This window comes from Oncorhynchus gorbuscha, linkage group LG15 (assembly GCF_021184085.1).
Source record: "Oncorhynchus gorbuscha isolate QuinsamMale2020 ecotype Even-year linkage group LG15, OgorEven_v1.0, whole genome shotgun sequence".
Lineage (NCBI taxonomy): Eukaryota > Metazoa > Chordata > Actinopteri > Salmoniformes > Salmonidae > Oncorhynchus > Oncorhynchus gorbuscha.
This window is the reverse complement of record NC_060187.1, coordinates 83225016-83295040: the sequence shown is the minus strand read 5'-3', so window position 1 is coordinate 83295040 and position 70025 is coordinate 83225016. Positions and strand designations below refer to the sequence as shown.

The 70025-nt window shown below is 49.0% G+C and overlaps 3 protein-coding genes across 3 annotated transcripts; 1 reads left to right on the top strand and 2 right to left on the bottom strand.

Annotated features, from left to right (window-relative positions):
• Positions 1-26607: 26607 nt before the first annotated feature.
• LOC123996576 (cingulin) lies at positions 26608-45281 on the bottom strand. The gene is made up of 19 exons (XM_046300027.1): positions 44731-45281; positions 44540-44628; positions 44373-44442; positions 39312-39404; positions 38600-38721; positions 38258-38369; positions 37946-38158; positions 35704-35852; positions 34864-34984; positions 34308-34520; positions 33971-34192; positions 33625-33873; positions 33291-33461; positions 31151-31402; positions 30854-30937; positions 30652-30770; positions 30298-30406; positions 30009-30172; positions 26608-26769 (listed from the first exon to the last, which is right to left on the bottom strand). Exons 1-19 carry the CDS (start codon positions 45154-45156, stop codon positions 26631-26633), a joined length of 3117 nt encoding a protein of 1038 aa, XP_046155983.1. The 5' UTR covers positions 45157-45281; the 3' UTR covers positions 26608-26630.
• Positions 45159-54957, bottom strand: LOC123997349 (cingulin-like). The gene is made up of 2 exons (XM_046301485.1): positions 54738-54957; positions 45159-45750 (listed from the first exon to the last, which is right to left on the bottom strand). The coding sequence occupies exon 2, from the start codon at positions 45747-45749 to the stop codon at positions 45159-45161; it is 591 nt and encodes a 196-aa protein (XP_046157441.1). The 5' UTR covers position 45750; positions 54738-54957.
• An 831-nt stretch (positions 54958-55788) lies between these two features.
• On the top strand, positions 55789-67132 carry LOC123998241 (SH2 domain-containing adapter protein E-like). Its single transcript, XM_046303278.1, has 6 exons — positions 55789-56900; positions 59663-59789; positions 60798-61046; positions 63648-63972; positions 65551-65670; positions 66068-67132. The coding sequence occupies exons 1-6, from the start codon at positions 56427-56429 to the stop codon at positions 66258-66260; spliced, it is 1488 nt and encodes a 495-aa protein (XP_046159234.1). The 5' UTR covers positions 55789-56426; the 3' UTR covers positions 66261-67132.
• The last annotated feature ends 2893 nt before the right edge of the window (positions 67133-70025 follow it).

The following is a 70025-nucleotide window of genomic DNA, read 5'->3' as shown; positions in this document are numbered from 1 at the left end:
TTTCCCACAACTCCAATGTAACACTGATCATTAAAACCAACTGCACGGCAGTCTTTCCCACAACTCCAATGTAACACTGATCATTAAAACCAACTGCACGGCAGTCTTTCCCACAACTCCAATGTAACACTGATCATTAAAACCAACTGCACGGCAGTCTTTCCCACAACTCCAATGTAACACTGATCATTAAAACCAACTGCACGGCAGTCTTTCCCACAACTCCAATGTAACACTGATCACTAAAACCAACTGCAAGGCAGTCTTTCCCACAACTCCAATGTAACACTGATCACTAAAACCAACTGCAAGGCAGTCTTTCCCACAACTCCAATGTAACACTGATCATTAAAACCAACTGTACGACAGTCTTTCCCACAACTCCAATGTAACACTGATCATTAAAACCAACTGCACGGCAGTCTTTCCCACATCTCCAATGTAACACTGATCATTAAAACCAACTGCACGGCTGTCTTTCCCAGAACTCCAATGTAACACTGATCACTAAAACCAACTGCAAGGCAGTCTTTCCTACAACTCCAAATGTAACACTGATCATTAAAACCAACTGCACGGCAGTCTTTCCCACAACTCCAATGTAACACTGATCATTAAAACCAACTGCACGGCAGTCTTTCCCACAACTCCAATGTAACACTGATCACTAAAACCAACTGCACGGCAGTCTTTCCCACAACTCCAATGTAACACTGATCATTAAAACTAACTGCACGGCAGACTTTCCCACAACTCCAGTGTAACTGGCTCTTTAAAACAAAGTTCGGCCAGCACACCACAGATCCGTTTGTATCACAGTAGTATCATAGTCCTGATCAGTCCTGATCATTCTCACACAATCCAATCAGTCCTTTCTCAGTAGCTGTTACTTCAGTAGTTGTTGGGAGTGATACACAGAACAGAAGACATCCATCAAAAAGTAAATCCCTGTTTTCATTGCAAAGCTAGCTGAAGAGAAAACAGTGGGAGTCGGGTATCTGCCCAGAAAACCACAAAAACTAAGTGTGGCAAGATTATTACAATACTAATTCCAGCTGAATACTATGAAAGGTAAAGAGAGTTGGGCGTCTGCAGTAATGCTGCCTCTATCTGTGCTCTATTTGCTTTTCACACCTGTTTGGCCTTATCTGCCAATCAGAGAACTGTGATGTTCATGGAGTAAATGGAATGGTATCAAACACATGAAAACCCTGAGTTTTATACCATTCCATGCCGGCCATTATTATGAGTCATCCTCCCCTCAGCAGCCTCCGCTGATGAACATCCTCAGGGTCTATGTATGTAACGTGTGTATGTGTACGGGCCAGTGAGCATCAGTGCTTTAGCAGAGGTGAGTGAGCGGTTCATTGTTAAAGGTCCATTGACCCGTTTCACTTGCCACACACACGCACAAATCTAATTTTATTTGTCATATGCGCCGAATTCAACAGGTGTAGACCTTACCGTGAAATGCTTATTTACAAGCCCTTAACCAACAGTGCAGTTAAGAAAAATAAAGTTTAGAAAATATTGACAAAATAAGCTAAAATAAATAGTCCGGGTGAATCATATGATGAATTGTTCAGCAGGCTTATGTCTTGGGGGTAGAAGTTGTAAAAGAGCCCTTTGGACCACACACCTAAATAACACACAGCTGAGAGTACAGGTTTTAGCGAGACAGACCCACAGTCCCAGTCCCTCCCTCCCCAGACTATCTAACAGGATCAAAGCACCTCTCTGCCACAAGGGATACAAGTTCAGACATTGATAGAGAAACACACAGGACTGTACCGTGGGTTCTATAAATACATCAACAGGACTGGATCTACACGCTCTACTTCCCCACATGAAAGGCTGTTTGTAACACACAACAGTAAGGGTGGGACTGTTTGTAACACACAACAGTAAGGGTGGGACTGTTTGTAACACACAACAGTAAGGGTGGGACTGTTTGTAACACACAACAGTAAGGGTGGGACTGTGTGTAACACACAACAATAAGGGTGGGACTGTTTGTAACACACAACAATAAGGGTGGGACTGTTTGTAACACACAACAATAAGGGTGGGACTGTTTGTAACACACAACAATAAGGGTGGGACTGTTTGTAACACACAACAATAAGGGTGGGACTGTTTGTAACACACAACAGTAAGGGTGGGACTGTTTGTAACATACAACAATAAGGGTGAGACTGTTTGTAACACACAACAATAAGGGTGGGGGCTGTATCAAAATAGAGAGGCAGTGAGGGGGCTTGATATAGGTAGGTGGGGGGTAGAGGTGTCTAAATAGAGAGGCAGTGAGGGGACTAGAGGTAGGTGGGTGGGGGGGGTAGAGGTATCAAAATAGAGAGGCAGTGTGGGGACTAGAGGTAGGTGGGGGGGGGGGTAGAGGTATCAAAATAGAGAGGCAGTGAGGGGACTAGAGGTAGGTGGGGGGTAGAGGTATCTAAATAGAGAGGCAGTGAGGGGACTAGAGGTAGGTGGAGGGGGGGTAGAGGTATCTAAATAGAGAGGCAGTGAGGGGACTAGAGGTAGGTGGAGGGGGGTAGAGGTATCTAAATAGAGAGGCAGTGAGGGGACTGGAGGTAGGTGGGGGTAGAGGTATCTAAATAGAGAGGCAGTGAGGGGACTGGAGGTAGGTGGGGGGTAGAGGTATCTAAATAGAGAGGCAGTGAGGGGACTGGAGGTAGGTGGGGGGTAGAGGTATCTAAATAGAGAGGCAGTGAGGGGACTGGAGGTAGGTGGGGGTAGAGGTATCTAAATAGAGAGGCAGTGAGGGGACTGGAGGTAGGTGGGGGGTAGAGGTATCTAAATAGAGAGGCAGTGAGGGGACTAGAGGTAGGTGGGGGGGTAGAGGTATCAAAATAGAGAGGCAGTGAGGCGGCTTGATATAGGTGGGGGGTAGAGGTATCAAAATAGAGAGGCAGTGAGGGGACTAGAGGTAGGTGGGGGGGGGTAGAGGTATCTAAATAGAGAGGCAGTGAGGCGGCTTGATATAGGTGGGGGGTAGAGTTATCAAAATAGAGAGGCGGCTTGATATAGGTGGGGGGGTGGAGGTATCAAAATAGAGAGGCAGTGAGGGGACTAGAGGTAGGTGGGGGGGGGTAGAGGTATCAAAATAGAGAGGCAGTGAGGTGGCTTGATATAGGTGGGGGGTAGAGGTATCAAAATAGAGAGGCAGTGAGGGGACTAGAGGTAGGTGGGGGGTAGAGGTATCAAAATAGAGAGGCAGTGAGGCGGCTTGATATAGATGGGGGGGTAGAGGTATCAAAATAGAGAGGCAGTGAGGGGACTAGAGGTAGGTGGGGGGTAGAGGTATCAAAATAGAGAGGCAGTGAGGCGGCTTGATATAGGTGGGGGGTAGAGGTATCAAAATAGAGAGGCAGTGAGGGGACTAGAGGTAGGTGGGGGTGTAGAGTTATCAAAATAGAGAGGCAGTGAGGCGGCTTGATATAGGTGGGGGGTAGAGTTATCAAAATAGAGAGGCGGCTTGATATAGGTGGGGGGTGGAGGTATCAAAATAGAGAGGCAGTGAGGCGGCTTGATATAGGTGGGGGGTAGAGTTATCAAAATAGAGAGGCGGCTTGATATAGGTGGGGGGTGGAGGTATCAAAATAGAGAGGCAGTGAGGGGACTAGAGGTAGGTGGGGGGGTAAAGGTATCAAAATAGAGAGGCAGTGAGGTGGCTTGATATAGGTGGGGGTAGAGGTATCAAAATAGAGAGGCAGTGAGGGGACTAGAGGTAGGTGGGGGGGGGGGTAGAGGTATCAAAATAGAGAGGCAGTGAGGCGGCTTGATATAGGTGGGGGGTAGAGGTATCAAAATAGAGAGGCAGTGAGGGGACTAGAGGTAGGTGGGGGGGGTAGAGGTATCAAAATAGAGAGGCAGTGAGGCGGCTTGATATAGGTGGGGGGGTAGAGTTATCAAAATAGAGAGGCGGCTTGATATAGGTGGGGGGTGGAGAGGTATCAAAATAGAGAGGCAGTGAGGGGACTAGAGGTAGGTGGGGGGGTAGAGGTATCAAAATAGAGAGGCAGTGAGGTGGCTTGATATAGGTGGGGGGTAGAGGTATCAAAATAGAGAGGCAGTGAGGGGACTAGAGGTAGGTGGGGGGTAGAGGTATCAAAATAGAGAGGCAGTGAGGCGGCTTGATATAGATGGGGGGGTAGAGGTATCAAAATAGAGAGGCAGTGAGGGGACTAGAGGTAGGTGGGGAGGTAGAGGTATCAAAATAGAGAGGCAGTGAGGCGGCTTGATATAGGTGGGGGGTAGAGGTATCAAAATAGAGAGGCAGTGAGGGGACTAGAGGTAGGTGGGGGGGTAGAGGTATCAAAATAGAGAGGCAGTGAGGGGACTAGAGGTAGGTGGGGGGTAGAGGTATCTAAATAGAGGCAGTGAGGGGACTAGAGGTAGGTGGGGGGGTAGAGGTATCAAAATAGAGAGGCAGTGAGGCGGCTTGATATAGGTGGGGGGTAGAGGTATCAAAATAGAGAGGCAGTGAGGGGACTAGAGGTAGGTGGGGGGTAGAGGTATCTAAATAGAGAGGCAGTGAGGGGACTAGAGGTAGGTGGGGGGGTAGAGGTATCTAAATAGAGAGGCAGTGAGGGGACTAGAGGTAGGTGGGGGGGGGTAGAGGTATCTAAATAGAGAGGCAGTGAGGCGGCTTGATATAGGTGGGGGGTAGAGGTATCAAAATAGAGAGGCAGTGAGGGGACTAGAGGTAGGTGGGGGGGTAGAGGTATCTAAATAGAGAGGCAGTGAGGGGACTAGAGGTAGGTGGGGGGGGGTAGAGGTATCTAAATAGAGAGGCAGTGAGGGGACTAGAGGTAGGTGGGGGGGGTAGAGGTATCTAAATAGAGAGGCAGTGAGGGAACTAGAGGTAGGTGGAGGGGGGGTAGAGGTATCTAAATAGAGAGGCAGTGAGGGGACTAGAGGTAGGTGGGGGGTAGAGGTATCAAAATAGAGAGGCAGTGAGAGGGCTTGATATAGGGGGGGGTAGAGGTATCTAAATAGAGAGGCAGTGAGAGGGCTTGATATAGGTGGGGGGTAGAGGTATCTAAATAGAGAGGCAGTGAGGCGGCTTGATATAGGTGGGGGGTAGAGTTATCAAAATAGAGAGGCGGCTATATAGGTGGGGGGGGGTGGAGGTATAATAAATAGAGAGGCAGTGAGGGGACTAGAGGTAGGTGGGGGGGTAGAGGTATCTAAATAGAGAGGCAGTGAGGCGGCTTGATATAGGTGGGGGGGTAGAGTTATCAAAATAGACAGGCGGCTTGATATAGGTGGGGGGTGGAGGTATCAAAATAGAGAGGCAGTGAGGGGACTAGAGGTAGGTGGGGGGTAGAGGTATCTAAATAGAGAGGCAGTGAGGGGACTAGAGGTAGGTGGGGGGTAGAGGTATCTAAATAGAGAGGCAGTGAGGGGACTAGAGGTAGGTGGGGGGGGGGGTAGAGGTATCAAAATAGAGAGGCAGTGAGGCGGCTTGATATAGGTGGGGGGGTAGAGGTATCAAAATAGAGAGGCAGTGAGGGGGGGACTAGAGGTAGGTGGGGGGGTAGAGGTATCAAAATAGAGAGGCAGTGAGGCGGCTTGATATAGGTGCGGGGTAGAGGTATCAAAATAGAGAGGCAGTGAGGGGCCTAGAGGTAGGTGGGGGGGGGTAGAGGTATCTAAATAGAGAGGCAGTGAGGGGACTAGAGGTAGGTGGGGGGTAGAGGTATCTAAATAGAGAGGCAGTGAGGGGACTAGAGGTAGGTGGGGGGGGGGGTAGAGGTATCTAAATAGAGAGGCAGTGAGGGGACTAGAGGTAGGTGGGGGGTAGAGGTATCTAAATAGAGAGGCAGTGAGGGGACTAGAGGTAGGTGGGGGGTAGAGGTATCTAAATAGAGAGGCAGTGAGGGGACTAGAGGTAGGTGGGGGGGGAGTAGAGGTATCTAAATAGAGAGGCAGTGAGGGAACTAGAGGTAGGTGGAGGGGGGTAGAGGTATCTAAATAGAGAGACAGTGAGGGGACTAGAGGTAGGTGGGGGGTAGAGGTATCAAAATAGAGAGGCAGTGAGGGGACTAGAGGTAGGTGGGGGGGTAGAGGTATCAAAATAGAGAGGCAGTGAGGGGCTTGATATAGGTGGGTGGGGGGTAGAGGTATCAAAATAGAGAGGCAGTGAGAGGGCTTGATATAGGTGGGGGGGGGTAGAGGTATCTAAATAGAGAAGCAGTGAGGGGACTAGAGGTAGGTGGGGGGTAGAGGTATCAAAATAGAGAGGCAGTGAGGGGACTGGAGGTAGGTGGGGGTAGAGGTATCTAAATAGAGAGGCAGTGAGGGGACTGGAGGTAGGTGGGGGTAGAGGTATCTAAATAGAGAGGCAGTGAGGGGACTGGAGGTAGGTGGGGGGGTAGAGGTATCTAAATAGAGAGGCAGTGAGGGGACTGGAGGTAGGTGGGGGGTAGAGGTATCTAAATAGAGAGGCAGTGAGGGGACTGGAGGTAGGTGGGGGGTAGAGGTATCTAAATAGAGAGGCAGTGAGGGGACTAGAGGTAGGTGGGGGGGTAGAGGTATCAAAATAGAGAGGCAGTGAGGCGGCTTGATATAGGTGGGGGTAGAGGTATCAAAATAGAGAGGCAGTGAGGGGACTAGAGGTAGGTGGGGGGTAGAGGTATCTAAATAGAGAGGCAGTGAGGCGGCTTGATATAGGTGGGGGGTAGAGTTATCAAAATAGAGAGGCGGCTTGATATAGGTGGGGGGGGGTGGAGGTATCAAAATAGAGAGGCAGTGAGGGGACTAGAGGTAGGTGGGGGGGGTAGAGGTATCAAAATAGAGAGGCAGTGAGGTGGCTTGATATAGGTGGGGGGGGTAGAGGTATCAAAATAGAGAGGCAGTGAGGGGACTAGAGGTAGGTGGGGGGGTAGAGGTATCAAAATAGAGAGGCAGTGAGGCGGCTTGATATAGATGGGGGGGGGTAGAGGTATCAAAATAGAGAGGCAGTGAGGGGACTAGAGGTAGGTGGGGGGTAGAGGTATCAAAATAGAGAGGCAGTGAGGCGGCTTGATATAGGTGGGGGGTAGAGGTATCAAAATAGAGAGGCAGTGAGGGGACTAGAGGTAGGTGGGGGTGTAGAGTTATCAAAATAGAGAGGCAGTGAGGCGGCTTGATATAGGTGGGGGGTAGAGTTATCAAAATAGAGAGGCAGTGAGGCGGCTTGATATAGGTGGGGGGTAGAGTTATCAAAATAGAGAGGCGGTTGATATAGGTGGGGGGTAGAGGTATCAAAATAGAGAGGCAGTGAGGGGACTAGAGGTAGGTGGGGGGGTAAAGGTATCAAAATAGAGAGGCAGTGAGGTGGCTTGATATAGGTGGGGGTAGAGGTATCAAAATAGAGAGGCAGTGAGGGGACTAGAGGTAGGTGGGGGGGGGGGTAGAGGTATCAAAATAGAGAGGCAGTGAGGCGGCTTGATATAGGTGGGGGGTAGAGGTATCAAAATAGAGAGGCAGTGAGGGGACTAGAGGTAGGTGGGGGGGGGGGTAGAGGTATCAAAATAGAGAGGCAGTGAGGCGGCTTGATATAGGTGGGGGTAGAGTTATCAAAATAGAGAGGCGGCTTGATATAGGTGGGGGGGGGGGGTGGAGGTATCAAAATAGAGAGGCAGTGAGGGGACTAGAGGTAGGTGGGGGGTAGAGGTATCAAAATAGAGAGGCAGTGAGGTGGCTTGATATAGGTGGGGGGGTAGAGGTATCAAAATAGAGAGGCAGTGAGGGGACTAGAGGTAGGTGGGGGGGGTAGAGGTATCAAAATAGAGAGGCAGTGAGGCGGCTTGATATAGGTGGGGGGGTAGAGGTATCAAAATAGAGAGGCAGTGAGGCGGCTTGATATAGATGGGGGGGTAGAGGTATCAAAATAGAGAGGCAGTGAGGGGACTAGAGGTAGGTGGGGGGTAGAGGTATCAAAATAGAGAGGCAGTGAGGCGGCTTGATATAGGTGGGGGGGTAGAGGTATCAAAATAGAGAGGCAGTGAGGGGACTAGAGGTAGGTGGGGGGGTAGAGGTATCAAAATAGAGAGGCAGTGAGGGGACTAGAGGTAGGTGGGGGGGTAGAGGTATCTAAATAGAGGCAGTGAGGGGACTAGAGGTAGGTGGGGGGGTAGAGGTATCAAAATAGAGGGCAGTGAGGTGATATAGGTGGGGGTAGAGGTATCAAAATAGAGAGGCAGTGAGGGGACTAGAGGTAGGTGGGGGGTAGAGGTATCTAAATAGAGAGGCAGTGAGGGGACTAGAGGTAGGTGGGGGGGTAGAGGTATCTAAATAGAGAGGCAGTGAGGGGACTAGAGGTAGGTGGGGGGGTAGAGGTATCTAAATAGAGGTGAGGCGGCTTGATATAGGTGGGGGGTAGAGGTATCAAAATAGAGAGGCAGTGAGGGGACTAGAGGTAGGTGGGGGGGTAGAGGTATCTAAATAGAGAGGCAGTGAGGGGACTAGAGGTAGGTGGGGGGGGGGGGTAGAGGTATCTAAATAGAGAGGCAGTGAGGGGACTAGAGGTAGGTGGGGGGGGGTAGAGGTATCAAAATAGAGAGGCAGTGAGAGGGCTTGATATAGGGGGGGGTAGAGGTATCTAAATAGAGAGGCAGTGAGAGGGCTTGATATAGGTGGGGGGGTAGAGGTATCTAAATAGAGAGGCAGTGAGGCGGCTTGATATAGGTGGGGGGTAGAGTTATCAAAATAGAGAGGCGGCTTGATATAGGTGGGGGGGTGGAGGTATCAAAATAGAGAGGCAGTGAGGGGACTAGAGGTAGGTGGGGGGGGGGGTAGAGGTATCAAAATAGAGAGGCAGTGAGGTGGCTTGATATAGGTGGGGTAGAGGTATCAAAATAGAGAGGCAGTGAGGGGACTAGAGGTAGGTGGGGGGGGTAGAGGTATCAAAATAGAGAGGCAGTGAGGCGGCTTGATATAGGTGGGGGGTAGAGTTATCAAAATAGACAGGCGGCTTGATATAGGTGGGGGGGGGTAGAGGTATCAAAATAGAGAGGCAGTGAGGGGACTAGAGGTAGGTGGGGGGGTAGAGGTATCAAAATAGAGAGGCAGTGAGGCGGCTTGATATAGGTGGGGGGGTAGAGGTATCAAAATAGAGAGGCAGTGAGGGGACTAGAGGTAGGTGGGGGGGGTAGAGTTATCAAAATAGAGAGGCAGTGAGGCGGCTTGATATAGGTGGGGGGTAGAGTTATCAAAATAGACAGGCGGCTTGATATAGGTGGGGGGGTGGATATCAAAATAGAGAGGCAGTGAGGGGATATAGGTGGGGGGGGGTAGAGGTATCAAAATAGAGAGGCAGTGAGGGGCTTGATATAGGTGGGGGGGTAGAGTTATCAAAATAGACAGGCGGCTTGATATAGGTGGGGGGTAGAGGTATCAAAATAGAGAGGCAGTGAGGGGACTAGAGGTAGGTGGGGGGGGAGTAGAGGTATCAAAATAGAGAGGCAGTGAGGCGGCTTGATATAGGTGGGGGGTAGAGGTATCAAAATAGAGAGGCAGTGAGGGGACTAGAGGTAGGTGGGGGTAGAGTTATCAAAATAGAGAGGCAGTGAGGCGGCTTGATATAGGTGGGGGGTAGAGTTATCAAAATAGACAGGCGGCTTGATATAGGTGGGGGGTGGAGGTATCAAAATAGAGAGGCAGTGAGGCGGCTTGATATAGGTGGGGGGGTAGAGTTATCAAAATAGAGAGGCGGCTTGATATAGGTGGGGGGGTGGAGGTATCAAAATAGAGAGGCAGTGAGGGGACTAGAGGTAGGTGGGGGGTAGAGGTATCTAAATAGAGAGGCAGTGAGGGGACTAGAGGTAGGTGGGGGGGTAGAGGTATCTAAATAGAGAGGCAGTGAGGGGACTAGAGGTAGGTGGGGGGGGGTAGAGGTATCAAAATAGAGAGGCAGTGAGGCGGCTTGATATAGGTGGGGGGGGGTAGAGGTATCAAAATAGAGAGGCAGTGAGGGGACTAGAGGTAGGTGGGGGGGGTAGAGGTATCAAAATAGAGAGGCAGTGAGGGGACTAGAGGTAGGTGGGGGGTAGAGGTATCTAAATAGAGGCAGTGAGGGGACTAGAGGTAGGTGGGGGGGGGTAGAGGTATCAAAATAGAGAGGCAGTGAGGCGGCTTGATATAGGTGCGGGGTAGAGGTATCAAAATAGAGAGGCAGTGAGGGGACTAGAGGTAGGTGGGGGGGTAGAGGTATCTAAATAGAGAGGCAGTGAGGGGACTAGAGGTAGGTGGGGGTAGAGGTATCTAAATAGAGAGGCAGTGAGGGGACTAGAGGTAGGTGGGGGGGTAGAGGTATCTAAATAGAGAGGCAGTGAGGGGACTAGAGGTAGGTGGGGGGTAGAGGTATCTAAATAGAGAGGCAGTGAGGGGACTAGAGGTAGGTGGGGGGTAGAGGTATCTAAATAGAGAGGCAGTGAGGGGACTAGAGGTAGGTGGGGGGGTAGAGGTATCTAAATAGAGAGGCAGTGAGGGGACTAGAGGTAGGTGGGGGGTAGAGGTATCTAAATAGAGAGGCAGTGAGGGGACTAGAGGTAGGTGGGGGGGGTAGAGGTATCTAAATAGAGAGGCAGTGAGGGGACTAGAGGTAGGTGGGGGGGTAGAGGTATCTAAATAGAGAGGCAGTGAGGGAACTAGAGGTAGGTGGGGGGGGGTAGAGGTATCTAAATAGAGAGGCAGTGAGGGGACTAGAGGTAGGTGGGGGGGTAGAGGTATCAAAATAGAGAGGCAGTGAGAGGGCTTGATATAGGGGGGGGGGGGGGGTAGAGGTATCTAAATAGAGAGGCAGTGAGAGGGCTTGATATAGGTGGGGGGGTAGAGGTATCTAAATAGAGAGGCAGTGAGGGGACTTGATATAGGTAGGTGGAGGGGGTAGAGGTATCAAAATAGAGAGGCAGTGAGAGGGCTTGATATAGGTGGGGGGGTAGAGGTATCTAAATAGAGAAGCAGTGAGGGGACTAGAGGTAGGTGGGGGGTAGAGGTATCAAAATAGAGAGGCAGTGAGGGGACTGGAGGTAGGTGGGGGTAGAGGTATCTAAATAGAGAGGCAGTGAGGGACTGGAGGTAGGTGGGGGGGTAGAGGTATCAAAATAGAGAGGCAGTGAGGGGACTGGAGGTAGGTGGGGGGTAGAGGTATCTAAATAGAGAGGCAGTGAGGGGACTGGAGGTAGGTGGGGGGTGGAGGTATCTAAATAGAGAGGCAGTGAGGGGACTAGAGGTAGGTGGGGGGTAGAGGTATCTAAATAGAGAGGCAGTGAGGGGACTAGAGGTAGGTGGGGGGGTAGAGGTATCTAAATAGAGAGGCAGTGAGGGGACTAGAGGTAGGTGGGGGTAGGGTATCTAAATAGGGGCAGTGAGGGGACTAGAGGTAGGTGGGGGGGGGGGGGTAGAGGTATCTAAATAGAGAGGCAGTGAGGGGACTAGAGGTAGGTGGGGGGGTAGAGGTATCAAAATAGAGAGGCAGTGAGGCGGCTTGATATAGGTGGGGGGGTAGAGGTATCAAAATAGAGAGGCAGTGAGGGGACTAGAGGTAGGTGGGGGGGTAGAGGTATCTAAATAGAGGCAGTGAGGGGACTAGAGGTAGGTGGGGGGGTAGAGGTACCAAAATAGAGAGGCAGTGAGGCGGCTTGATATAGGTGCGGGGTAGAGGTATCAAAATAGAGAGCAGTGAGGGGACTAGAGGTAGGTGGGGGGGGGTAGAGGTATCTAAATAGAGAGGCAGTGAGGGGACTAGAGGTAGGTGGGGGGGTAGAGGTATCTAAATAGAGAGGCAGTGAGGGGACTAGAGGTAGGTGGGGGGGTAGAGGTATCTAAATAGAGAGGCAGTGAGGGGACTAGAGGTAGGTGGGGGGTAGAGGTATCTAAATAGAGAGGCAGTGAGGGGACTAGAGGTAGGTGGGGGGTAGAGGTATCTAAATAGAGAGGCAGTGAGGGGACTAGAGGTAGGTGGGGGTAGAGGTATCTAAATAGAGAGGCAGTGAGGGGACTAGAGGTAGGTGGGGGGTAGAGGTATCTAAATAGAGAGGCAGTGAGGGGACTAGAGGTAGGTGGGGGGGGTAGAGGTATCTAAATAGAGAGGCAGTGAGGGGACTAGAGGTAGGTGGGGGGTAGAGGTATCTAAATAGAGAGGCAGTGAGGGGACTAGAGGTAGGTGGGGGGGGGGTAGAGGTATCTAAATAGAGAGGCAGTGAGGGGACTAGAGGTAGGTGGGGGGGGGGGTAGAGGTATCTAAATAGAGAGGCAGTGAGGGAACTAGAGGTAGGTGGAGGGGGTAGAGGTATCTAAATAGAGAGGCAGTGAGGGGACTAGAGGTAGGTGGGGGGGTAGAGGTATCAAAATAGAGAGGCAGTGAGAGGGCTTGATATAGGGGGGGGGTAGAGGTATCTAAATAGAGGCAGTGAGAGGGCTTGATATAGGTGGGGGGGGTAGAGGTATCTAAATAGAGAGGCAGTGAGGGGGCTTGATATAGGTAGGTGGAGGGGGTAGAGGTATCAAAATAGAGAGGCAGTGAGAGGGCTTGATATAGGTGGGGGGGGGGGTAGAGGTATCTAAATAGAGAAGCAGTGAGGGGACTAGAGGTAGGTGGGGGGTAGAGGTATCTAAATAGAGAGGCAGTGAGGGGACTGGAGGTAGGTGGGGGGTAGAGGTATCAAAATAGAGGGCAGTGAGGGGACTGGAGGTAGGTGGGGGGTAGAGGTATCTAAATAGAGAGGCAGTGAGGGGACTGGAGGTAGGTGGGGGGTAGAGGTATCTAAATAGAGAGCAGTGAGGGGACTAGAGGTAGGTGGGGGGGGGGTAGAGGTATCAAAATAGGGGGGAGAGGCGGCTAGGTGGGGGGGTATCAAAATAGAGAGGCAGTGAGGGGACTAGAGGTAGGTGGGGGGGTAGAGGTATCAAAATAGAGAGGCAGTGAGGGGACTAGATAGGTGGGGGGTAGAGGTATCAAAATAGAGAGGCAGTGAGGGGACTAGAGGTAGGTGGGGGGGTAGAGGTATCAAAATAGAGAGGCAGTGAGGGGACTTGATATAGGTGGGGGGGTAGAGGTATCAAAATAGAGGCAGTGAGGGACTAGAGGTAGGTGGGGGTAGAGGTATCAAAATAGAGAGGCAGTGAGGCGGCTTGATATAGGTGGGGGGTAGAGGTATCAAAATAGAGAGGCAGTGAGGGGACTAGAGGTAGGTGGGGGGGTAGAGGTATCAAAATAGAGAGGCAGTGAGGCGGCTTGATATAGGTGGGGGGGGTAGAGTTATCAAAATAGAGAGGCGGCTTGATATAGGTGGGGGGTGGAGGTATCAAAATAGAGGGCAGTGAGGGGACTAGAGGTAGGTGGGGGTAGAGGTATCTAAATAGAGAGGCAGTGAGGTGGCTTGATATAGGTGGGGGGTAGAGGTATCAAAATAGAGAGGCAGTGAGGGGACTAGAGGTAGGTGGGGGGGGGTAGAGGTATCAAAATAGAGAGGCAGTGAGGCGGCTTGATATAGGTGGGGGGGTAGAGGTATCAAAATAGAGGCAGTGAGGGGACTAGAGGTAGGTGGGGGGGGGTAGAGGTATCAAAATAGAGAGGCAGTGAGGCGGCTTGATATAGGTGGGGGGGTAGAGGTATCAAAATAGAGAGGCAGTGAGGGGACTAGAGGTAGGTGGGGGGGGGGGGGGGTAGAGGTATCAAAATAGAGAGGCAGTGAGGGGACTAGAGGTAGGTGGGGGGGTAGAGGTATCAAAATAGAGAGGCTTGAGGTGGGGGACAAAATAGAGGTGAGGTGGGGGGTGGGGGGTAGAGGTATCAAAATAGAGAGGCAGTGAGGCGGCTTGATATAGGTGGGGGGGTAGAGGTATCAAAATAGAGAGGCAGTGAGGGGACTAGAGGTAGGTGGGGGGGTAGAGGTATCAAAATAGTGAGGCAGTGAGGTGGGTGGGGGGGGGGAGGTATCAAAATAGAGAGGCAGTGAGGGGACTAGAGATAGGTGGGGGGTAGAGGTATCAAAATAGAGAGGCAGTGAGGGGACTAGAGGTAGGTGGGGGGGGTAGAGGTATCTAAATAGAGGCAGTGAGGGGACTAGAGGTAGGTGGGGGGTAGAGGTATCAAAATAGAGGGCAGTGAGGCGGCTTGATATAGGTGGGGGGGTAGAGGTATCAAAATAGAGGCAGTGAGGGGACTAGATATAGGTGGGGGGGTAGAGGTATCAAAATAGAGAGGCAGTGAGGGGACTAGAGGTAGGTGGGGGGTAGAGGTATCTAAATAGAGAGGCAGTGAGGGGACTAGTGGGGGGGGGTAGAGGTATCTAAATAGAGGTGAGGTGAGGTAGGTGGGGGGTAGAGGTATCTAAATAGAGAGGCAGTGAGGGGACTAGAGGTAGGTGGGGGGGTAGAGGTATCTAAATAGAGGCAGTGAGGGGACTAGAGGTAGGTGGGGGGGTAGAGGTATCAAAATAGAGAGGCAGTGAGGGGACAAAATAGAGAGGCAGTGAGGGGACTGAGGTAGGTGGGGGGTAGAGGTATCTAAATAGAGAGGCAGTGAGGGGACTAGAGGTAGGTGGGGGGGTAGAGGTATCTAAATAGAGAGGCAGTGAGGGGCTTGATATAGGTGGGGGGGTAGAGGTATCTAAATAGAGGGGGGAGGCAGTGGAGGGGGGGGGTAGGGGGCTTGATATAGGTAGGTGGAGGGGGTAGAGGTATCAAAATAGAGAGGCAGTGAGGGGCTTGATATAGGTGGGGGGGGGGTAGAGGTATCTAAATAGAGAAGCAGTGAGGGGACTAGAGGTAGGTGGGGGGTAGAGGTATCAAAATAGAGAGGCAGTGAGGGGACTGGAGGTAGGTGGGGGGTAGAGGTATCTAAATAGAGAGGCAGTGAGGGGACTGGAGGTAGGTGGGGGGTAGAGGTATCAAAATAGAGAGGCAGTGAGGGGACTGGAGGTAGGTGGGGGGTAGAGGTATCTAAATAGAGAGGCAGTGAGGGGACTAGAGGTAGGTGGGGGGTAGAGGTATCAAAATAGAGAGGCAGTGAGGGGACTAGAGGTAGGTGGGGGGGTAGAGGTATCTAAATAGAGAGGCAGTGAGGGGACTAGGGTAGGTGGGGGGTAGAGGTATCTAAAATAGAGAGGCAGTGAGGGGACTAGAGGTAGGTGGGGGGTAGAGGTATCAAAATAGAGGCAGTGAGGGGACTAGAGGTAGGTGGGGGGGGGTAGAGGTATCTAAATAGAGAGGCAGTGAGGGGACTAGAGGTAGGTGGGGGGGTAGAGGTATCAAAATAGAGAGGCAGTGAGGCGGCTTGATATAGGTGGGGGGGTAGAGGTATCAAAATAGAGAGGCAGTGAGGGGACTAGAGGTAGGTGGGGGGGTAGAGGTATCTAAATAGAGAGGCAGTGAGGGGACTAGAGGTGATAGGTGGGGGGTAGAGGTATCAAAATAGAGAGGCAGTGAGGCGGTATCAAAAAATAGAGAGGCAGTGAGGGGACTAGAGGTAGGTGGGGGGGTAGAGGTATCTAAATAGAGAGGCAGTGAGGGGACTAGAGGTAGGTGGGGGGTAGAGGTATCTAAATAGAGAGGCAGTGAGGGGACTAGAGGTAGGTGGGGGGGTAGAGGTATCTAAATAGAGAGGCAGTGAGGGGACTAGAGGTAGGTGGGGGGTAGAGGTATCTAAATAGAGAGGCAGTGAGGGGACTAGAGGTAGGTGGGGGGTAGAGGTATCAAAATAGAGAGGCAGTGAGGGGACTAGAGGTAGGTGGGGGGTAGAGGTATCAAAATAGAGAGGCAGTGAGGGGACTAGAGGTAGGTGGGGGGGTAGAGGTATCAAAATAGAGAGGCAGTGAGGGGACTAGAGGTAGGTGGGGGGTAGAGGTATCTAAATAGAGAGGCAGTGAGGGGACTAGAGGTAGGTGGGGGGGTAGAGGTATCAAATAGAGAGGCAGTGAGGGGACTAGAGGTAGGTGGGGGGGGGGGTAGAGGTATCTAAATAGAGAGGCAGTGAGGGGACTAGAGGTAGGTGGGGGGGGGTAGAGGTATCAAAATAGAGAGGCAGTGAGGGGACTAGATAGGTAGGTGGGGGGGGGTAGAGGTATCTAAATAGAGAGGCAGTGAGGGGACTAGAGGTAGGTGGGGGGGTAGAGGTATCAAAATAGAGGGCAGTGGGGGCTTGATATAGGGGGGGGTAGAGGTATCAAAATAGAGAGGCAGTGAGAGGGCTTGATATAGGTGGGGGGGTAGAGGTATCTAAATAGAGAGGCAGTGAGGGGGCTTGATATAGGTAGGTGGGGGGGTAGAGGTATCAAAATAGAGAGGCAGTGAGGGGCTTGATATAGGTGGGGGGGTAGAGGTATCTAAATAGAGAAGCAGTGAGGGGACTAGAGGTAGGTGGGGGGGTAGAGGTATCTAAATAGAGAGGCAGTGAGGGGACTGGAGGTAGGTGGGGGGGTAGAGGTATCAAAATAGAGAGGCAGTGAGGGGACTGGAGAGATAGGTGAGGGGGGAGGTAGGTGGGGGGTAGGTATCTAAATAGAGAGGCAGTGAGGGGACTAGAGGTAGGTGGGGGGGGTAGAGGTATCAAAATAGAGAGGCAGTGAGGGGACTAGATATAGGTGGGGGGTAGAGTTATCAAAATAGAGAGGCAGTGAGGGGCTTGATATAGGTGGGGGGGGGGGGGGGGTGGAGGTATCAAAATAGAGAGGCAGTGAGGGGACTAGAGGTAGGTGGGGGGGTAGAGGTATCAAAATAGAGAGGCAGTGAGGTGGCTTGATATAGGTGGGGGGTAGAGGTATCAAAATAGAGAGGCAGTGAGGGGACTAGAGGTAGGTGGGGGGGGGTAGAGGTATCAAAATAGAGAGGCAGTGAGGCGGCTTGATATAGGTGGGGGGTAGAGGTATCAAAATAGAGAGGCAGTGAGGGGACTAGAGGTAGGTGGGGGGTAGAGGTATCAAAATAGAGAGGCAGTGAGGGGCTTGATATAGGTGGGGGTAGAGGTATCAAAATAGAGAGGCAGTGAGGGGACTAGAGGTAGGTGGGGGGGTAGAGGTATCAAAATAGAGAGGCAGTGAGGCGGCTTGATATAGGTGGGGGGTAGAGTTATCAAAATAGAGGCGGCTTGATATAGGTGGGGGGTGGAGGTATCAAAATAGAGAGGCAGTGAGGGGACTAGAGGTAGGTGGGGGGGTAGAGGTATCTAAATAGAGAGGCAGTGAGGTGGCTTGATATAGGTGGGGGGTAGAGGTATCAAAATAGAGAGGCAGTGAGGGGACTAGAGGTAGGTGGGGGGTAGAGGTATCAAAATAGAGAGGCAGTGAGGCGGCTTGATATAGGTGGGGGGTAGAGGTATCAAAATAGAGGGCAGTGAGGGGACTAGAGGTAGGTGGGGGGGGGTAGAGGTATCAAAATAGAGAGGCAGTGAGGCGGCTTGATATAGGTGGGGGGTAGAGGTATCAAAATAGAGAGGCAGTGAGGGGACTAGAGATAGGTGGGGGGGGGGGTAGAGGTATCAAAATAGAGAGGCAGTGAGGGGACTAGAGGTAGGTGGGGGGGTAGAGGTATCAAAATAGAGGTATAGGTTGGGGGTAGAGGTATCAAAATAGAGAGGCAGTGAGGGGACTAGAGGTAGGTGGGGGGGTAGAGGTATCAAAATAGAGAGGCAGTGAGGCGGACTAGATATAGGTGGGGGGGGTAGAGGTATCAAAATAAGAGGCAGTGAGGGGACTAGAGGTAGGTGGGGGGGGGTAGAGGTATCAAAATAGAGAGGCAGTGAGGCGGCTTGATATAGGTGGGGGGGTAGAGGTATCAAAATAGAGAGGCAGTGAGGGGACTAGAGATAGGTGGGGGGTAGAGGTATCAAAATAGAGAGGCAGTGAGGGGACTAGAGGTAGGTGGGGGGTAGAGGTATCTAAATAGAGGCAGTGAGGGGACTAGGGTAGGTGGGGGGGTAGAGGTATCAAAATAGAGAGGCAGTGAGGCGGCTTGATATAGGTGGGGGGGGGTAGAGGTATCAAAATAGAGAGGCAGTGAGGGGACTAGAGATAGGTGGGGGGGTAGAGGTATCAAAATAGAGAGGCAGTGAGGGACTAGAGGTAGGTGGGGGGTAGAGGTATCTAAATAGAGAGGCAGTGGGGGACTAGAGGTAGGTGGGGGGGTAGAGGTATCAAAATAGAGAGGCAGTGAGGGGACTAGAGGTAGGTGGGGGGTAGAGGTATCAAAATAGAGAGGCAGTGAGGCGGCTTGATATAGGTGGGGGGGGGGTAGAGGTATCAAAATAGAGAGGCAGTGAGGCAGTGAGGTGGGGGGGTACTAGAGGTTGATATAGGTGGGGGGTAGAGGTATCAAAATAGAGAGGCAGTGAGGGGACTAGAGGTAGGTGGGGGGGGGGGTAGAGGTATCTAAATAGAGAGGCAGTGAGGGGCTTGATATAGGTGGGGGGGTAGAGGTATCAAAATAGAGAGGCAGTGAGGGGACTAGAGGTAGGTGGGGGGGTAGAGGTATCAAAATAGAGAGGCAGTGAGGGGACTTGATATAGGTGGGGGGTAGAGGTATCAAAATAGAGAGGCAGTGAGGGGACTAGAGGTAGGTGGGGGGGGTAGAGGTATCAAAATAGAGAGGCAGTGAGGCGGCTTGATATAGGTGGGGGGTAGAGGTATCAAAATAGAGAGGCAGTGAGGGGACTAGAGGTAGGTGGGGGGGGTAGAGGTATCAAAATAGAGAGGCAGTGAGGCGGCTTGATATAGGTGGGGGGAGGTATCAAAATAGAGAGGCAGTGAGGGGACTAGAGATAGGTGGGGGGGGTAGAGGTATCAAAATAGAGAGGCAGTGAGGGGACTAGAGGTAGGTGGGGGTAGAGGTATCAAAATAGAGGCAGTGAGGGGACTAGAGGTAGGTGGGGGGGTAGAGGTATCAAAATAGAGAGGCAGTGAGGCGGCTTGATATAGGTGGGGGGTAGAGGTATCAAAATAGAGGGCAGTGAGGGGACTAGAGATAGGTGGGGGGTCAAAATAGAGAGGCAGTGAGGGGACTAGAGGTAGGTGGGGGGTAGAGGTATCTAAATAGAGGCAGTGAGGGGACTAGAGGTAGGTGGGGGGTAGAGGTATCAAAATAGAGAGGCAGTGAGGCGGCTTGATATAGGTGGGGGGTAGAGGTATCAAAATAGAGAGGCAGTGAGGCGGCTTGATATAGGTGGGGGGGTAGAGGTATCAAAATAGAGAGGCAGTGAGGGGACTAGAGGTAGGTGGGGGGGGGTAGAGGTATCAAAATAGAGAGGCAGTGAGGCGGCTTGATATAGGTGGGGGGGTAGAGGTATCAAAATAGAGAGGCAGTGAGGGGACTAGAGATAGGTGGGGGGGTAGAGGTATCAAAATAGAGAGGCAGTGAGGGGACTAGAGGTAGGTGGGGGGGAGAGGTATCAAAATAGAGGCAGTGAGGGGACTAGAGGTAGGTGGGGGGGGGGGGTAGAGGTATCAAAATAGAGAGGCAGTGAGGCGGCTTGATATAGGTGGGGGGGTAGAGGTATCAAAATAGAGAGGCAGTGAGGGGACTAGAGATAGGTGGGGGGGTAGAGGTATCAAAATAGAGAGGCAGTGAGGGGACTAGAGGTAGGTGGGGGGTAGAGGTATCTAAATAGAGGCAGTGAGGGGACTAGAGGTAGGTGGGGGGGTAGAGGTATCAAAATAGAGAGGCAGTGAGGCGGCTTGATATAGGTGGGGGGTAGAGGTATCAAAATAGAGAGGCAGTGAGGCGGCTTGATATAGGTGGGGGGTAGAGTTATCAAAATAGAGAGGCGGCTTGATATAGGTGGGGGGTAGAGGTATCAAAATAGAGAGGCAGTGAGGGGACTAGAGGTAGGTGGGGGGGTAGAGGTATCAAAATAGAGAGGCAGTGAGGGGACTAGATATAGGTGGGGGGTAGAGTTATCAAAATAGAGAGGCAGTGAGGGGACTAGAGGTAGGTGGGGGGTAGAGTTATCAAAATAGAGGCGGCTTGATATAGGTGGGGGGGTAGAGGTATCAAAATAGAGAGGCAGTGAGGGGACTAGAGGTAGGTGGGGGGGTAGAGGTATCAAAATAGAGAGGCAGTGAGGCGGCTTGATATAGGTGGGGGGTAGAGGTATCAAAATAGAGAGGCAGTGAGGGGACTAGAGGTAGGTGGGGGGGTAGAGGTATCAAAATAGAGAGGCAGTGAGGCGGCTTGATATAGGTGGGGGGGGGGGTAGAGGTATCAAAATAGAGAGGCAGTGAGGGGACTAGAGATAGGTGGGGGGGGGTAGAGGTATCAAAATAGAGAGGCAGTGAGGGGACTAGAGGTAGGTGGGGGGTAGAGGTATCTAAATAGAGGCAGTGAGGGGACTAGAGGTAGGTGGGGGGGTAGAGGTATCAAAATAGAGAGGCAGTGAGGCGGCTTGATATAGGTGGGGGGGTAGAGGTATCAAAATAGAGAGGCAGTGAGGGGACTAGAGATAGGTGGGGGGGGGTAGAGGTATCAAAATAGAGAGGCAGTGAGGGGACTAGAGGTAGGTGGGGGGTAGAGGTATCTAAATAGAGGCAGTGAGGGGACTAGAGGTAGGTGGGGGGGGGTAGAGGTATCAAAATAGAGAGGCAGTGAGGCGGCTTGATATAGGTGGGGGGTAGAGGTATCAAAATAGAGAGGCAGTGAGGCGGCTTGATATAGGTGGGGGGTAGAGTTATCAAAATAGAGAGGCGGCTTGATATAGGTGGGGGGTAGAGGTATCAAAATAGAGAGGCAGTGAGGGGACTAGAGGTAGGTGGGGGGGTAGAGGTATCTAAATAGAGAGGCAGTGAGGTGGCTTGATATAGATGGGGGGTAGAGGTATCAAAATAGAGAGGCAGTGAGGGGACTAGAGGTAGGTGGGGGGGTAGAGGTATCAAAATAGAGAGGCGGCTTGATATAGGTGGGGGGGGGTAGAGGTATCAAAATAGAGAGGCAGTGAGGGGACTAGAGGTAGGTGGGGGGGTAGAGGTATCAAAATAGAGAGGCAGTGAGGCGGCTTGATATAGGTGGGGGGTAGAGGTATCAAAATAGAGAGGCAGTGAGGGGACTAGAGGTAGGTGGGGGGGTAGAGGTATCAAAATAGAGAGGCAGTGAGGCGGCTTGATATAGGTGGGGGGGGGGGGTAGAGGTATCAAAATAGAGAGGCAGTGAGGGGACTAGAGATAGGTGGGGGGGGGGTAGAGGTATCAAAATAGAGAGGCAGTGAGGGGACTAGAGGTAGGTGGGGGGTAGAGGTATCTAAATAGAGGCAGTGAGGGGACTAGAGGTAGGTGGGGGGGGGGGTAGAGGTATCAAAATAGAGAGGCAGTGAGGCGGCTTGATATAGGTGGGGGGTAGAGGTATCAAAATAGAGAGGCAGTGAGGCGGCTTGATATAGGTGGGGGGTAGAGTTATCAAAATAGAGAGGCGGCTTGATATAGGTGGGGGGGTAGAGGTATCAAAATAGAGAGGCAGTGAGGGGACTAGAGGTAGGTGGGGGGGTAGAGGTATCTAAATAGAGAGGCAGTGAGGTGGCTTGATATAGATGGGGGGTAGAGGTATCAAAATAGAGAGGCAGTGAGGGGACTAGAGGTAGGTGGGGGGGGTAGAGGTATCAAAATAGAGAGGCAGTGAGGCGGCTTGATATAGGTGGGGGGGTAGAGGTATCAAAATAGAGAGGCAGTGAGGGGACTAGAGGTAGGTGGGGGGGGGGGGAGAGGTATCAAAATAGAGAGGCAGTGAGGCGGCTTGATATAGGTGGGGGGGGGGGTAGAGGTATCAAAATAGAGAGGCAGTGAGGGGACTAGAGATAGGTGGGGGGGTAGAGGTATCAAAATAGAGAGGCAGTGAGGGGACTAGAGGTAGGTGGGGGTAGAGGTATCTAAATAGAGGCAGTGAGGGGACTAGAGGTAGGTGGGGGGGGGGGTAGAGGTATCAAAATAGAGAGGCAGTGAGGCGGCTTGATATAGGTGGGGGTAGAGGTATCAAAATAGAGAGGCAGTGAGGCGGCTTGATATAGGTGGGGGGTAGAGGTATCAAAATAGAGAGGCAGTGAGGCGGCTTGATATAGGTGGGGGGGGGTAGAGGTATCAAAATAGAGAGGCAGTGAGGGGACTAGAGGTAGGTGGGGGGGTAGAGGTATCAAAATAGAGAGGCAGTGAGGCGGCTTGATATAGGTGGGGGGGGGGTAGAGGTATCAATATAGAGAGGCAGTAAGGGGACTTAGTAAGGTGGGGTACCTAGCTAAACATAGATGGTGACGTTTTGTTTGCGAAGGCTATACTTCCAGAGAAGGATCAACAAAAGGTGTGTGGCCAGAAAGGAATTACTGTAATTAATCAACCGCCCAATAAGTACACTTTGGTTAGACACATCACTGACTAATGCTTTCTGTTTGAGCTGGCTGCTCTTCCACAGAAAGAGTTTTGGAATTTCAGGATGAGGAAGAAAAACAGGACAGTTCTAAGTAAGGGAGATTAAAAGATGTACTGTACATATATGGTTTATGAAGTAAATTCAGCAAAAAAAGAAATGTCCTCCCACTGTCAATTGCGTTTATTTTCAGCAAACTTAAAATGTGTAAATATTTGAACGAAACGATGTGACTAACAGAAATGGAATAATGTCTCCCTGTTCAAAATCAAAAGTATCAGTTAGTATCTGGTGTGGCCACCAGCTGCATTAAGTACCAGGTTTGCCAGTTCTTGCTGTGAGGTGTTACCCACTCATCCTTCAAGGCACCTGCAAGTTCCCGGACATTTCTGGGGGGGAATGGCCCTAGCCCTCACCTTCCGATCCAACAGGACCCAGACGTGCTCAATGGGATTGAGATCCGGGCTCTTCGCCGGCCATGGCAGAACACTGACATTCTTGTCTTGCAGGAAATCACTCACAGAACGAGCAGTGTGGCTGGTGGCATTCTCATGCTGGAGGGTCATGTCAGGATGAGCCTGCAGGAAGGGTACTACATGAGGGAGGTCTTCCCTGTAACACACAGCATTGAGATTGCCTGCAATGATCACAAGCTCAGTCCGATGATGCTCTGACACACCGCCCCAGACCATGACGGACCCTCCACCTCCAAATCAATCCCGCTCAGGAGTACAGGCCTCAGTGCTATGCTCATTCCTTCGACGATAAACATGAATCCGACCATCACCCCTGATGAGACAAAACTGCGATTCGTCAGTGAAGAGCACTTTTTGCCAGTCCTGTCTGGTCCAGCGTCGGTGGGTTTGAGCCCATATGCAATGTTGTTGCCGGTGATGTCTGTTGAGGACCTGCCTTACAACAGGCCTACATGCCCTCAGTCCAGCCTCTCTGTCTATTGCGGACAGTCTGAGCACTGATGGAGTGATTGTGCATTCCTTTGTATAACTTGGGGAGCTGCTGTTGCCATCCTGTACCTGTACCCCCAGGTGTGATGTTCAGATGTACTGATCCTGTGCAGGTGTTGTTACACGTCGTCTGCCACTGTGAGGACGATCAGCTGCCCATCCTGTCTCACCGTAGCGCTGTCTTAAATGTCTCACAGTACAGACATCGCAATTTATTGCCCTGGTCACATCTGCAGTCCTCATGCCTCCTTGCAGAATGCTTAAGGCATGTTCACACAGATGAGCAGGGACTCTGGGCATCTTTCTTTTGGTGTTTTTCAGAGTCAGTAGAAAGGCCTCTTTAGTGTCCTAAGTTTTCATAACTGTGACCTTAATTGCCTACTGTCTGAAAGCTATCTTAACAACTATTCCACAGGTGCATGTTCATTAATTGTTCATGGTTCATTTAACAAACATGGGAAACAGTGTTTAAACCCTTTACAATGAAGATCTGTGAAGTTATTTGGATTTTTACGAATTATCTCTGAAAGACAGGGTCCTGAAAAAGGCTGTTTCTTTTTTTGCTGAGTTTATTACTACGCCCATTTGCATTCCAGCAGAAGAGGACTCTCCTTCCAAAGAAAATAACAGAGAAACAGAGTCCATTCCATTGAAGGCTGATAGTGGTGGGTTATTGGGTGTCGTTTCAACTTGTGCCAGAAACACATATTGGACATCGATTGCTACGCAATATTTAATTCAATAGAAAACAGATTGGTATTGTGAAGTACAAATTCACAGCGTAAAATGACTAATCAGTAATCATGTACCACCTTCTGTACTCAGTTACAACAAAGCCATACAGTATGGTAGTCTAGTGCTTCATATATACACTAAACAGTAAGTACTGTATGTGTAGGGTATAAGAAACACTAGAGCACCATATTCTATACAAAATATTTCAAGCCAACTGAACAGTTGGAAGACATAAGAACATTGCAGCAATTTCACTTACAGTGATAACTACTGTATCACTGAATGAATATACAAGCTCTCAGATCTCCCCCAAAACCAATTAAATAGAAACAAATCATTTAGAAAAATCTATCCAGAGTACACTTTTAAGGCATAGTGATTAAGATCTTCACAAGCTTCTCTGAGTATTAATTGTAAGGACTGCATAGAAGTTGTGCACAGATGCTACAAATACAATGTGTAAAGTGTGTGTGTGTGTGTGTGAAAAAATGGTGAGAGGATTGGTATCAGAGCAAACTCCATACATGCATCTGTAGTGGCAGGCAGTCAAGTAGTAGAACATACAGCAGAATAGGAATCAAACTGTCACATAACGTTGCTAAAGCAATGTTAACTATGATACCACGTTCAGCAGAATATTGTTGATTTCATGAATTTGAAAAACTATCTACATTTGTTCATCATTCTCATATCTGGCAGCATTTGGTCCAACCGTGTTTTAAAAAGTACACTTGCATATCAGATCTCCATTAAGGACTGGATGGAATAGTGTTTGCTGTGCATCAGGTCCGTGTGACAGGGCACCAGTAGGATCAGATGAAACACTGTTCACCCTGTGAAAGCAGACATTAACCAGCTACAGTGTTAAATAGTCACAGTACATGTTGGTGTGGTTGTTCCTATCACTATTCAGTCAGTGTAATCATGTGACCAAACTCATTTTCACTAAGAGTAATAGAGTATTGAAAAGAACCATAATAAGGACCGTATTAAACAGTACCACAGAGTACTGAAGAGTACCACAGCGAAATTCTGTGTATTAAAGAGCACCATACTAATTACAGTATCATAGCATACCACAGAGTAATGATGAAATTGAAGAGTGCAACAGTGTATTGCCGTTTAGTCCTGTAAGTCAGTCCGTCCTGTAAGTGATTGTAAGTGCTTTAGACAGTGAGTCATCCTGCCTGTTCTTCTCAGAATGTGTTAGTGTTCTGTTTATTGTCTTGTATTCCTCCTGGAATCCTCCAGTCTACTGTCCAGCGTAGTGAGTCATCCTCCTCATCATCTCTCTCTCCCTGAACCTGTGATCCCTCTCTCCCTCCTTTATACAGTGTTTTATAGCAGGTCTATAGACCTGTCCCAGTGTACTGTACCTGTGTGTACAGTAGATGTCTATCTGTAGTGCTTAGAATAACTCTCTCCCTCTACTACCCTCCCTCCAACCCTGTAGATCTTAAAATACTCCCTTTAATCCACCTCCCTCCTTCCTTTCTCTATAGTGCTCAGAAAAGCCCTTGTTCTCCTCTTCCTACCACTACACTACACCTCCCGCTACCAGGAGCTGGTGTGAAGGTTGCCACTACCCCCTCCCTCCCTCTAGCAGGAGCTGGTGTGAAGGTTGCCACTACCCCCTCCCTCCCTCCCTCCCTCCCTCCCTCCCTCCCTCCCTCCCTCCCTCCCTCCCTCCCTCCCTCCCTCCCTCCCTCCCTCTAGCAGGAGCTGGTGTGAAGGTTGCCACTACCCCCTCCCTCCCTCCCTCTAGCAGGAGCTGGTGTGAAGGTTGCCACTAACCCCCCTCCCTCCCTCCCTCTAGCAGGAGCTGGTGTGAAGGTTGCCACTACCCCCTCCCTCCCTCCCTCCCTCTAGCAGGAGCTGGTGTGAAGGTTGCCACTACCCCCTCCCTCCCTCCCTCTAGCAGGAGCTGGTGTGAAGGTTGCCACTACCCCCTCCCTCCCTCTAGCAGGAGCTGGTGTGAAGGTTGCCACTACCCCCTCCCTCCCTCTAGCAGGAGCTGGTGTGAAGGTTGCCACTACCCCCTCCCTCCCTCTAGCAGGAGCTGGTGTGAAGGTTGCCACTACCCCCTCCTCCCTCCCTCTAGCAGGAGCTGGTGTGAAGGTTGCCACTACCCCCTCCTCCCTCCCTCTAGCAGGAGCTGGTGTGAAGGTTGCCACTACCCCCTCCTCCCTCCCTCTAGCAGGAGCTGGTGTGAAGGTTGCCACTACCCCCTCCTCCCTCCCTCTAGCAGGAGCTGGTGTGAAGGTTGCCACTACCCCCTCCCTCCCTCCCTCTAACAGGAGCTGGTGTGAAGGTTGCCACTACCCCCTCCCTCCCTCCCTCTAGCAGGAGCTGGTGTGAAGGTTGCCACTACCCCCTCCCTCCCTCCCTCCCTCTAGCAGGAGCTGGTGTGAAGGTTGCCACTACCCCCTCCCTCCCTCCCTCTAGCAGGAGCTGGTGTGAAGGTTGCCACTACCCCCTCCCTCCCTCCCTCTAGCAGGAGCTGGTGTGAAGGTTGCCACTACCCCCTCCTCCCTCCCTCTAGCAGGAGCTGGTGTGAAGGTTGTCACTACCCCTCCCTCCCTCCCTCTAGCAGGAGCTGGTGTGAAGGTTGCTCCCAGTGAGGATGGACGTGATGCTGGAGGGGTTGTACAGGCCTTCATCATCTTCGTCAGAGCTCAGAGCCGACGAGTCCAGGGCCTGACGCTGCGCCTGCTGCACCTTCCTCCTGAAACACACCAGCATCAGCTTCAGAAATGTTATCTTCATCATCTATTGTTCACTATAACAGAGGCCGTAGGTGGGTCTCAGCAAACGTGTGGGAGTAGACAGTTGACTTCTACAGTAGACAGTGTGGTTCCCTGTAGTATGTCAGGGAGAGAGCCCTCTGCTGGTCAGATATGGGAACTGACTGGTGTGACAGTACATACAAGGATGACTGCTCTGTCTGCTAGATCTGTCTCTGCCTCCCCCTTCACAGCTGACCTGCACATACGTATGTACGTGTGTGTGTTCCCACAGCACTGTTGAGTGGGGTTTAATGAGACACCTTTACACAGCTGGGTGAGTGTGACTGTTGAAGAAGTGTGTGTGTTTGAATCCGACTGCTTTATTCTGTAATGACGTGTGTCTGATAGCAGCATCTCTGTTGAGGGATCAGAGAGGAGCTCAGTGATCCATAGAATGATACACAACACACACACACACCGCACGCTAGCTTGGCTGTGGGGAGTGAACAGGCTGCCAGTAAATGTCAGCTCACTGAACTCATTACCAATGACAAGAGGAACAGAAAGAGGTCTGGAGGGAGTGGAGGAGAACAGAAAGAGGTCTGGAGGGAGTGGAGGAGAACAGAGGAACAGAAAGAGGAGTGGAGGAGAACAGAGGAACAGAAAGGGGAGTGGAGGAGAACAGAGGAACAGAAAGGGGAGTGGAGGAGAACAGAGGAACAGAAAGGGGAGTGGAGGAGAACAGAGGAACAGAAAGAGGAGTGGAGGAGAACAGAGGAACAGAAAGAGGAGTGGAGGAGAACAGAGGAACAGAAAGAGGTCTGGAGGGAATGGAGGAGAACAGAGGAACAGAAAGAGGTGTGGAGGAGAACAGAGGAACAGAAAGAGGTCTGGAGGGAATGGAGGAGAACAGAGGAACAGAAAGAGGTCTGGAGGGAATGGAGGAGAACAGAGGAACAGAAAGAGGTGTGGAGGAGAACAGAGGAACAGAAAGAGGTCTGGAGGGAATGGAGGAGAACAGAGGAACAGAAAGAGGTCGTGGAGGAGAACAGAGGAACAGAAAGAGGTGTGGAGGAGAACAGAGGAACAGAAAGAGGAGTGGAGGAGAACAGAGGAACAGAAAGAGGTCTGGAGGAGAACAGAAAGAGGTCGTGGAGGAGAACAGAAAGAGGTCTGGAGGTCGTGGAGGAGAACAGAAAGAGGTCTGGAGGTCGTGGAGGAGAACAGAAAGAGGTCTGGAGGTCGTGGAGGAGAACAGAAAGAGGTCTGGAGGTCGTGGAGGAGAACAGAAAGAGGTCGTGGAGGAGAACAGAAAGAGGTCGTGGAGGAGAACAGAAAGAGGTCGTGGAGGAGAACAGAAAGAGGTCGTGGAGGAGAACAGAAAGAGGTCGTGGAGGAGAACAGAAAGAGGTCGTGGAGGAGAACAGAAAGAGGTCGTGGAGGAGAACAGAAAGAGGTCGTGGAGGAGAACAGAAAGAGGTCGTGGAGGAGAACAGAAAGAGGTGTGGAGGAGAACAGAGGAACAGAAAGAGGTGTGGAGGAGAACAGAGGAACAGAAAGAGGAGTGGAGGAGAACAGAGGAACAGAAAGAGGTCTGGAGGGAGTGGAGGAGAACAGAGGAACAGAAAGAGGTCTGGAGGGAGTGGAGGAGAACAGAGGAACAGAAAGAGGTCTGGAGGGAGTGGAGGAGAACAGAGGAACAGAAAGAGGTCTGGAGGGAGTGGAGGAGAACAGAGGAACAGAAAGAGGTCTGGAGAGAATGGAGGAGAACAGAGGAACAGAAAGAGGTCGTGGAGGAGAACAGAGGAACAGAAAGAGGTCGTGGAGGAGAACAGAGGAACAGAAAGAGGTCTGGAGGTCGTGGAGGAACAGAAAGAGGTCTGGAGGGAATGGAAGAGAACAGAGGAACAGAAAGAGGTCTGGAGGGAATGGAGGAGAACAGAGGAACAGAAAGAGGTGTGGAGGAGAACAGAGGAACAGAAAGAGGAGTGGAGGAGAACAGAGGAACAGAAAGAGGTCTGGAGGGAATGGAGGAGAACAGAGGAACAGAAAGAGGTCGTGGAGGAGAACAGAAAGAGGTCGTGGAGGAGAACAGAAAGAGGTCGTGGAGGAGAACAGAAAGAGGTCTGGAGGTCGTGGAGGAGAACAGAAAGAGGTCGTGGAGGAGAACAGAAAGAGGTCGTGGAGGAGAACAGAAAGAGGTCGTGGAGGAGAACAGAAAGAGGTCGTGGAGGAGAACAGAAAGAGGTCGTGGAGGAACAGAAAGAGGTTGTGGAGGAGAACAGAAAGAGGTCGTGGAGGAGAACAGAAAGAGGTCGTGGAGGAGAACAGAAAGAGGTGTGGAGGAGAACAGAGGAACAGAAAGAGGTGTGGAGGAGAACAGAGGAACAGAAAGAGGAGTGGAGGAGAACAGAGGAACAGAAAGAGGTCTGGAGGGAGTGGAGGAGAACAGAGGAACAGAAAGAGGTCTGGAGGGAGTGGAGGAGAACAGAGGAACAGAAAGAGGTCTGGAGGGAGTGGAGGAGAACAGAGGAACAGAAAGAGGTCTGGAGGGAATGGAGGAGAACAGAGGAACAGAAAGAGGTCTGGAGGGAGTGGAGGAGAACAGAGGAACAGAAAGAGGTCTGGAGGTCGTGGAGGAACAGAAAGAGGTCTGGAGGGAATGGAAGAGAACAGAGGAACAGAAAGAGGTCTGGAGGTCGTGGAGGAACAGAAAGAGGTCTGGAGGGAATGGAAGAGAACAGAGGAACAGAAAGAGGTCTGGAGGTCGTGGAGGAACAGAAAGAGGTCGTGGAGGAGAACAGAAAGAGGTCGTGGAGGAGAACAGAAAGAGGTCGTGGAGGAACAGAAAGAGGTCGTGGAGGAGAACAGAAAGAGGTCGTGGAGGAGAACAGAAAGAGGTCGTGGAGGAACAGAAAGAGGTCGTGGAGGAGAACAGAAAGAGGTCGTGGAGGAGAACAGAAAGAGGTCGTGGAGGAACAGAAAGAGGTCGTGGAGGAGAACAGAAAGAGGTCGTGGAGGAGAACAGAAAGAGGTCGTGGAGGAGAACAGAGGAACAGAAAGAGGTCGTGGAGGAGAACAGAGGAACAGAAAGAGGTCTGGAGGGAGTGGAAGAGAACAGAGAGAATTGGGCTGGTTCAGAAGAAGAGCCACATCTAGGAGAAAGGAAATACTTAGTAATCTAACATGTGAAACAGGTAGAGTGTCAGACTTGGAAACACAACCCACACAGACTTACTTGAGCTCAGTCTCCAGCGCGGTGACTCTGCCCTGTAAGGCCTCCTTTAGTTCCATCTGTTCCTCCATCTCTCTCTGGGACTTCCTCCTCAATCCCTCCATCCTCTCTACCTCGGTCTCCCCCTCATCCACCTGTCTCTTCAGAGCCTTCACACGCAGAGACAGCTACAACACAGAGGAATCAGTCAGGGTGTGTGTGTGTGTGTGTGTGTGTGTGTGTGTGTGTGTGTGTGTGTGTGTGTGTGTGTGTGTGTGTGTGTGTGTGTGTGTGTGTGTGTGTGTGCACGTACCTGGTCTCTCTGTTCTGTGTGTTGGTGTCTCTCTTCCTCCAGGGTAAAGTTGAGCTCCTTCAGTTTCTTCTCCAGGCGACGCTGAGACGACAACATGGAGTTCTTCTCCCTAAGACACACACACACACACACGTTTAGCACAAACATGAACAAGATGATTCTGGATACAGATGTGTGACCAGTTCATAATATCATAAGCTTTAAGGTACACTTCTCTAACTAACAGTGAACTACCATACCAAACACAAAATCAGCTTTGGTTACAAAATATCATATTCTAGACTATGTGGTACATTGTGACATCTGTAGTTCCTGGGGTGTGGTGCATTGTGGGACGTGTAGTGTGCGGTGTACCTATCCTCGCTGTGGAGGCGTTCCTCCAACTCGTGAACTTTACTCTCCAGCTGAGCCACTCCTACAGAGGAGCGAGACTGACCCTCCATATCAGATACTCTGGTCTTCAACTCCTTCAACTGGAGAGAGAGAGAGATTTAAGCATAATCAATCATCACTCAGACCTTAAGATCATTTCAGCGGAGACACAGACTTAACGTACATGTCTTTCTAGGGCATTCTTGTCCAGCTCCAGGTCCTGTCTGAAGGATCTCTCCTGCATCAGCTCTGAACGCAGCTGCTCCATCTGCACACAGACAGAGACAGAAGAGCGCCAGACAGAGGAGCGCCAGACAGAGGAGCGCCAGACAGAGGAGGGAGAAAGAGGGTGAGGGGAGAAAGAGGGTGAGGGGAGAGAACAAATACATTATTTTCCTAGCTTGGTCCTGGTTTTTTAAACTGTTAACCAACAGACTGGTGAAAGCTGCTAGACACACATTTATAGTGTGTGTGTGTGTACCTGGTCTCTGGTCCTGGTGACTCTGTCAGTGAGTAGCTCCACAGATCCCTTCTCCTCCTCCAGCTCCAGCTCCAGTCGTTTCATCTTGTCCTCCGTGCTGCGGAGCTCCCTGCTCTTGTCTGTGAGGCTGCTCCTGCTGTTCTCCAGTTCAGCCTCTAGGTGGTGCAGGCGGTTGGTGAGCAGCTCCTTGTCCAGCTGAACATTGTCTCGCTCCTCAACCACAGAGAGCAGCTCCTTCTTCTGACGGGACACCTGGCGCACAACACACACACACACACACACACACACACACACACACACACACACACACACACACACACACACACACACACACACACACACACACACACACACACACACACACACACACACACACTGGATCAGCGTTAAAGACAAAACACCTTCACCCCTCAAACTCATCTCTGCACCTCAAAGCCAGTTCCATTGTGTTTTGTCATTGTTCCCCTCTAATGAGGGACTGATTTAGACATCGGACACCAGGTGGGTACAATTCATTAGCAGGTAGAAGAGAGAAGCAGGCTCCGGCAGGGTGAGAGTTGACTACCCCTGACCAATACCATCACCTCCCGAAGACCCTTTCCTCCTCCGTCTCCTCCCTCTTTCCCTCCTCTCTCTCACCCCGTCCCTTCCTCACTCCCTCCATCCATCTCTCTCTCACCTCCTGAAGACACTTTCCTCCATCTCCTCTCTTTTCCTCCTCCTCTCTCACCCCGTCCCTTCCTCTCTCTCACCTCCTGAAGACCCTTTCCTCCTCCGTCTCCTCCCTCTTCCCCTCCTCTCTCACCCAGTCCCTTCCTCCCTCCATCCATCCATCCATCCCTCTCTCACCTCCTGAAGACCCTTTCCTCCTCCCTCTTTCCCTCCTCCTCCTCTCACCCCGTCCCTTCCTCCCTCCCTCCATCCATCCGTCTCACATCCTGAAGACCCTTTCCCTCCTCCTCCTCTCTCACCCCGTCCCTTCCTCACTCCATCCATCCATCCATCTCTCTCACCTCCTGAAGACCCTTTCCTCCTCCGTCTCCTCCCTCTTTCCCTCCTCTCTCTCACCCCGTCCCTTCCTCACTCCCTCCATCCATCTCTCTCTCACCTCCTGAAGACCCTTTCCTCCTCCATCTCCTCTCTCACCCCGTCCCTTCCGCTCTCTCACCTCCTGAAGACCCTTTCCTCCTCCGTCTCCTCCCTCTTTCCCTCCTCTCTCTCACCCCGTCCCTTCCTCACTCCCTCCATCCATCTCTCTCTCACCTCCTGAAGACCCTTTCCTCCTCCATCTCCTCTCTTTCCCTCCTCCTCTCTCACCCCGTCCCTTCCGCTCTCTCACCTCCTGAAGACCCTTTCCTCCTCCGTCTCCTCCCTCTTTCCCTCCTCCTCCTCCTCCTCTCTCACCCAGTCCCTTCCTCCATCCATCCATCCATCCATCCATCTCTCTCACCTCCTGAAGACCCTTTCCTCCTCCCTCTTTCCCTCCTCCTCCTCCTCTCACCCAGTCCCTTCCTCACTCCATCCATCTCTCTCACCTCCTGAAGACCCTTTCCTCCTCCGTCTCCTCCCTCTTTCCCTCCTCTCTCTCACCCCGTCCCTTCCTCACTCCCTCCATCCATCTCTCTCTCACCTCCTGAAGACCCTTTCCTCCTCCATCTCCTCTCTTTTCCTCCTCCTCTCACCCCGTCCCTTCCTCACTCCCTCCATCCATCTCTCTCTCACCTCCTGAAGACCCTTTCCTCCTCCGTCTCCTCCCTCTTTCCCTCCTCTCTCACCCAGTCCCTTCCTCCCTCTCTCCATCCATCCATCCATCCATCCCTCTCTCACCTCCTGAAGACCCTTTCCTCCTCCCTCTTTCCCTCCTCCTCCTCTCACCCCGTCCCTTCCTCCCTCCCTCCATCCATCAGTCTCACATCCTGAAGACCCTTTCCTCCTCCGTCTCCTCCCTCTTTCCCTCCTCTCTCACCCAGTCCCTTCCTCCCTCCATCCATCCATCTCTCCCTAACCTCCTGACGACCCTTTCCTCCTCCATATCCTCTCTTTTCCTCCTCCTCTCTCACCCCGTCCCTTCCTCTCTCTCTCACCTACTGACGACCCTTTCCTCCTCAGTCTCCTCTCTCTTTTCCTCCTCCTCTCTCACCTCCTCCTCCAGCATCTTCTGGGAAGTCTGGCTCCTCTCCAGTTCTACCAGTGTGTCATTGCACTGCCTCTGGGCCTCCTGTGTCTCCCTGCGAGATCTCTCTCTCTGTTCCTCCAGCTGGGCCCTGAGAACCTGCACCTCCTCACCAGACGACTGGGACAGAGACTCAAACTACATGGACAGAGAAAGAGGCAGAGTGAGAGTAGGGAGATCGCGAGGAGTAAGAGGACAGAGAGAGAGAGATTTTTATTTGCACAGTGTACATTTGTAAATACAGCACTTCAATGCAGTACACAGAGCATCAGAAAAACCCATGTAGACACATACTCCTCACCTCCTTATTGAGTTTGTCTAGGGACCGCTCCTGCTGTCTCCTCTGTTCCTCCAGCTGTGTGTTGGTCTGTGTGAGCTGGTCCCTCTCCTTCTCCCTGTCCTCCAGATGCAGACTGAGCTGCCGGTGGTCCTGGCCCAGCCGAGAGGTTTCTCTCCTGGCCTCGTCAAGATCCTGCCTCAACCCCCTCAACTCCGCCTGGAGGGACAGCTCTGCCTCCGAACTCTCTGATGCACTGGAAGCCAGCTGAGACTGGGGACACACACACAAATACATACTGTGAAACAACACACCCACTAACAAAGAGCTGTGAGAAAGAGGTAGTGTAATGTGTGTGTGTATGTCTCACCTCCAGGCGTGAGAGTTTCTCTCGGAGGCGTGTGTTAGCTGCCTCCTGCTCCTGCTGTGAGTCTCTGAGAGCGTTTAGTTCTGTCTGGGTTCTGGCCAGCCGCTCTGTGTTTAACTGCAGCTCCTGCTCAGTGCTGGAGAGTTTCTCTCCCAGTCGGTTTCTCTCCCCACGAGCATCAGTCAACTCTGACTGCAGGCCAGACACGACCGACGGGTCAGGGAGCTATGGAGAGAAACAAAAGAGGTGAGTGGTTGAGAGAAGGATGGAGATGGTGAATATAAGGGAGGAAAAGTGGCCATCTTTCCCAGTCACATAGCTGGTACTACACAACACACACCTGTTTGGTTCTCTCCTGGGCCTTGGCCAGATCCTCTTTGGCTCGATTTGATTGGCCCCTCAGCCTGTCCATCTCATACTTGAGCTCCGCCTCCTGCTCCTGGTTGGCCTTCTTCAGGGAGATTACCTCCATGACCTTTTTATCGAGCTCCGCCCTTTTCTTCTCTGCCTCTGATTGGGCCTGCTGCAGATCGGCACGCAAACTCTGCAGCTCCTGACATGACAGTGGAGAACAGTGTCAGTGTGTACCTTGTTGAGAGTGTGTGTGTCAGAATCAGTGTGTGTGTGTGTACCTGGTTGAGAGTGTGTGTGTCAGAATCAGTGTGTGTGTGTGTACCTGGTTGAGAGTGTGTGTGTCAGAATCAGTGTGTGTGTGTGTACCTTGTTGAGAGTGTGTGTGTCAGAATCAGTGTGTGTGTGTGTACCTGGTTGAGAGTGTGTGTGTCAGAATCAGTGTGTGTGTGTGTACCTGGTTGAGAGTGTGTGTGTCAGAATCAGTGTGTGTGTGTGTGTACCTGGTTGAGAGTGTGTGTCAGAATCAGTGTGTGTGTGTGTACCTGGTTGAGTGTGTGTGTATGACTGGGGTCTGGTATCTGCTGTTTCATGGTGTTGACCCTCTCCTGTACTTCATTCAGTTCTTCCTCAAGCTCCTCTTTCTCCAGACGAGCCTGCAGCATCCTGCAACACACACAGTTTAACCAATACAAGATCCATTTCAAAATCTAGAAATCAAGTCACAGATCAGCACTGACCAGACATCATTTAGTTTGATCACAGAAGCTACAGTTCAATCTCCAATGCTGATATCAGTCCCTCAAAGTTGATCAAACATTTAGTTGTTAAAATGAGGTCATTCTACAGTATCACACAGTCAGTCAAATAGAGAAACACAGAAGCTGGTTTGACTGGAATGTCAGCTACACGGCCATAAACCCCGGCTATTAAAACCCTCTAGAGTCTAAGCCGGGGGATTCTAAAGTATGGAATTGTTTTAAGATGGTAATACCACAGCTACTAACATGCAAAAAAAACATCTCTCTAGCTTAAACCGAGACATTTTGATGGGATTTTTTCATATGTTAATTACATTTCCACAGGGGCGCGGAAATTGGGTTAGCAACAGCTACTAGCAACGGCTATAACCTATATACAGCATAGACAGCACATATATAGGCTCCCTCACAGTGGCTCAGGGGTGATGGATGGGTCTCTAGCCAATAAGACACAATGAGGAGGAGACATTAACGGTACAGAATGAGAACTTCCTTTGTTACTGTTACTTATTACTTATCTGTTTTACTGAACTCCTATTTTTCTCAAAACTGCATGGTTGGTTAAGAGCTTGTAAGTAAGCATGTCACAGTAAGGTTGTATTCTCTGTAGGTGCGTGTACTCACTCCTGTTTGGTGGTCCGTAGTTCATCTCTAGTATTGTGAAACTGCGTCATCCAGTGGCCACTCTCGTCCCTGCAGTCCTCCAGCTGCTGCTGTAGAGTACGCACCGACGCATTCACACGCAACCGCTCTGACTCGATACCCGCCTGAGACTGGGGAGAGAGAGAGGTAGGGGGAGAGAGAGAGGTAGGGGAGAGAGAGAGGTAGGGGGAGAGAGAGAGGTAGGGGAGAGAGAGGGGGAGAGAGAGAGGTAGGGGGAGAGAGAGGGTAGGGGGAGAGAGAGGTAGGGGAGAGAGAGAGTGTAGGGAGAGAGAGGTAGGGGAGAGAGAGAGGTAGGGGGAGAGAGAGAGGGGAGGGGGAGAGAGAGAGGTAGGGGGAGAGAGAGAGGGAGGGTGGATATGAGAGTGTGGAGAGAGGTAGGGGGAGAGAGAGAGAGGAGAGGTGGATATGAGAGAGTGTGGAGAGAGAGAGTAGGGGAAAGAGAGAGAGGGAGAGGTGGATATGAGAGAGTGTGGAGAGAGGTAGGGGGAAAGAAGAGAGGGAGGGTGGATATGAGAGAGTGTGGGGAGAGAGAGGGAGGGTGGATAGAGAGAGAGGTAGGGGAGAGAATGTGGAGAGAGGTAGGGGAGAGGAAGAAGAGAGGGAGGGTGGATATGAGAGTGTGGAGAGAGGTAGGGGGAAAGAAGAGGGGGAGGGAGGGTGGGTGGATATGAGAGAGTGTGGAGAGAGGTAGGGGGAAAGAAGAGAGGGAGGGTGGGGGATATGAGAGAGTGTGGAGAGAGGTAGGGGGAAAGAAGAGAGGGAGGGTGGATATGAGAGAGTGTGGGGAGAGAGAGGGAGGGTGGATATGAGAGAATGTGGAGAGAGGTAGGGGGAAAGAAGAGAGGGAGGGTGGATATGAGAGAGTGTGGGGAGAGAGAGGGAGGGTGGATATGAGAGAATGTGGAGAGAGGTAGGGGGAAAGAAGAGAGGGAGGGTGGATATGAGAGAGTGTGGGGAGAGAGAGGGAGGGTGGATATGAGAGAATGTGGAGAGAGGTAGGGGGAAAGAAGAGAGGGAGGGTGGATATGAGAGAGTGTGGAGAGAGGTAGGGGGAAAGAAGAGAGGGAGGGTGGATATGAGAGAGTGTGGAGAGAGGTAGAGGTGGAGGGGGAAGAAGAGAGGGAGGGTGGATATGAGAGAGTGTGGGGGAGAGAGGTGGAGGGGGAAAGAAGAGAGGGGGAGGGTGGATATGAGAGAGTGTGGGGAGAGAGAGGGAGGGTGGATATGAGAGAGTGTGGGGAGAGAGAGGGAGGGGATATGGATATGAGAGAGTGGATGGGGAGAGAGAGGGAGGGTGGATATGAGAGAGTGTGGAGAGAGGTAGGGGGAAAGAAGAGAGGGAGGGTGGATATGAGAGAGTGTGGAGAGAGGTAGGGGGAAAGAAGAGAGGGAGGGTGGATGTGGAGAGAGGTGAGAGAGTGTGGGGAGAGAGAAGAGGGGAGGGTGGATATGAGAGAGTGTGGGGAGAGAGAGGGAGGGTGGATATGAGAGAGTGTGGGGAGAGAGAGGGAGGGTGGATATGAGAGAGTGTGGGGAGAGAGAGGGAGGGTGGATATGAGAGAGTGTGGAGAGAGGTAGGGGGAAAGAAGAGAGGGAGGGTGGATATGAGAGAGTGTGGAGAGAGGTAGGGGGAAAGAAGAGAGGGAGGGTGGATATGAGAGAGTGTGGGGAGAGAGAGGGAGGGTGGATATGAGAGAGTGTGGAGAGAGGTAGGGGGAAAGAAGAGAGGGAGGGTGGATATGAGAGAGTGTGGAGAGAGGTAGGGGGAAAGAAGAGAGAGAGGGTGGATATGAGAGAGTGTGGGGAGAGGGAGGGTGGATATGAGAGTGTGGGGAAAGGGGTAAGGGGAGAGAAGAGAGAGAGAGTGGGGAGAGGGAGGATGATATGAGAGAGAGAGTGGGGAGAGAGAGGGAGTAAGACGTGTCATTAAGAATGTGAGATCAGCTGATGTACTGCTTGTGGCTTTGTCTGTGCAGTCAAACGTAACAGTGTAATCACTTGTTGTTCCTGCTATAATGCCCCGGTGTGAAGCAAGTCCAGTGGGTCTCAATCACTTCACGCTCTGCTGCTCCCCCAGTGCACGCGTGTGGGTGGGAAAGAGCTCTCAAGTAAGAATCTGACTACCGTTTTCCACCGGTTGTATCCTGTGGCCATGGTGAATAAACGCTGAAACGTGTGTGTGTGTGCGTGCGTGCGTGCGTACCTGTGAGACCTGCTCCACGGTACTCCTCAGTCTCTCCATGTCAGTGCTGTACTGTTCTCGAAGTGTCTCCATGTCTTTGTCGTGCGTGGCCACCTCGTCCTTCAGAGCTCCCTTCAGGGCCGTCAGCTCCCTCTCTCTCTGTCTCAGAGAATCCTCCAGCTTCTGCTTCAACATGGACACCTCCAACAGAGACGCTTGACAAGTCACCAGGTCCTGTAGACACACAATACACACATAACACATTCTACAGGACAGTTACAAAAGTGCACAACAAAGATATTGTGTCTCAAGTCCACCCAAATGTTGTGTTACCGTCTTGTTGCCGTTCTCGGTCCTCAGCTCCTCCTGTAGCTCGCCCAGTCGGTCCTCCATCTCTCTGACTCTGGACTCAGCACTCTCTCTCTCCATACGCAACTGACTCAACCTGACAGAGACCGTGATTTATTCATTTAACTTTTATTTCTACAGGTCATTCTCATTGAGATAAAATATATTTTACAAGAGAGATCTGATGCTCTTTATCTCAACACTAACAAAGATAAGCCATCATTATAACCAGTTCTGATCCAGCAGCCTGGAGTCACTTTCAACCTGCCTGGTTGGTCTCAAGGTTTCCTTCTACCCAGGTCATTTGTCCTGCTCACTGTTACTCACTCAGAGTGTGTCTGGTGTAGTTCAGTCTTCTTCCTGTCCACAGTCTCCTGGAGCTGCATGTTCTCATCCAGACATGAATCCAGCTCTGCCTTTAACACAGGGTCAGAGCTGCCCACAGAGCCCTATGCACACACACAGTCCTGTACTGTAGGCTACATGACCACCACAACATCAGACAACGACAGACAGTGGAGAGGTGACAGAGTGGTAGTATTTAATTACACCATTAGAAAATTTTTGGAGAACAGGCATGATTCTCTATTTAAACATGCTGTGCGTGTATGTCTGTGTGTTCTTCAGAATAGTGTCAGACAGCCTTGCGTGTTTCCTCAGTAGAATTCACATACATGATTAAGTGATTATAGGGTGTTAGAGTTAAATACCAGCCCAACTCCCTTAAGCCAACACATAATGACTCATTATCAGATAGAATACTGTGTGTGTCCACCTCTAACCCAACAGGTTTAAACTGGTTTAAAAATCATCTGTAGTCCATTTACAGGGCTTTTAGGGCATTCGGATTGGACTGCCACTAAAAACATCAGCTCCTCTCAGAAAACGCACACACGGTGGGCTCAGCTGGTGTGTGTACTGTTGAAACAGCTCACCGTGAGCATCTCCTAGGTGCCAAACAAACACCATCGCTCTACTCTTTTCATCACGTTCCAAATGATCACTCCTTCCTATTTTTCTCCTACTCTCCTCCACTCACCCTCTCCTCCTGTAGAGAGGTCTGTAGCTCCATCATCTTCCTCTCCAGATCCCTCTTTTCTCTCCTCCACTCCTCACCAGAACTCTCACTGGACTGAGGGAGAGTGACTTTAGTGGATACCCCATAGAATGACAGCTAGCACCAATGACAAACTGAAATAGCGATGTATATTAGAGTGCTGCAGAGATGTATATTAGAGTGCTGCAGCGATGTATATTAGAGTGCTGCAGAGATGTATATTAGAGTGCTGCGGAGATGTATATTAGAGTACTGCAGAGATATATATTAGAGTGCTGCAGAGATATATATTAGAGTGCTGCAGCGATGTATATTAGAGTGCTGCAGCGATGTATATTAGAGTGCTGCAGAGATATATATTAGAGTGCTGCAGAGATATATATTAGAGTACTGCAGAGATATATATTAGAGTACTGCAGAGATATATATTAGAGTACTGCAGAGATATATATTAGAGTACTGCAGAGATATATATTAGAGTACTGCAGAGATATATATTAGAGTGCTGCAGCGATGTATATTAGAGTGCTGCAGAGATGTATATTAGAGTGCTGCAGCGATGTATATTTAGGGTACTACAGCGATGTATATTTAGGGTACTACAAAAGTGTATAGAGATGTATATTATTATATTAGATGTATATTACTCATTCAAGGGTTTTTCTTTATTTTTACTATTTTCTACATTGTAGAATAATATACAGAGATGTCAAGAGTGTGCAAAGCTGTCAAAGGGTGGCTACTTTGAAGAATCTCAAATATATTTTGATTTAACACTTTTTGGTTACTACATGATTCCATCTGTTATTTTCATAGTTTATGTCTTCACTGTTATTCTACAATGTATAAAATAGTAAAAATAAAGAACAACCTTGGAATGAGTAGGTGTGTCCAACATTTTGACTGGTACTGTATATTAGAGTACTACTGAGGTGTATAGAGATGTACAGAGAGCTCCAAAAGTATTGGGACAGTAACATTGTTTTATTTTTTGCTCTGTACTTTGGATTTGAAATGATACAATGACTCCGAGGTTAGAGTGCAGACTGTCAGCTTTGATTGGAGGGTATATTCATCCATAACAGGTGAACCGTTTCGAAATGACAGCACTTTTTGTAGATTGCCCATTTTAGAGGACCAGAAGTATTGGGACAAATTCACTTGTGTATTAAAAAGTAGTAAAACGTTTAGTATTTGGTCCCATATTCCTAGAAAACAATGATTACATCAAGCTTGTGACCTCAAACTTGTTGGATGCATTTGCTGTTTGTTTTGGTAGCATTTTATAATTGTTTTGCCCAATAGAAATTAATGGTAAATAATGTGTCATTTTGGAGTTAGTTTTATTGTTAATAAGAATAGAATATATGTTTCTAAACACTTCTACATGAATAATGTGTATACTGCCATGATTATGGATAATCCTGAATAATGATGAGTGAGAACAGAAGAGGCATAAATATCTTACTCTGCAAAAAATGCTAACCTCCCTTGTTATTGTAATGGTAAGAGGTTAGCATGTCTTGGGGGTATGATATAAAATTCTAACCTACCTTGTTATTGTAATGGTAAGAGGTTAGCATGTCTTGGGGGTATGATATAAAATGCTAACCTCCCTTGTTATTGTAATGGTAAGAGGTTAGCATGTCTTGGGGGTATGATATAAAATTCTAACCTACCTTGTTATTGTAATGGTAAGAGGTTAGCATGTCTTGGGGGTATGATATAAAATTCTAACCTACCTTGTTATTGTAATGGTAAGAGGTTAGCATGTCTTGGGGGTATGATATAAAATTCTAACCTACCTTGTTATTGTAATGGTAAGAGGTTAGCATGTCTTGGGGGTATGATATAAAATTCTAACCTACCTTGTTATTGTAATGGTAAGAGGTTAGCAGGGGGGGTATGATATAAAATTCTAACCTACCTTGTTATTGTAATGGTAAGAGGTTAGCATGTCTTGGGGGTATGATATAAAATTCTAACCTACCTTGTTATTGTAATGGTAAGAGGTTAGCATGTCTTGGGGGTATGATATAAAATTCTAACCTACCTTGTTATTGTAATGGTAAGAGGTTAGCAGGGGGGGTATGATATGTGCGTCTAACCTTCTCACTCATCATTATGGGGCGGCATGTAGCCTAGTGGTTAGAGTGTTGGACTTGTAACCGAAAGGTTGCAAGAACAAATCCCTGAGCTGACAAGATAAAAATCTGTCATTCTGCCCCTGAACAAGGTAGTTAACCCACTGTTCCTAGGCCGTCATTGAAAATAAGAATTTGTTCTTAATTGACTTTCCTAGCTAAATAAAGGTTAAATAAAAAATTATGAAATATTCATTCAGGACTATGCATCCACATGAACTTATTCTATTCCTATCTGAACATCCAAAACAACCAAAAAGTGTGACACTGTCCCAATACTTTTGGAGCTCACTATAAGAGTACCTTGAGGTGTAATAGAGATGTATACTAAGAGTACTACTAAGGTGTATAGTGCATTCGGAAAGTATTCAGACCCCTTGACTTTTTCAACATTTTGTTACGTTACAGCTTTATTCTGACATGAACTAAAATTGTTGTTGTCCATCAATCTACACACAATACCCCATAATGACAAAGCAAAAACAGGTTTAGACATTTTTGCAAATGTATTAAAAATAAAAACTGAAATATCACGTTGACATAAGTATTCAGACCCTCTACGCAGTACTTTGTTGAAGCACCTTTGGCAGCAATTACAGCCTCTTCTTTTTGGGTATGTCCCCGAAAGAGGCTTTGTGCCTTTTGGTTGCCTGTTATGGTAATCTGTTCTTAACTGACTTGCCTAGTTAAATAAAAGTTTAAATAAATAATAAAATAAAAGCTTGGCACACCTGTATTTGGAGTTTCTCACATTCTTCTCTGCAGATCCTCTCAAGCTCTGTCAGGTTGGATGGGGAGTGTCGCTGCACAACTATTTTCAGGTCTCTCCAGAGACCAGGCTCTGGCTGGGCCACTCAAGGACATTCAGAGACTTCTCCCAAAGTCACTCTGTGTTGTCTTGGCTGTGTGCTTAGGGTCGTTGTCCTATTGGAAGGTGAACTTTTGTCCCAGTCTGAGGTAGAGGTCGACCGATTAATTAGGGCCGATTTCAAGTTCATAACAATCGGAAATCTGTATTTTTGGGCGCCAACTTCTTTTTTTTATACCCTTATTTAACTAGAAAGATCAGTTAAAAGAACACATTCTTATTTTCAATGACGGCCTAGGAACGGTGGGTTAACTGCCTCGTTCAGGAGCAGAACAGATTTTCACCTTGTCAGCTCGGGGGTCCCAATCTTGCAACCTTACAGTTAACTAGTCCCAACGCAATAACGACCTGCCTCTCTCTCGTTGCACTCCACAAGGAGACTGCCTGTTACGCGAATGCAGTAAGCCAAGGTAAGTTGCTAGCTAGCATTAAACTTTTCTTATAAAAAACAATAAATCATAATCACTAGTTAACTACACATGGTTGATGATATTACTAGATATTATCTAGCGTGTCCTGCGTTACGTATAATCTGACTGAGCATACAAGCATACAAGTATATAAGTATCTGACTGAGCGGTGGTAGGCAGAAGCAGGCGAGTAAACATTCATTCAAACAGCACTTTTGTGCATTTTGCCAGCAGCTCTTCGTTGTGCGTCAAGCATTGCGCTGTTTATGACTTCAAGCCTATCAACTCCCGAGATGAGGCTGGTGTAACCAAAGTGAAATGGCTAGCTAGTTAGCGCGCTAATAGCGTTTCAAACGCCACTCGCTCTGAGACTTGCAGTAGTTGTTCCCCTTGCTCTGCATGGGTAACGCTGCTTCGAGGGTGGCTGTTGTCGTTGTGTTCCTGGTTCGAGCCCAGGGAGGAGCGAGGAGAGGGACGGAAGCTATACTGTTACACTGGCAATACTAAAGTGCCTATAAGAACATCCAATAGTCAAAGGTTAATGAAATACAAATGGTATAGAGGGAAATAGTCCTATAATTCCTCTAATAACTACAACCTAAAACTTCTTACCTGGGAATATTGAAGACTCATGTTAAAAGGAACCACCAGCTTTATATGTTCTCATGTTCAGAGTAAGGAACTTAAAGGTTAGCCGTCTTACATAGCACATATTGCACTTTACATTCTTCTCCAACACTTTGTTTTTGCATTATTTAAACCAAATTGAACATGTTTCATTACTTACTTGAGGCTAAATTGATTTTATTGATGTATTAAGTTAAAATAAGTGTTCATTCAGTATTGTTGTAATTGTCATTATTACAAATAAAAACAAAAAAAAATGTTTGGTCCTCCAATAATCGGTATAGGCGTTGAAAAATAATAATCGGTCGACCTCTAGTCTGAGGTCATGAGCGCTCTGGAACAGGTTTTCATCAAATATCTCTGTACTTTGCTCCGTTCATCTTTCCCTCAATCCGGACTAGTCTCCCAGTCACTGCCGCTGAAAAACATCCCCACAGAATGATGCTGCCACCACCACGCTTCACCATAGGGATGGTGCCAGGTTTCCTCAAGAAGTGAAGCTTGGCATTCGAGCCAAACAGGTTAATCTTGCTTTCATCAGACCAGAGAATCTTGTTTCTCATGTTCTGAGAGTCTTTAGGTGCCTTTTGGCAAACTCCAAGCAAGCCGTCGAGGAGTAGCTTCCGTCTGGCCACTCGACGCAATCCTGTCTTGGAGCTCTACGAACAATTCCTTTGACCTAATGGCTTGGTTTTTGCTCTGACATGCACTGTCAGCTGTTGGACCTAATATAGACAGGTGTGTGCCTTTCCAAATCATGTCCAATCAATTGAATTTACCACAGGTGACCTCAAATCAAAGGGAAAGGATCTGTATACTTGTGTAAAAACAAAAATTCTAACAACCTGTTTTTCTTTGTACTTATGGGGTATTGTGTGTAGATTGAGGAAAATGTTTTATTTAATCCATTTTAGAATAAGGCTGTAACATAACAAAAACGTGGAAAAAGTCAAGGGGTCTGAATACTTTCCGAAGGCACTGTATATTAAAGTACCTTGAGTCCCTGGATCTTCTGGAAGATCACCCTGACTTTGTGTCTGATGACTGAGTCCCTCTCATTAGTCCTGTGGGGTGAACAACAGGTCAAACACACATGGTCAGAAGGATGTTGATAACTGGCCTGAATTAATATTGAATGACACCATAAGATAACTGCTGTACCCTTCTCTGAGGACACTGTAGATGGTCTGCATGACCTGCTCCTCCTCACTGGTGACCTCTGAACTCTGAAGCAGAAGGTCAGGGGTCACCTTTAGACAGAGCTCAGTGTTAGTATGTTTTTAAACTTTACTGGAGGTATTGATAATGTACTAGCTAAGTATACCGCTCTCCCCTCCCGTCCAGTCTCTTACCAGCGGGTCTGTCCGATTGGCTGACGGCGTCTCCACAGCGACAAACCTCCCCGGTGGAGCCCGCTGATTGACTGGGTGGGGCGTTGCCTTGCTCACGGAGCCTTGGCCCCGCCCCAGGCTGCTGTGAGTGGAGGAGGGAGGGGAGGAGTAGGGGTTGGGGGTGAGAGAGGGTGAAGGGGAGGAGTAGGGGTTGGGGGTGAGAGATGGTGAAGAGGAGGAGTAGGGGTTGGGGGCGAGGGAAGAGGGGATGGTGTCTCTAGGGTCCTCTGCTACAGGAGAGCGCCCCCTCTGTTCTCTGGTACTGCTGCTGCCGTCAAACCTGCTGATCAGTCTGTTGACGGGGGTCTGGGGGTGGGGCTGTGCTGGGTAAGAAAGGCTCTGGGGGTGTGCTGGGTAAGGAATGCTCTGGGGGTTGGGGTGTGCCATGGTCAGGGGGGCTGATCTGTTTGGGAAGGATGGAGGTCAGGGGCATACTGACTCCCCCCTCCCCTCCCCAGTGACCCATTGAGCCCGGACTGATACGACCCACACATTATATTCCTCCCCATACCCCCCTCCCTCACCCCTCTATACGTTCTCTCTTCCGCGACCCCAATCCCTCCATCCAGGTTCCCATAGCTACCAGACCTCCCATCCCCTGGTGGTCTCCCAAATTCTCCTCCCCCCTCACTCTCCAGTAATGAACCATGTGACTGTGCCCTGCGTAACTCCCCTCCCTGCCCTCCTCCCCCTTCCCCCCCTCCCTCCTCTCGGTCTCTCCTGCGGGGCAGACTGCCGTAACCTGGGGGGAAGTGGGTACGGAGCTGCACCCCATACGAATCTCCCTTTGGGCCCCCGTCCTTCATAACCACATAGGGTTGTCCAGCGATGCCCTGGACCCTGACAGCCACCCCATACTTAGAGGTGGAGGGGGGCTTGGATCTCAGCTGGGTCGAGGGGAGCCCCCCTGCTGAGTCGTTGATGAAGCGGATCTGAACCCCGTAGTCCACGGGGCTCTTCCGACCTGACGGAGTACTCATACTGGGGAGGGAGAGAGCGAGAGGGGACGGGGTGGAGGAGGAGAGACAGGGAAAGGGGAGAGAATGTGGGGAGGGGGAAAGACAATATTAATACAGCTATTTTTAATACAGTTTATCGTTTACTCCATGTGTGACTGTGTTGTTGTCTGTTCACACTGCTATGCTTGATCTTGGCCAGGTCGCAGTTGTAAATGAGAACTTGTTCTCAACTAGCCTACCTGGTTAAATAAAAGGTTAAATAAATAAATAAATAAAATTCCAAGTGTTATACTTTAGAAAAGTGAATGTGACAGCAGTAATTTATTGTTTTCTTTCCCGGGAAAGTATGTCAACTGAATATCTGACTGGTATGAATGTCATGCAGACACACAGAAAGAGGGTGGACTGTGTGTGTTTCTATTGGGTTTGCAAGTTACAAAGGTGTGTGAGAGAATGAGTCTCAGTGGAGTTGCTTTAGAATGGACTTTGTTCATAGTGACCTTCATTATTCATTAACCTGGAAACACACACACACCCTACCTCCCACTCTTTGGCTCCCCTTACGTGTACTCTTTTGCTCTCTCTCTCTTGACTTCCAGTTGGTTTAGTTTTTCCTCTTCTTTAGAAATCCCTGCCTAGGCCAGGCCAGCCCTGCCCAACCAGCACAGCAAAGGTGAGACTCCTTCCTCAATCTAGGATCTTTATTAGATCAATCAACTGTAATCACACATGATCCATAGCCAGCCCTTGTGAAGGATCCTCCCTCTGTTTCCCTCAGTAAGTCAACTCAGTCTCCCTCCCTCTATATGTCCCTTTGTCACTCGTCTTCATCTGATGTTTTTAACTGTGGACGTCTGACTGTATCATGTCCATGTGTTGAAATGTCTCAGGAGTTCCCGCCTCCCTCTATGGTGACCTGTGCCACGTCAGCTCTCATCACTAGGTCATCACACCGCATGCCTCATTAACATGGTCAGCTGTCATGACTAGGTCATTACACCGCATGCCTCATTAACACGGTCAGCTGTCATGACTAGGTCATTACACCGCATGCCTCATTAACATGGTCAGCTGTCATCACTAGGTCATCACACCGCATGCCTCATTAACATAGTCAGCTGTCATGACTAGGTCATTACACCGCATGCCTCATTAACACGGTCAGCTGTCATGACTAGGTCATTACACCGCATGCCTCATTAACATGGTCAGCTGTCATCACTAGGTCATCACACCGCATGCCTCATTAACATAGTCAGCTGTCATGACTAGGTCATTACACCGCATGCCTCATTAACATGGTCAGCTGTCATCACTAGGTCATCACACCGCATGCCTCATTAACATGGTCAGCTGTCATCACTAGGTCATCACACCGCATGCCTCATTAACATGGTCAGCTGTCATCACTAGGTCATCACACCGCATGCCTCATTAACATGGTCAGCTGTCATCACTAGGTCATCACACCGCATGCCTCATTAACATGGTCAGCTGTCATCACTAGGTCATTACACCGCATGTCTCATTAACATGGTCAGTTGTCATCACTAGGTCATTACACCGCATGCCTCATTAACATGGTCAGCTGTCATCACTAGGTCATCACACCGCATGCCTCATTAACATGGTCAGCTGTCATCACTAGGTCATCACACCGCATGCCTCATTAACATGGTCAGCTGTCATCACTAGGTCATCACACCGCATGCCTCATTAACATGGTCAGCTGTCATCACTAGGTCATTACACCGCATGCTTCATTAACATGGTCAGCTGTCATCACTAGGTCATCACACCGCATGCCTCATTAACATGGTCAGCTGTCATCACTAGGTCATCACACCGCATGCCTCATTAACATGGTCAGCTGTCATCACTAGGTCATCACACCGCATGCCTCATTAACATGGTCAGCTGTCATCACTAGGTCATCACACCGCATGCCTCATTAACATGGTCAGCTGTCATCACTAGGTCATCACACCGCATGCCTCATTAACATGGTCAGCTGTCATCACTAGGTCATCACACCGCATGCCTCATTAACATGGTCAGCTGTCATCACTAGGTCATCACACCGCATGCCTCATTAACATGGTCAGCTGTCATCACTAGGTCATTACACCGCATGCCTCATTAACATGGTCAGCTGTCATCACTAGGTCATCACACCGCATGCCTCATTAACATGGTCAGCTGTCATCACTAGGTCATTACACCGCATGCCTCATTAACATGGTCAGCTGTCATCACTAGGTCATCACACCGCATGCCTCATTAACATGGTCAGCTGTCATCACTAGGTCATCACACCGCATGCCTCATTAACATGGTCAGCTGTCATCACTAGGTCATCACACCGCATGCCTCATTAACATGGTCAGCTGTCATCACTAGGTCATCACACCGCATGCCTCATTAACATGGTCAGCTGTCATCACTAGGTCATCACACCGCATGCCTCATTAACATGGTCAGCTGTCATCACTAGGTCATCACACCGCATGCCTCATTAACTTGGTCAGCTGTCAACACACCGCATGCCTCATTAACACGGTCAGCTGTCATGACTAGGTCATTACACCGCATGCCTCATTAACATGGTCAGCTGTCATGACTAGGTCATTACACCGCATGCCTCATTAACATGGTCAGCTGTCATGACTAGGTCATTACACCGCATGCCTCATTAACACGGTCAGCTGTCATCACTAGGTCATCACACCGCATGCCTCATTAACATGGTCAGCTGTCATGACTAGGTCATTACACCGCATGCCTCATTAACACGGTCAGCTGTCATCACTAGGTCATCACACCGCATGCCTCATTAACATGGTCAGCTGTCATGACTAGGTCATTACACCGCATGCCTCATTAACATGGTCAGCTGTCAACACACCGCATGCCTCATTAACATGGTCAGCTGTCAACACACCGCATGCCTCATTAACATGGTCAGCTGTCAACACACCGCATGCCTCATTAACATGGTCAGCTGTCAACACACCGCATGCCTCATTAACATGGTCAGCTGTCAACACACCGCATGCCTCATTAACATGGTCAGCTGTCAACACACCGCATGCCTCATTAACATGGTCAGCTGTCAACACACCGCATGCCTCATTAACATGGTCAGCTGTCATGACTAGGTCATTACACCGCATGCCTCATTAACACGGTCAGCTGTCATCACTAGGTCATCACACCGCATGCCTCATTAACATGGTCAGCTGTCATCACTAGGTCATTACACCGCATGTCTCATTAACATGGTCAGTTGTCATCACTAGGTCATTACACCGCATGCCTCATTAACATGGTCAGCTGTCATCACTAGGTCATCACACCGCATGCCTCATTAACATGGTCAGCTGTCAACACACCGCATGCCTCATTAACATGGTCAGCTGTCAACACACCGCATGCCTCATTAACATGGTCAGCTGTCAACACACCGCATGCCTCATTAACATGGTCAGCTGTCAACACACCGCATGCCTCATTAACATGGTCAGCTGTCAACACACCGCATGCCTCATTAACATGGTCAGCTGTCAACACACCGCATGCCTCATTAACATGGTCAGCTGTCAACACACCGCATGCCTCATTAACATGGTCAGCTGTCATGACTAGCTCATTACACCGCATGCCTCATTAACACGGTCAGCTGTCATCACTAGGTCATCACACCGCATGCCTCATTAACATGGTCAGCTGTCATGACTAGGTCATTACACCGCATGCCTCATTAACATGGTCATCACACCGCATGCCTCATTAACATGGTCAGCTGTCATCACTAGGTCATCACACCGCATGCCTCATTAACATGGTCAGCTGTCATGACTAGGTCATTACACCGCATGCCTCATTAACATGGTCAGCTGTCATGACTAGGTCATTACACCGCATGCCTCATTAACATGGTCAGCTGTCATGACTAGGTCATTACACCGCATGCCTCATTAACATGGTCAGCTGTCATGACTAGGTCATCACACCGCATGCCTCATTAACATGGTCAGCTGTCATCACTAGGTCATCACACCGCATGCCTCATTAACATGGTCAGCTGTCATCACTAGGTCATTACACCGCATGTCTCCTTTGCACTTATAACCAACCAACTACAACACCAGGCACTAACCCAGTTACCACCCTTCTCTCATTCTCTCCCTCTTTCACACACAGACAAACTTTATTTCTCCAGCTGCCTCCCTCACTGACACACAAAAACAGAGTGTACAGAGTTTTTCCTCTCTTATCAGTGTGTGTCATGGTGGTGATAACACCAATGTCAGGCTCTTGTTCCTGTGGATAGGAAGCCCTGCCCCCACACATGCCTGCACTCTCATACACACTCTGGAATGAACTGTGTACAAGCAGGCCCACACACTCACAGGTGATCAGTGGTGTTGTAAAGAGCATCAGTGAAGACCTTGGTGCAGTTTATACACGGTGTCCAGTATAAATCAAAGCCCTCGCTATCAGGACAAGAGAGGAGACACACACACCCATCCCCTAGTCAGATTGACATATTAAATAAATGCATTAAAAATCCTACAATGTGATTTTCTGGATTTTTTCTCTCATTTTGTCTGTCATAGTTGAAGTGTACCTATGATAAATTACAGGCCTCTCATCTTTTTAAGTGGGAGAACTTGCACAATTGGTGGCTGACTAAATACTTTTTTGCCCCACTGTTGGTCAACAGATACAAAGGATCTTCAACATTAACCCTTCTTTCTGCATGCAGAGGCTAATCATCCATAATCAGTTGTAGAAGGCTGAGTTTAAAGCAGTGTTTCTCAATCCCTGGTCCCTGGGAGTATGTTGCTGACCTCCTGACATTGATTTACTCCATTCTACAGTTTAATCTAGGCAGTTGGCTATTCTAAGGAGGGAGGAGCATTGCTTGCCTGTCCCTGGTACTGAAACATATTGGGAAACACTGCTAGCTTGTGCGTGTGTGAGACAGAGGCTCAGTCTCAGCAGGGAGAACTGACAGTGAATAGGACCAAACATAATAGGAACACAGGAGTGGACCCCAGTCATTTCCCTCTCCCTTTCTCTCTCCCCATCTTTCTGTGTCAGTGTGTCAAGCCACTTCCAACCGGCCAGTTCAGCTACTAAGCAGTGAAAGGGGACAGTGGAGAGGAGATGGTAAGGGGAGACAGTCAGGGGACAGAGGGTGAGCCCATCCTATTGTCCAAACGATGTGGAGCAGAAAATGAGGGCAGAAACGCTGGGAACGCAACACTCTTCTCCCCCTGGCCCTCTCCAGCTCTCCCTCAGTCTGTCAGTCTGCCTCACTTATATCACTGTTCTGCACCTGACCCTCCCTCCATCTCTTTAACTTGTCTATCGCTCTAACCTTCCTTCTTCCCTCCCTCCCTCTATCCTTCGATCCATCTTCCTAACCTCTATCCCTCCCTCACCTCTATCCCTCTAACCTGTCTCTAACCTCTCGCTATAACCTCCCTTCTTCCCTCCCTCCCTCCCCCTAACCCTCCCTCCCATCCTAACCTCTATCCTTCGATCCATCTTCCTAACCTCTTTTTTCCCTCCCTCCCTCCCTCCCTCCCTCCCTCCCTCCCTCCCTCCCTCACCTCTATCCCTCCCTCACCTCTATCCCTCCCTCATCCATCTTCCTAACCTCTATCTCTCCAGACTTCCCTCCATCCCCCTTACCTCTCTCTATCCCGCCATCTCTCTCTCGAACCCTCCCCTGGGTTCTAAATCTCTGTCTCTCTCTCTGGAGAGAAGCACATGAGGCAGCTGACCGGACCTGCAACAGAGATTGTCTGTGGATACTTGTCTGAGGTTAAGACCAACAGGCTTCTGTTTAGCCAGTGCTTCACACTATGTACTTTAGAGAGAATAGGTAAAGGACGGTGCCCTGCAGCCTAACAACAGACTAACTACAGTGTGACCAGGTGAAGGTGTCCTCACTCAGACTCTAGAGTCCTCAGATTACAGACTCCCTTAATAAGGCATCAGCATGCTTCAGTTCAGCTGGCGCCTAGCTGAGACCTTTGCTTGAAAAACAAGGGGGGTAAAAGACAGTAATAGTATTGTTTGTCCATTTTGAGATGTCGTAGCCAGTATACACTTCTTCAAAAGTCTGAATGAATAACTCAAGTAATGTCATTAATTTTGACGTTTTTGCAGAGGAGATCTTAGAGGAAATAAAAATCTAATCTACATCTAATATGTTTGGTGCAGTTGTCATTCATCTCTCGTTGAATGACAAAAACTGTTGAAGAATCCCTACTGTTGACCAATCCTCGACGAAGGGGCGTAGACTTCGGCTAGCCTCAAGAGAAAATGTGTGCCCAACCAGCTAAAACGAATTACATTTACATTACATTTAAGTCATTTAGCAGACGCTCTTATCCAGAGCGACTTACAAATTGGTGCATTCACCTTATGACATCCAGTGGGACAGTCACTTAACAATAGTGCATCTAAAACTTAGGGGGGGTGGGGTGAGAGGGATTACTTAACCTATCCTAGGTATTCCTTAAAGAGGTGGGGTTTCAGGTGTCTCCGGAAGGTGGTGATTGACTCCGCTGTCCTGGCGTCGTGAGGGAGTTTGTTCCACCATTGGGGGGCCAGGGCAGCGAACAGTTTTGACTGGGCTGAGCGGGAGCTGTACTTCCTCAGTGGTAGGGAGGCGAGCAGGCCAGAGGTGGATGAACGCAGTGCCCTTGTTTGGGTGTAGGGCCTGATCAGAGCCTGGAGGTACTGAGGTGCCGTTCCCCTCACAGCTCCGTAGGCAAGCACCATGGTCTTGTAGCGGATGCGAGCTTCAACTGGAAGCCAGTGGAGAGAACGGAGGAGCGGGGTGACGTGAGAGAACTTGGGAAGGTTGAACACCAGACGGGCTGCGGCGTTCTTTGTTTTTTTATTAAGTCAAAATGTTGTCGTAATATATGCATAAACTCTTCCAAACCGTTTCAGCTGGGATGCATGCAGGCGCCTTTAGTGTCTCCTAACCCACCGGCTCTGCTCTCAAATGTAATTATCCCGCACTGAATTGAATTAAGGCCAGCTCCATCTCTGGGGAGGGATGGGAGAATTAGGAGAGAGAGAGTGTGGAAAGAGACCACTGCAGTATGGAGTCATGGCTGTGGCTGTCTTTGATTCATTAAATAATGAGAGTAGAGAGCATAAAGTCAGTATGCTAGAAATCTTTGTTCCTACTTAGCCTCATCATGATACTGGACTGTATTCTACAACCAAGGCCTTGTCCCTGCATATAGGGCAGTGCTTCAGTGAAAGCACCTGAAAGAGGATGGCCTTACATGTGTGTGACTGTCTCCTTCTGTGGTGACACAAATATATTACATATCATGACTGATGTTGGGCCCTATAAAATCTGGTTTATTTTTTGCCTGATTTCTCCATTTTTGCTTTTCTAGGTTTCCATTTTTTCAAAGTTTATTCAAGTTTACTCAAAATCACACTTTAATAGAAAAACAAAAAACATTGTTCAAATATTGTTGAATTCCATTTTAGTGTCTAGATTCTGTGTTCCATCCACAACACAGATTTTATAGGGCCCTACTGATGACTGTCAGTCATTTTTTTTTGTTAACCTTTATTTAACTAGGCAAGTCAGTTAAGAACAAATTCTTATTTTCAATGACGGCCTAGGAACAGTGGGTTTAACTGCCTGTTCAGGGGCAGAACGACAGATTAGTAAGTACCTTGTCAGCTCGGGGATTTGAACTTGCAACCTTTCGGTTACTAGTCCAACTCTAACCACTAGGCTACCCTCATGAGTGGCTGGTGGCTGAAATACCAAAGACTTTCCACATTAATGCTGCTGTCATTAGAAAATGTAAATAACAAACCAACTTGGGTCCCCCAAGACAGTCCTTCAGTTAAGACCATTTTCTTGGTGATTGGCAATTCATCCCATTCTTGACTTAAACCAGACCCCTTTCCACTCCTCTCACACCCAAACAACCAGCCATTTCTTCCTCTCTGAGTCTAATGGCACTCATTGGCATAACAAAGAAGACTTCAGTGTTGCCAAATAGAACACAAACACCAAATAGAAGCACCTAATACACCCCTCCAGTCACTGATATTCCACACTGTGTTGCTCAGTAAACATCCCCCTTAAACACACCTACCTGCACACTTCAGGGCCTTGCTCTAAGAGCATTCAATCTGTAAACAGTCTTATCGCGCTCTGTCACTCTCCCTGTCAGTCTCTCTCACTCTGTGCCTGTGGCAACAGTAAAACATGTCCCTCAGGCTGAGCTTTCTCCCATCGGTCATCAATACACTGCTGTGTTAAATTCTACATACTAACAGCCAAAAGAATGCATAGACATCTTGCATCAGATAGGAGACAACACCCTGGCCACTTGGTACTTTCTGTAGGCCACATGTCCATGAGTAATCACTGAACGTTGGCCAATAAAATGACAGAATGGTAAATCGCTTAGATAACTTAAATTGGGTCTCTTTTGAACAGATTTCGCTGGCTACATTGAATTCCTCAGTGTATGCGTCATAGTATCATCTAGCGTTAGCGAAACTTGGGAGAAGAGAGGCAGTGAGCAAAGTTGTTGAGGAGCTCCGAGAAAGCGTCAAATAACTGACATGTAAAAAGAGAATGTGTGACATTGACAGATGGGTACACATGGTTTAAAATGAGAATACCACTACGGGAGAGATCTAGACGAGGCAATGCAAAGATACACCTGCTCCGTGGCCTTTGAATTCTGAGTGACGTTACCCAGCACCGTTTCGCCATTAATAAAAGTAAACTTAGGGTAAGACACCAACAAGAGAGCAAGTTATTAAAGACGTAGCGGACAAATGTATTAGCTAGCTATGTGTCTGTATTGCGCAAGCCAACCAGCTAGAGCTAGCAAGCTAACCGCAAGCTACTGTCATAACTAGTTAATTTAGCTGTCTGGGTTAGTTCGCTAGCTAGCTTGCTAACTAGAGCGAACTAAACAACATCCAGAAACATACCTGCTATTTGGTCAAAGTAGTACAATTTATCAATTTATTTCCGACTTTCGAGTCCTCTTCTGTTGTTTTACTTGGTGTTGATGCAGATACTATTTAAATCTGAGAGAAAATACTTCTGAAAGAGCAGAGCATATCCATAATTCGAGACAGACAGATAAATTCGTTAAATGCAGCTCCAACCTGTTACCTTTGTGACCGAAGCCAGACGAGCCGCCTAGCCCCGCTAGAGGGAGTACAGGTATTGGTTGAGCACATAGCAGTAGGCGGTGCTCTGGACAGCGCCCGCTTTGAATATTGGTGAGTCTGTCTGTCAATCTGTGATAAATTGACTCAGGGGAGAGGTCTTTCACTGGTCTACATAAATAGAAATACAAAAACTTTGTGAATGAAAATGCCTAGTGCTGTGTTTGTTATAATAAAATGTTTTAACTGCTAAGAAAGAGGTACGCTAATGCAGAAACAAACGAAACGCATCACAACTTGTGGCATTAATCCGTTTGCGCTCCTCAAATTCCAACAGCCCATACCAAACCGACCAGTGTCTCGGCAGGGGAATTGGGTAACCGTTCCACTTGATCTACCAGATCCCCTGCAGAGGGCGCCCTTAGCACACATTATTACAGATTATTGGCAATTAGGACAGAGGCCTAGGGGACAGTTTATTCTACAAATTTGAATCAACCACTGAAATGGCCATTCGACTCTTTTCCCTATTGAAAATTCTCAACACAAATGACATATTTTCTTATTTTTAAAACATATTTGTTCTCACTCATTGTGGTGCCAAAACCTGTGAATTCAAACAGTGTTCATATTTTTGGATGACATGTTTAATTGCAGCCTATTGTGTTGCACACAACAATTTCAAACAATGTAGGTTAATATTGACTATGTTGATTAATAAATATTGACTATGTTGTAATACGGCTGTGATGACAACTTTTTAAAATCATCAATTGAGAAATGCGTTGCCAAAGCTGCCCTGTCTCCTCCCTGTTAGTGAATAATAGCCTACTATAGGCGTTCTTTGACCATTCTGTTGTAGGCTAGTCCACCACCACACCCATTTCCCAACTCCACCAAACTCTTTCTCTCACACACGCACTTCTCTCTCCAGAACTCAGCTTTGACAGCCCGCTCCATACACCAGTAGCTCCGGGAATGGGATCATCATTAGTGAGTGCGAAGAAAAACTTCCAGTTCTTCCGATTCTACGCTCTCCAAAGACTACTCTTCAAACTGCGGGGATAGCTTCGAGATAAAGCGATAGCGACTGGCAGAAATAGATATTACAGGCGTTACAAGTTGATGAAAGGAGAGGTAACTTTACGCACTGTGGAACGACAAAGCGAAGTGGGTCAAGCGACAAATGGGGTGAAGTTTGGACTTTAAATTATATGAGAACATTTACTACTGAATTTATGGGGTAGAAATCATTTGTAATAATTTTTTAAAATACATTAACATCACAAAGGGGGTAATTCGGATAAGATATCAGGCGCGCGGCGCGTAAACGTAGGCCAATGTGCTCGTGGATGAATGTGCTTGGAAAGTTGTATGTGGGCTAACCAACTATTCTCTGTGACTCGATTGCGGATGATTAATAAACATTAAGACTAAGTAGGCCTAAGTGAGTGTGTTTTGAGCCAAAGCTAGAAACCAAAAAACTGCCACGGATCGTAATCAGCAATGGCAAAGTGGTTTAGCTCCGCCATCAATCTGAAGAACGGGACCGAAAGGGTCCGCTCTGCCTCGGAGTCCGGCACTCAACCCCGAACCAGACACGGGTTAACACCGGGGACCAGTCTGAAGGGGAACCGGGTCAAGGAAAGTGCTGGAGGGATGGGCTTTATACTGACCGGAAGAAACCGGAAAAACTCGGCCATCGAACTGGGTCGGAACGGCTCGGGTACTGCCGGGAACTCGTTTAAGGACGGTAAGATCTGGGACAGTCTCATCCCTGGGAAGAGTAGGAAGAATTCCAAGCTCGAGGTGGGGGCATCTGAGGAGCATCGGCCCACCAGGACATCCAGTTTGGCGCATGCGTGCATCAGCAGGATGATCAAGGTGGACAAACAGGACAAGGGTCCCAAACATAGCGGTACAGGTGAACAGGTGGGATCCGAAAACGAGAGGGAGAAGGTGGACATCAAAACAACGATGGTGAGTGGCGCTGATGTGGTACTGACATCTTTGTCAACAAAGTCTTAGATTGAACAAAATGAAAAAGTCATTTAGTTGTAACAATATATGCTATAATGCTATAATTAGCCCTACAGTGTTATTAGGCTTACTGTAATTTACATTTGATCTTGTTGTTTATTGTCATGTGTGTATGGAAGCATATGGAAGCTCGTTCCCGCTAACGAAGTTATGAGATAGTAAATCATAATTACGTAATAGCGTGTGGTGTATGGCCAACATACCATGGTGAACTGTAGTATGGTCTGATATACTACGGTTTTCAGCCAATCAGCATTCGGGACTCGAACCAACAGGTTTATAAAAGGAAATAATGCACGCCCTAGAATGCCCTTCAAGCCAATCAGAAACATGTATTCGACAAAGTCATGGTATAACTCATGTTTGACGATGTTTGAGCTGCTTCTGAAAGCAAAAGTCGTATTGAAAACATTATTGGCATTGTTGATTTAGATTTTCATAATGGCTATGATGGGAATGGTATCAATTTAGTAAACTTGCTAGCTTCTTCAGTGGATGTTGAACACATTTCTAGCAGTAAACGTATTCAATTATAGCCATGGTATGAAAGGGATAATCAACTCGGGGCTCTATACATTCTCTGGAAAATAATGTAACTCCATTGTGGAACTGCTAGTGCGTCGTGGAACACACTTTCCACGTTGTTCATTATTTTCCATACAACACATAGCCCCACGTCGATTATCCCTTACATATGTAACATAAGTCATAATTATGAGATAGTAAATCCGAATAATGAGATACTAGGTCATAATTATGAGGTAGTCATTCATTATTATGAGATATGTACGTTATAATTATGAGGTAGTCATTCATTATTATGAGATATGTACGTTATAATTATGAGGTAGTCATTCATTATTATGAGATATGTACGTTATAATTATGAGGTAGTCATTCATTATTATGAGATATGTACGTTATAATGATGAGATAATAAGTCTGGATCATGGACATTGAATAGTCCTGCAGGTCACGACCCCTTTTAAAAGGGAAATCTGTGATTCAAACAATAACAAAGCCTACTCCCCGCCACTTAATTGGTAAACAGCTGAGGAATGGGGCAGGAGAAATGTAACCACATTGAAATACATAGATGCAAGGACTCTCACAAACAGATGTAGGATCTTCATTTGATCCTGTATGCTACAGCAGGAATAGATTCCTGCAGCAACAGGAAATGTGAATTATTATGTGGATTATAATTCATGGCCATTTTTTGTAGGGGTTGATACATTTTTCATTATGGCAAATCAAGTCTGTTATTTTAAAGCGGAAATGACTAACTTTAGAATCCTTTTTAATCCTCAAATAGACTACAAGTTTGCCATTCCTGCTGTGCAGGAAAATTCAAAGCAACAAAATTGACCAAATTAAGATCCTACATCTGTATGGATGCAAGAACTGACCATCTGTGTTGTGAACCTGTACAGTGTTTGTTTACAATTACATTGTTTACAAACAATGGAGTAACACAAGTTAATATTTTTGGTTCTAAAGGGGTAAGGCCATTGCTCATGAGGAATTTCTAAGTTACATTCTTCAAGAATCAATGGCTATATATTAATAATTAATTAATTGAATTAAACAGGCACCAACTCACAACAACAAAACTCTTCAGTCCATTCATTTGGAACAATATCACCACAATCTATCTCCCTCTCTCTCTCTCTCTCTCTCTCTCTCTCTCTCTCTCTCTCTCTCTCTCTCTCTCTCTCTCTCTCTCTCTCTCTCTCTCTCTCTCTCTCTCTTTCTCTCTCTCTCTTTCTCTCACACACACACACAAAATCTGTGATTCACGTAATACAGATCACCTAAACAACTTACTATCTCATAATTATGACTTAGTATCACATTCTAATGACTTTTTTTAATGATTTTTTTTTTAAATTGGGTGGCAGGAACGAGCTTCCATACATATATGAGTGCACTGATATAAAGAAAGAACTGTAGCTCAGAGAGTTGTGATCAGTCTCTCTCTCCCACCTCAGCCTTTGTCTCTACTTCTCCCTCCCCCTCCTGTCTCTCTTTCCTCACCACCAGCCATACAAAAAAACACACAATGAGACCTAACCTCTTTCCCCAGTCTGTCTTCCTGTGTCCCTTCCCCTCCTGTTCCCTAACTGCTGTCACCCTCACACACAGACGCAGACACAGACACAGACGCAGACGCAGACGCAGACACAGACACAGACACAGACACACACACACACACACACACACACACACACACACACACACACACACACACACACACACACACACACACACACACACACACACACACACACACACACACACACACACACACACACACACACACACGATACCTCTTTCTCCTCCTATATTTCTTCACCCAGTGAAGGCTATGTTTGAGGCATCATCTAACACTGTGGTGCCTGTAGCTCCCCCACAAGCAGCTCAGATCACTGTGGCGCCGCTTTGATGAAGATCATACAGGCAGTCAGACAGACACGTAAACACTCAACACACAGAGCCATGGGAGGGAAGACACACACAGAGCACAGAGCAGGGGAGATTCCCCAAGAAACATTCCCAGTTCGTCAAGGGGACGTCTCCATACCAACTAGACAGTTACAGGTTAATTACACAGGTTATTGCAGTTACTCTGGCAGAAGGCCTACAGTATAGTACTGTGAAGGTTAGGTAGAGCATTTAACAACTTCTCTCCCGCTGTGTAGCTGATTATTCTGGAGGACTATGCTGACCCGTTTGACGCAGAGAAAACGAGAGAGCAGAGGGAGGCGGAGAGGGAAGGAGAGAACGATGGATACATGGAGCCCTATGACGCCCAGGTTATCATCACAGGTCAGTAAGGTCAGGGGTCAGATCTTGTCCTGGAGAGCTACAGGGAATCCAAGCTTTTGTTCCAGCACAGCGCTAATACACACTGGCTTAGTTAATCAACGAATCAGTGCTGGAGTTCGTGCTGGGCTGGAACAAAACCCTGCACTCCCTGCAGCTCTCCAGAATCAAGGTTGTAGACTGCTGCTGTTAAAAGGTTTTTAAAGGATCGGACTAGAACGAGACCCTCCTCTCTCTCTCCCCTGACTTCCTCCCTACTGGCGGTTGCTATGGGAATGGTGTTGTGCTGCGACAGTGGGTGCAGCTTCCTCTTGGATTTCCTGTCTCCTGCCTCTGTTTCCTTTACCCCATTCTCTGGAAAGGAAGTTACCTCCAGTTTCTTCCCCCCACCCCTTCCATTTTACTTTACTTTTGTGTAAAAAGAACCAAAAGACCACCACCTCCCATCCCCCTCCTCCTGGTCTCACCCAATCACTTCCCAGAATTCAGGAAGAGGTCCGTTCTGTCATCCATTCAGGCTCTGTGTTGACCTTTCTTCCCGTAGCTCCATTGTTTAGTCACACAATAGCCCAGACACACAGGCTACCTGACGGCCTCCACAGACATGTCTGACCACATCACAAGCTACTAAGCTATGTGTTATACTCTTAGAAATAGGGGTTCCGAAAGGTTTCTTCGGCTGTCCCCATAGACTGTCCCCATTGGTTCCAGGTAGAACCTTTCTTGATCCAGGCAGTACTATTTTGGGTTCCATGTAGAACCCTCTGTGATAAAATGTTCAACCTGGAACCAAAAAGGGTTCTTCTAAAGGTTTTCCTATGGGGACACCCGAATAACCCTTTTAGGTTCTAGATGGAATAGTTTTTTCTAACAGTCTACAACTGAACAATGGATCACAATCATGTCACATCAGCAGTAATGTTGGAATGGCAGAGTTGAGGGTTTGATATCCACATGGGTCAAACAGGCCTACCAAATAATGACCATGTTATTGTTCTAATGACTTTGTAGGTATTCGTAGGCGGGGCTCCAAGGACCTGCTGAAGGTGTGTGTGCTGCTTCCCAAGGGAGATGGAGAAGGGGGCAAGCCCGCACCCCCCCACATCTACGACACTCCCTACGAGGGGCTGCTGGAGACAGATGGGGAGGCAGGAGGGGTGTGGATCCCTGTGACACGGCCGGAGTCAGACCCTCGCCCCCCTGGAGAGTATGAACTACCCTGGGAGTGGAGGAAGGAGGACATCGTCAGAGCACTGACAGGTAGATATATGTTTTCCAGAGGGAGGGAGGTAAAGGGAAGGAAGGAGGGAGGTAAAGGGTGGGAAGGGGGGAGGTTAAGGGTGGGAAGGAGGGAGGTAAAGGGAGGGAAGGAGGGAGGTAAAGGGTGGGAAGGTGGGAGGTTAAGGGTGGGAAGGAGGGAGGTTAAGGGAGGGAAGGAGGGAGGTAAAGGGTGGGAAGGAGGGAGATAGAGGGAGGGAAGGAGTGAGGGAGGTAAAGGGAGGGAAGGAGGGAGGTAAAGGGAGGGAAGGAGGGAGATAGAGGGAGGGAAGGAGGGAGGGAGGTAAAGGGAGGGAAGGGGGGAGGGAGGGAGGGGGAGGGAGGTAAAGGGAGGGAGGTAAAGGGAGGGAGGTAAAGGGAGGGAGGTAAAGGGAGGGAAGGAGGGAGGTAAAGGGTGGGAAGGAGGGAGGGAGGTAAAGGGAGGGAGGTTAAGGGAGGGAAGGAGGGAGGGAGGTAAAGGGAGGGAGGTAAAGGGAGGGAGGTAAAGGGAGGGAAGGAGGGAGGTTAAGGGAGGGAAGGAGGGAGGGAGGTAAAGGGAGGGAAGGAGGGAGGTAAAGGGTGGGCAGGAGGGAGGTTAAGGGAGGGAAGGAGGGAGATAGAGGGAGGGAAGGAGTGAGGGAGGTAAAGGGAGGGAAGGAGGGAGGTAAAGGGAGGGAAGGAGGGAAATAGAGGGAGGGAAGGAGGGAGGGAGGTAAAGGGAGGGAAGGAGGGAGGTAAAGGGAGGGAAGAAGGGAGGTAAAAGAGGGAAGGAGGGAGGTAAAGGGAGGGAAGGAGGGAGGTAAAGGGTGGGAAGGAGGGAGGTTAAGGGTGGGAAGGAGGGAGGTTAAGGGAGGGAAGGAGGGAGGAAGGGAGGTAAAGGGAGGGAGGTAAAGGGAGGGAAGGAGGGAGGTAAAGGGTGGGAAGGAGGGAGGGAGGTAAAGGGAGGGAAGGAGGGAGGTAAAGGGAGGGAGGTAAAGGGAGGGAGGTTAAGGGAGGGAAGGAGGGAGGGAGGTGGAGGGAGTTAAAGGGAGGGAGGTAAAGGGAGGGAAGGAGGGAGATAAAGGGTGGGCAGGAGGGAGGTTAAGGGAGGGAAGGAGGGAGATAGAGGGAGGGAAGGAGGGAGGGAGGTAAAGGGAGGGAAGGAGGGAGGTAAAGGGAGGGAAGGAGGGAGATAGAGGGAGGGAAGGAGGGAGGGAGGTAAAGGGAGGGAAGGAGGGAGGTAAAGGGAGGGAAGGAGGGAGGTAAAAAGAGGGAAGGAGGGAGGTAAAGGGAGGGAAGGAGGGAGGGAGGTAAAGGGAGGGAAGGAGGGAGGTAAAGGGTGGGCAGGAGGGAGGTTAAGGGAGGGAAGGAGGGAGATAGAGGGAGGGAAGGAGGGAGGGAGGTAAAGGGAGGGAAGGAGGGAGGTAAAGGGTGGGAAGGAGGGAGGGAGGTATAGGGAGGGAAGGAGGGAGGTAAAGGGAGGGAGGTTAAGGGAGGGAGGTTAAGGGAGGGAAGGAGGGAGGGAGGTGGAGGGAGGTAAAGGGAGGGAGGTAAAGGGAGGGAAGGAGGGAGATGGAGGGAGGGAGGTAAAGGGAGGGAAGGAGGGAGGTAAAGGGAGGGAAGGAGGGAGGTAAAAAGAGGGAAGGAGGGAGGTAAAGGGAGGGAAGGAGGGAGGTAAAGGGTAGGAAGGAGGGAGGTAAAGGGAGGGAAGGAGGGAAGTAAAAAGAGGGAAGGAGGGATGTAAAGGGTGAGAAGGAGGGAGGTAAAGGGAGGGAAGGAGGGAGATAAAGGGAGGGAAGGAGGGAGATAGAGGGAGGGAAGGAGGGAGGTAAAGGGAGGGAAGGAGGGAGGTAAAGGGAGGGAAGGAGGGAGATAGAGGGAGGGAAGGAGAGGGAACATATCTCCCTCCTTCCCTCCCTTTACCTCACCCCGCTCCTCCGCTCTCTCCACTGGCTTCCAGTTGAAGCTCACATCCGCTACAAGACCATGGTGATTGCCTACGGAGCTGTGAGGGGAACGGCACCTCAGTACCTCCAGGCTCTGATCAGGCCCTACACCCAAACAAGGGCACTGCGTTCATCCACCTCTGGCCTGCTCGCCTCCCTACCACTGAGGAAGTACAGTTCCCGCTCAGCCCAGTCAAAACTGTTCGCTGCTCTGGCCCCCCAATGGTGGAACAAACTCCCTCACGACGCCAGGACAGCGGAGTCAATCACCACCTTCCGGAGACACCTGAAACCCCACCTCTTTAAGGAATACCTAGGATAGGATAAAGTAATCCTTCTCACCCCCCTTAAAAGATTTAGATGCACTATTGTAAAGTGGCTGTTCCACTGGATGTCATAAGGTGAATGCACCAATTTGTAAGTCGCTCTGGATAAGAGCGTCTGCTAAATGACTTAAATGTAAATGTAAATGTAAACATATTGGATACAACAACGATACACAAACATACACAGTTCTCTCTCTCTCTCTCTCTCTCTCTCTCTCTCTCTCTCTCTCTCTCTCTCTCTCTCTGTCTCTCTCCCCCTCTCTCTCTCTCTCTCTCTCTCTCTCTCTCTCTCTCTCTCTCTCTCTCTCTCTCTCTATTCCTCTCTCCCCACCTGTCTCTCTCCCTCTCCTCAGCCCAGTTTAAGAAGGGAATGAGCAGTTTGCCCCCTACAGAGGAACCTCCTCCACCCATCAGACAGCAGACTCTCAGTCATCAGCAGACCCTCAGACAAAAGACCTGGAACAAGAAAGTCCTCGTCCCCTCTCCCTCCTCCCCTACTTCCCCCATTCTCAAACTCTCTCCTTCCTCACCACTCTCTCATTCCTCTCCCCCCTCTCCCACCTCTCACTCTTTTCCCACTCCCAAACTTTCCCCATCCTCTTCTCCTCCCTCCACCACCTCCACACCCAACGCAGAGACAGTCAAAGTGGACCCCACCCTGCCCCTGGAGAAACAGAGGTAAGGGAAGAGGAGAGGGAGAAGGGAGAGGCTGGATGGGGGGGATTGAGATACACTATATATACAGCAGTATGTGGACACCCATTTAAATGAGTGGATTCGGCTATTTCAGCCACACCTATTGCTGACAGATGTATACATTTGAGCACAAAGCCATGCAATCTCCATATAGACAAACATTGGCAGTAGAATGGCTTACTCAGTTACTTTCAATGTGGCGCTGTCATCAAATCAAATGTTATTGGTCACATACACATATTTAGCAGATGTTATTGCAGGTGTAGTGAAATGCTGGTGTTCCTAGCTCCAATAGTGCAGTAGTATCTAACAATTCACAACAATACACACAAATCTAAAAGTATAGAATGGAATGAATAAATATATAAATATTGTGGACATCAGAGTGGCATTGACTAAAATACAATAGAATACAGTATATACATCAGTGATGAGTAAAGCAGTATGTCAACATTATTAAAGTGACCAGTGATTCCATGTCTACAGTATGTACATAGGGCAGCAGCCTCTAGGGTGCAGGGTTGAGTAACCAGGTGGTAACCGGCTAGTCATAGGATGCCACCTTTCCAACAAGTCAGTTCGTCAAATTTCTACCCTGCTACAGCTGCCCCGGTCAACTGTAAGTGCTGTTATTATGAAGTGGAAACGTCTAGGAGCAAAAACGGCTCAGCCGTGAAGTGGTAGTCCATACAAGCTGAAGTGATGTAGTGCGTAACGCCTAAAAATTGCCTGTCCTCGGTTGCAACACTCACTACTGAGTACCAAACTGTCTGTGGAAGCAACATCAGCACAAGAACGGTTTGTGGACTCTGGAGCAGTGGAAACGTGTTGTCTGTAGTAATGAATCACGCTTCACCATCTGTCAGTCCAACGGACAAATCTTGGTTTGGCGGATGCCAGTAGAACGCTACCTGCCCGAATGCATAGTGCCAACTATAAAGTTTGGTGTTGGAGGAATAATGTTCTGGGACTGTTTTTCATGGTTCCGGCTAGGCCCCTTTAGTTCCAGTGAAGGGAAAGCTTAACACTACAGCATACAATGATATTCTAGACAATTCTGTGCTTCCAACTTTGTGGCAACAGTTTGGGGAAGGCCCTTTCCTGTTTCAGCATGACAATGCCCCTGTGCACAATGCGAAGTCCATGCAGAAATGGTTTGTCGAGATCCGTGTGGAAGAACTTGACTGGCCTGCACAGAGCCCTGACCTCAACCCCATCTAACACCTTTGGGATTAATTAGAACACTGACTGCAAGCTAGGCCTAATCACCCAACATCAGTGCCCGACTTCACTAATGCCCTTGTGGCTGAATGGAAGCAAGTCCCCGCAGCAATATCCCAACATCTAGTGGAAAGCCTTCACAGAAGAGTAAAGGCTGTTAAAGCAGCAAAGGGGGGACCAACTCCATATTAATGCCCATGATTTTGGAATGAGATGTTTGATGAGCAGGTTTACAATATGACATTCATCCCCATCCATTCTACTGCTCTGAAGCTCTAAACATTGTATGTATGTTTATTTCTCCCTCTCTTTCACCTCATCCCTCTCCCCCTCCTCTAGCTGGTACCATGGCAGTGTAAGTCGCCAGCAGGCAGAGGCTCAGCTCCAGCGCTGCAGGGATGCCAGCTTCCTGGTTAGAGACAGCGAATCAGGGACCAGCAAATACTCTATCGCGCTCAAGTTAGTGTGTTTCTGTGTTACACTTCTCACTCTTCAGTGAGCACTCATCATTAACCACTTTACACACCACAGACATGGAGGGTGAGCAGCATGTGTTGGAATAACTAAGCCCCTAACCCTTTGCTACAGTACAGACATCCAGACTGTATCCTCTAGTTATGTAGCTATAGCTCCACATCTCCCCCTGTTACTGAAGTAATATGGTCTCTCTCTCCCTCCCTCCCTCCCTCCCTCCCTCCCTCCCTCCCTCCCTCCCTCCCTCCCTCCCTCCCTCCCTCCCTCCCTCCCTCCCTCCCTCCCTCCCTCCCTCCCTCCCTCCCTCCCTCCCTCCCTCCCCCCTCTCCCTCCCTCCCTCCCCCTCTCTCCCCCCTCCCTCCCCTCCCTCCCTCCCTCCCAGGACCAGTCAGTGTTGTGTCCATATCATCGTGGCCCAGACTAAAGGCAGTAAGGGTCTGGGTTATACTCTGGACCAGAGTAGCTGTGTGTTCAACAGTATACCAGAGGTGGTGCATCACTACTGTACACACAGACTGCCCTTCACTGGAGCTGAACACATGACCCTGCAACACCCTGTCCCCAGGCCACACTGAACACACACTGAACACACACACACACCACTGCAAAGGAGTAGCAGGTCTCACCCAAACAGCTTGAGAGGTACAGTATCATCTTGAGTTTCTCCAATGCACAGCCTAGTGGTCAAACCCTCACACTGCGTAGCACAGAGAATGTTTCAGGAGGGAATAATGTTCTGTACTATGTATTATGTCATGTTTCATATGGGCCCCAGAAAGAGTGGCTGATGCTTTTGCAGTGGCTAATGGGGAGCCCGATAAATACCAAATGCCAAATGTTCAGCTAGTTAGCCTAAGTACCTGTATGTGTATTGTGCTCTGGGTAATATTAGGCCTCATTGATTTGATAGCTGTCTGTATTATCATCAGACACATACAGTATGGTGCCTATTAGACAGAAGTATGATCTGTTTTTGATGTGAATGTATTTGCACATGTGATGGTTTCTGCAATGACCCAGGCTTGTTACTGTAATAGCCCAGGCTTGTTACTGTAATATCCCAGGCTTGTTACTGAAATAACCCAGGCTTGTTACTGTAATAGCCATGGAGCCAAAGCTTGGAATTGTAATATCCCAGTCTTGTTAATGTAATAACCCAGTCTTGTTACTGTAATAACCCGGGCTTGTTACTGTAATAACCCAGGATCTTTACTGTAATAACCCAGTCTTGTTACTTTAATAACCCAGGCTTGTTACTGTAATGGCCCAGTCTTGTTACTGTAATAACCCGGACTTGTTACTGTAATAACCCAGGCTTGTTACTGTAATAACCAAGGGTGTTACTGTAATAACCCAGACTTGTTGTACAATTCATTAAATACTGTAATGTTGCCTGGAATAAAGTGAATGTGCATTTAGTTTCTTCTGTTTTTTAGATAAAGACAATTTAATAATTATGACACAGACACACAAACTTGCAAATAAAAGAGAGCCACACACTCTAGGAGCTCAGATGCAAACAGACACACACATAAACACACACATGCACACACGCGCACACACACACACACACACACACAAGCACACAGACGTGCGCGCACACACAGATCAGAACAGAAACACATATGACTTGGGTGATGATTGCCCCGTGATGAGAGTGAGATGCTAACTACAGGATGTGTGAGCTGAGCTCCTCTTTAACCGCAGAGCCATTGACCTGGGTAGTAAATCAATTAGAGTTAGAAAATACACAGGAACATACACAGAGAGAGAGAGAGAGAGAGAGAGAGAGAGAGAGAGAAACACACACTTACAAATGTACAGGCACACCTCACATTTACACCATGCACACATAAGTTGAGTACACACAAAACCACTCTCATTCACATGGTAGGCTTTTTTTAAAGCCACAAACAACAATCTTTTTTTGAAAATAATAAGCTTCATCACACATGTGGCCACCAGACGAGCTAAAGGACTTCTATTGTGCTTCGAGGCAAGCAACACTGAAGCATGCATGAGAGCACCAGCTGTTCCGTACAACAGTGTGATCATGATCTCCTTAGCCGATGTGAGTAAGACCTTTAACAGGTCCACATTCGCAGGGCCAGACGGATTACCAGGATGTGCTCACAGCTCAGAGTTCAACACCATAGTGCCCTCAAAGCTCATCACTAAGCTAAGGACCCTGGGACTAACCACCTCCCTCTGCAACTGGATCCTGGACTTCCTGACGGTCTGCCCCTAGGTGGTAAGGGTAGGCAACAACACATCTGCCTTGCTGATCCTCAACACAGAGGCCTCTCAGGGATGCGAGCTTAGTCCCCTCCTGGACCACTATTGTTTTCACTATATATAATACCTCTTGGTGATGTCATTCGGAAACAGAATGTTAACTTTCACTGCTATGCAGACGATACACAGCAGTACATTTTGATGAAACATGGTGCCCCCAAATTTCCCCCCCTGTGTTACAGACATAAGGAACTCAGACAAAACAGAGATGCTAATGTTAGGTCTCAAGAAACAAAGAGATCTTCTGTTAGATCTGACAATTAATTTTGATGGTTGTATAGTCGTCTCAAATAAAACTGTGTGTCACACCCTGATCAGTTTCACCTGTCCTTATTATTCCCTCCAGCCCCTCCAGGTGCCACTTGGTACAGTATCCCTGGTGTATTTATCCCTGTGTTTCCTGTCTCTCTGTGCCAGTTCGTCTTGTATGTTCCAAGTCAACCAGCGTGTTTTTCCCGTGCTCCTGCCTTCTCTATTATCTTTTACTAGTCCTCCCGGTTTTGACCCTTGTCTGTTTTTTGGACTCTGTACCCGTCTGCCTGACCATTCTGCCTGCTCTGACCTTGAGTCTGCCAGCCACACTGTACCTCCTGGACTCTACGTCACGGTAAGGGTTCAAGGCTATCATGGAGCGAATCAGTGAGTTAGGTCATAGGCAGCCTGCCACCTCCGAGACCACCCAACCATCCAGTAATCTGTCTACTATCAGTGGTGGGTTTGTACAGCCTACCGCGGCTCCTCCGGAGCGATATCCTGGGGATCCTGGAACCTGCCAGGGTTTCTTAATGCTCCCTTATTTTTGAGCTGCAGCCATCTTCGTTCTCTTCAGACCGGTCAAAGATAGTGTATATTATTATGCTAATGTCAGGAAGGGCGCTCTCCTGGGCTACGGCAGTTCGGGAGCAACAATCCACCATTTGTTGTCATCTGGAGGATTTCATGGCAGAGGTGAGGAAGGTATTCGATTCTCCGGTATCCGGGAGAGTGTCGGCCAGTAATCTTCTTGAATTACGTCAAAACTCCCGTAGTGTGGCAGACTACAAGGTTGATTTTTGCACATTGGCTGCCGAGAGTGCCTGGAGTCTCTTTTCGATACCGTTCTTCACGGATTACCTGAGGTGGTAAAACCTCAACGCCCTCATCGCCCTCACCATTAGAATTGATGGACGCCTAAGGGAAAGCAGGAGTGAGAGGAGGTCTGGTCTCGGGCACACTCGTTCATCTGCTATGGCTCGCTCACCTTTGAAAATCATCAACGATCAATTCACCTTCGTGAATCATCAACGACGGGTGAATTGGATACTCCTGAGCCTATGCAATTGGGACGAGCTAGGTTATCGGTTGGGGAAAGCTCACATAGGCTGAGTTCAAACTGTTGTCTGTACTGTGGAAGGGCAGGACATTACATAACTACCTGCCCTGTTAGGAAACCCTTGTCTTTGGTGGGTACAAGTACTCTGGTGAGCCAGACTGGGAGTTCACTAATTCCCATTACTCGCACACCTATTTTCGTGCTTTTGCTGTGGGGAGACCCATCTAAGTCTCTCCGAAGTGCTCATTGACTCTGGGGCTGATGAAAATTTTATGGATGCTACTAATGTTTCTGAGCTTGGTATTCCCATTCAACCTCTCTCAGTTCCCATGGATGCTAGGGCACTGGACGGCTGCTCAATAGATAGAGTCACCCATAGTACTGTGCCCGTACATATACAGGTTTGAGGTAACCACAGTGAGACCATACAGTTCCTCCTCATTGCATCTCCATGTTCCGGTTGTCTTGGGATTTTCATGGATCCAAAAACACAACCCTTTAATTGACTGGACCTGTCTTCACTGTCTTCAAGCTGCACATCCTTATTATCACAGAACACGAAAATACAAAATAACAAAGTAAATACAAGAAATGAAAATCGAAACAGTCCTGAATGGTGAAAACACAAAACAGGAAACAACAACCCACAAACACCAGGTGGGAAAAGGCTACCAAAGTAGGGTTCTCAATCAGAGACAGCGATAGACAGCTGCCTCTGATTGGGAACCATACC

What these genes read in the sequence shown, in the direction of transcription:
- LOC123997349 (XM_046301485.1), bottom strand. Translation starts at nt 45,749, where the DNA reads ATGAGTACTCCGTCAGGTCGGAAGAGCCCCGTGGACTACGGGGTTCAG.
- LOC123998241 (XM_046303278.1), top strand. Translation starts at nt 56,427, where the DNA reads ATGGCAAAGTGGTTTAGCTCCGCCATCAATCTGAAGAACGGGACCGAA. An exon ending in TGGACATCAAAACAACGATG is followed by an intron (nt 56,901 to 59,662) that starts GTGAGTGGCGCT and finishes CCCGCTGTGTAG; the next exon opens with CTGATTATTCTGGAGGACTA. An exon ending in CATCGTCAGAGCACTGACAG is followed by an intron (nt 61,047 to 63,647) that starts GTAGATATATGT and finishes CCCTCTCCTCAG; the next exon opens with CCCAGTTTAAGAAGGGAATG.
- LOC123996576 (XM_046300027.1), bottom strand. Translation starts at nt 45,156, where the DNA reads ATGGCACACCCCAACCCCCAGAGCATTCCTTACCCAGCACACCCCCAG. An exon ending in CCGTGGAGCAGGTCTCACAG is followed by an intron (nt 35,853 to 37,945) that starts GTACGCACGCAC and finishes CTCTCTCCCCAG; the next exon opens with TCTCAGGCGGGTATCGAGTC. An exon ending in AGAATGCCCTAGAAAGACAT is followed by an intron (nt 30,771 to 30,853) that starts GTACGTTAAGTC and finishes CTCTCTCTCCAG; the next exon opens with TTGAAGGAGTTGAAGACCAG.